Here is a 68,324-nt window from a genome sequence, read left to right on the forward strand (position 1 = left end):
CTCCTCAGTAAAAAGATGCTGGCTGAGATACCCTAGTGGTTCCACAGATTCTGTGCTGCAGTAAAAATCCCACCTTATACTCCCTGGATTTTCTGAGGGGCAAAATTAATTAATTAATCAAATTAATGAGAGAAAGAATTCAGGATTTAACTGTAAAAAGAAGGAAGATAGGCTCACTCTTTCTCACTCTCTGAAGTACAGTTTTTTAAATGTATGTGCCTTGTTATTGTTTTAGGGATTAAAAATTACAGCATGCTTCTTTCCTTTTCCTCAAATAAATGGAATCTCAGATGGTATGCAATCAGGAAATTTATTTCATTTTGATTTTTTTCTCCCCTAGGCACCTGGAAAACCCCAAACTAAAACAAGATTCCTATACTATTTTCTTTCCCCTTTGTGCATCTCTGTGTGTGTACATAGGTGTATGTGTCTTTTTGTCCTTTCCTAAAGCCAGCAGGCAGGACTAATGCATGCAGAAGAATATGCAAATGCTTAATTGATTTTTCCCTTAAATCCCTTGTCAGTAAAAGTAATGAATTGGTCTAAAATGATCTTAATAACCTGGACATGTCACTAGAAAATACTCAACCTTTTTTCCCCTCCTGGAATCGCTTATAGTATAAAGAGAGAGAGAGAGAGAGAGAGAGAGAGAGAGAGAGAGAGAGAGAAAGAAAAAGCAATCATAGAATGTTAATTTGCCCCCTTAAAATATTAAAGATGAATTTCTCTTGTTTGTTTGGAGACCATAGGCACGGTCCTCTTGTGGATCTCCCCCGCCTTGCTTTCCTTGGAATTCAATTTTCCTCAAATCTCGTTTAAAGTGGCTTTTTAAAAAGTGGCCGCATTTTAATATTGGTTAGACAGAGTGACCTGCATTTCACCTCGGGTGTTTGACTTGTTCCAATAGGTCACTGCCATGGGGTTATTGATGGGGAAACTCCATTGAAATTTGTCTCTTCGCAAATGGCCTTTAGATCTTCCAGCGAGTTCAATAACTAGTTATAATGTGGAAGGGGAAAAATGAAGGCCCTGGGCTAACGAATTTGATGCTTCATTTTTATGCTGGAGAAATTGTTAGTTAGAGCTTGGGTTCCCCCACTCTCTGTTCATCCCAGCTTGGGTGACCCCCACTCCCATTCAAAGCTGCTGGATTATATCTCCCATTAAGACTTGTGTTGAGGTGTCCCTTTCTCTCTGATGCAAACCTTACTTATGAATATTATAAACATACGGATGTTGGAAGCTTGCTTTGTTCGAGGTCTGAAACCTGAACTTTTTTGTCAAGAGAACTTTCAGAGGAGACTAAACATGTCTTGAAAACATCTAGAGACTAGGCTGGCCATAGTTTAAAAGATCTCTGAGATTCACACAGTTGAGGAAATTGGAAACTCTTTTGGAGCATTGATAAGGTATTTCAAGGTGCTCTGATGTGTTCCTGGCCTCGGAGCTTCTAGCCATATGCAAGATTAGGCACCCAGGACCAAGACAAGAAGACACATAAAGACTAAGAGGGGATATTCATGATGGGCAAGGGAATCCTGTGTCTCCTCTAAGGTCAGAGCAGGACTCCTGGGGACTTGGTTGGGTAATTGCTCAAAGAACTAGAAAGTTGTTCCTCCAGGAAAGACCAACAACACCAGCGTTAGAGTACTGGAGAAGGCAGGAGGGATGACAGGGTGGAGACTATAAGGATTGCTTTTCTCTGGAGGCTCTGGAGGTGGAAGAAGAAAGGTCACAGGAAGATAGGGAAGGCTTGTTTTATTCTTCTCAACCACAGCCAAGTGGGGAAAGCCTGGCACCCCCAGAGATCCTCTGTGAGAAGGGACTGCACTGAACAGTTCTGCGGTCCTTGACCCAGCCACAGCAGATCATTACCATTATTAACCTCAATAATAACCGTGCATCTTCTTTATACAGAACGGAGCTCCCCGGCGCCTTATTCTCTCCTCCATGTGCCCTTCCTTCTCTTACCCTGCTCAAAGGGGCCCAGTTTGCTCAGCCCAAAATCTCCCCTGTAATAAGCTCCGTGGCTTCAGGCCTCCTTCCAAGCCTCAGTCTATCACCGGAGTCATCCTAAAGGTATGCCTTGGATGTTGGGTTGGGGGAAACAAGGCCAAAGAGGATGAGTAAACTACCTCCCTGCTTAGGTTTAAACACAAAGGAGTTAGGTGCCACCCCCGGTTCTCTGTCAAACTTGCCTGGGCATATCCATGGTACCACCGGGATCAGAGAGCTGCCTCAACTGCTACTGGGCCTCTTAATCCCATAAAAACAGGGAAGCCTGGGAAAGGGCTGTGGTAGTTGTCAGATCGGCCAGGGAGGGGTCTCAGGCTGCTCTTCCTAGCCCAACAGAGACCAGCAGCAAGAAGCTCTGAACTTCCCGCGGCGGTAGGGCACGCCGGGCCGGCCGGCCAGTCAGTCGTACCCGCAAGCTCGCCCGCCACCTCAGGCCCCCTGCACCTAGATCACAGAACCCTGGCTCCCCGGCCCAAGCCTCATCCTTCCTTATTTTAATTACGTGATTGATTTTCTCTAGGGCTGCTTCGGGACGACTCTGTCTCCGAGTGTTTAAATCTTTCGGCTCCCTTTTTGTATTCCCGAGTCCTCCCGAGAAGTGCCGCGGCAGGCGCGTTTCCGGGTCCCTAGGCCCGCCTCGCTTTACACTCCAAGGAAATGGCCAGGCCTCACCGTCCTGGGCGCGCCGAGGCTGCGACGATGTGATCCTGCCCACCCGCCTGAGAGTCACTTTGTGCTCGCGATCCTCCCCATTTGAGCTGTTCCCTGGCGCCTGGCCTGGGAGCCGGGCTCTGTGGATTTGTGTTTGTATCTACCCCCAAAAAAGTGTGAAAAAGTCTGAGCTGGGCCTGGAGGAAGCAGCTTGCGGGCTGGGACTCGCAGCCCCTTGCCTAGTGAACACCTGGGTTCAGCGCTGGAGTGGGAACAGCAACCCAGGGAAGCAAATCCGACTACAACTCGACGCGCCCGGGCGCCCTTGGGACCGCAGGCCCTGAGGTCCCGGCTGCGGACCCCAACATGCATCAGGCGATGGGGTCCTATTGTTATCCCACAGCCAGGAGGTCACTCTACTTGGATGCCCCAGAAGCAGGAAGCGTCCTTTCCGGGTGGTTTCAGCCACCCAAGCCCCGGGACCGCGGTCCAGCCTCTTCCACTGCAGGCGCTGCAGGTGAGGCAAGGAAGGGAAAGGGGTAGGGTGTTAAATTAGAGAAGAGTGCGTTAGGGTCGGGATGGAAGTGGAAGACTAGAGCCAAGAACCTTGCCTCTTCGGAGGAGGCCGGCTGACCTCTTGCTCCCTTTTCCCATCTGGAAGGAGAAACGTTCAACCTCCCGATACTGCTGGGCTTCCGCTCAATCTCTTCATTAACAACTAATAAACACTTCTCTGCTTCCTCTCCCGCAGTCATGTTCATTCTTTGATGAGTCACTAGTAGCTGGGTTTTTGTTGTTCTTTTTGTTTTTTGTTGTTGTTGTTGGTTTTTTTTTTTTGATGCTATGTAGTTTTTCCACAGAGAGAGGAGGGGATCAGGACGCCTCTCTCATGTGGAAGTTCAGCGAAGCTCGGGTTGGTCACAACCCTTTTCCTGCCCCCTGACTTCCCATCCCTTCTGCACAGTAACGTCGCCGGGTAAATAAGAGTCCGTCTGCCTGGCTATTAGGATTCCGGAGACGTTGGCATCTGTAGCAATCATTAGTCAAAGCCGCAGAAGCCAAAGCAGCCGAGGAGTTGGACAGAAAAAATCTTGGAAATGATATACAGGAACTGAGGAGGCATCAATCCCGCCGATAAGAGCAAGGCTGCCGCGAGCAGGCGGCCAGCTTAATTGGGCCCTGGGCACCAAGAACAACGCGGGAGGGGAGCTTAGGGTTGTACAATGACCTGGCATCATTTGGGCACCTACAAAAATATTTAGGACTTAAACACATTTCCTCCAAGTTTCAAAAATCTCGAGTGAGTGTGTGTGTGTGTGTGTGTGTGTACCTACAAGCCCTCCCCCCCTATAAGCAGAGGCACTGCCCTGGGTTTCTTCTGGGCCACTTCCTCGGATGGTACTAGAACTGGGAAGCTGGAGCTGGGATCTGAGGTCCCAGCTACAGCCTAGAAGGAGGCTATGATCCCTATGGAGGGATTTCACAAGTCACATAACTCAGCTGGACTAGAGTTGGAGCTAATCTTGGTGGTAGTCGACAAAATCATTTGCTTTACTAGGCAACACATTCAAGTGATACTGGATCCCCATTCCCACTCACTAGATATTTTTATAGGTCGGCCGGTGCTTGTGGTGGGACAGACAGTTGCACAAAGTTTTTTGTTTTGTTTTGTTTTTTAAGGGGGGAAATCTATGCCCTTATTCCTAGATGCATTGTGGGAACTACCTCTAAACATATGTTCAAATAGTTGAAGTTTGCAGAAAAATGGTAATATTCTACAAACATCTCCATATACATAGCTTTAATATGTAGCTATTTTATGGGCTGAGAACCTTGAATGAATCTAGATAAAAATTTTCAAAATATAAACTGAGTCATACATGCACAAGTCTTTCTAACTAAGGAAAAACTCCAAATGTTCATTTAGATGTTTAGAAAGAGCGGGATTGGCACATGCCAGTGCATATCTCAAACCATTATTGAGAAAGATTGGTCATGTGCCTGTTAGGTTCACTGTGGATCTATAAATCTAAAGATCTATAAATCTGCATGCAAATATGGGGGCAGAGAATGATATGAAACATAATTCTGATATAGACACAGAGGAGTCTAGAAGAACATTTTAATGTGTGCTATAGGCACAGTCTTCTCTATGAAGACACATGAATGAGTTGCATTGTCTCTTTTCTAGAAACTAGAAGGTTTTTCTGGTGCTTGTAGGTTTGGGGTGTCCCACTCAGACTTCTCTGAGAAATGAATGAGAGCAAACTAGCTTTGCAATATTGAAAGACTCCAAGAATTTATATAGTGGATGATTTTATTTCCTATGTGTAAGGGCATTTCACTGGCAGTGGATGCCTGAATCTCTGAAAGTGTCCAGATAAGCTGTTACACCTAAGCCTGGTGGGTTGGTGAACACTTTTAATCCCAGCACTTGGGAGGCAGAGATCAGGGGATCTCTGAGTTCAAGGTCAGCTTGGTCTGCAGAGCAAGTTCCACGACAGTCAGAACTATATGGAGAAACCCTGTCTTCATGGGAAAGAAAAAAAAAAGATATTGCTCAGACTTAGAGAAGAGGTGGAGGGCTGTATTTTTTTTCTTCAGCTCGGTAGACCCACCTCTCAGAATGGGGAAAGAAGTGTGGGGGCTGGGGTGTATTTGGTACCTGGAGAGCCATTAGTCATCCTTACAAAATAGAACCACTAAGGTAAAATATATTCAGTTTGGTAGAAAGATCTGTGTGAAGGCTGTGGACTTTCCACACAGACTTGACATTCTTTCTATTGTTATAGTACCAGGTAAGATCTCTACATGCCCCACTCCCGTCTCTGTCTCTTACACACCAAAGTAGAAATAACAGAGAAATGCAGGAGTCACGGGATTGGTCCTTTTCAGTCTCTGATGCTGTTTGTCTTCAAAATTAGTTCCTTTGTGATTAAGGTGTTTGGTGATTAGGCTTGCATGGGGGGAAAGGAAGTGTAGGTTTTGAGTTTTACATAAGTTGAAATTCTCTGTGTGTCTTGGGGGCAGGAGGGAGTCACCAACTGGCCCTTTTCTTCTTGGAGGCAAAGAATTTTGGGGACTCTGAAAGTCCTTTTATTTTTCTTCTTTGGTTTACTGGAGAAGGGAGGCTTGGGGAAGTGCAATCCAATCTAGCAGGCAGCTTGGGAGAAAAGTGATTTACAAAGCAAAACCTCAGATGCTGCTTCCTGAGAATTCACCAGATCAAAACAGCCTCCTTAGGTGTTTATGACTGTCTCTGCTCCTAACAGGAAAAGCTCCCCCAATAAAACCTTAACCAGCCCCATCCTCCACAGGGGAGGGGGACACACAATCTGATGTGGAGGACCTGACCCTTTATCACACACACACACACACACACACACACACACACAGAGAGAGAGAGAGAGAGAGAGAGAGAGAGAGACTGAAAGAAAGTTTTCCAACTAGAACATTGACTTATTAATGTTAAAGAAGTATTTTCTTTAAAATCTGAGTAAAGAAACTTGAGCCTGGAGAAGAAGGCAAAGGTATTCCATTACATAAGAGTGGGGTTTCTTACTCCCCATCCCAGGCCCTCCAGTGTCACATAGTTCACAACTCAATCTAGGACAACAGGATATTGAGAGTCACCAAGAATATTAGGGGCTATTCCAAGGTTTGAGTTTTCCAGAGGTGGGAGAAGAAAAGTAACTTAAAAGTTGAGGGCTTGAGGGCTGGGGGTGTGGATAAATGGCTTCCATCTTGGATAGTAGGAAGACTGGAAAAGAAAAGAAGGACTGGGGAATTGGCTGGAGGCTGGTTTACTGTGTCCAATCAAGCTTCTCACCTCTATCAAAGTATAATTTGGGTATATACATATATTTCTGTGTTTAGGTACCTAGTGTTCAGGGACAGGTGATGAGAGAACTAAGGATCCCTGGAGGGCAGAACGAGTCTGGTCTATCTCTCTGAGATCTATGGTGCAATAGCAAAGTATCCCAGGGAAGTGATCCTATACATTCCACATTCCATCTGTCTCACATCTTGGTAGAACTAGGGAGATAGGTCTCCTTCCTGTACTACCTCACATGGCTCCCACAACCTTCTATGTGACTTCATCATAGCTTCTAGTGGTGGTCAATTAGAGGTTGAGCAAGTTCCTAGACAAATATTCCAGTTCAGCCTTCCTTAGTTTCATATTGTGGAGAATTGTGGAGAGAGAGAGAGAGAGAGAGAGAGAGAGAGAGAGAGAGAGAGAGAGAGAGAGAGAGAGAGAGAGAGAGAAATCCCCTAGCTTTTTATTCCTTTAGTCTTAGGAATAGGACAAGACTTCCAGAATCTTGTGAGACTTGAGAACAAAGGTATCCATCACTTTTGTACTTAGCCTACACAGCCTTCAGTTTAGTGAGGGGAGACTCTAAAACTCCATTAAAGCAGTTCAGGGAGATTTTGTCAGAACAAATGCCCCACTAGGAGTTACAAGGACCCCACAAAAGTGGCAGAGAGGGGATTTGACTTTCTTAGCCTTCTAACAGTCACATCTGTTAGATCCCTAATCCAAAAGCCCTAGCTTGGCATTCTAATTCCATATTTTCTTCTCACTTTCTAAGGGCTTCAGCTAGTCTAGTTGCACTTTGGAGGAGGCTCAGAGTGACAGTTCTGTTCTCCCAATAAAATAACACAGAACAAAACAAAAGAGGAAGAAGAAGAGGAGGAGGAAGAAGAAGGAGAAGGAGAACTAAAGCATTCAGCATTTGGAAAAATGCTGAAAACAATGCCAAAAGTTTGAGGATTAAGAGAGACAGTGTACTTGGACATGAAGAAGGAAGGGTCACTCTGAGAAATCTCTCTTCCTGAGGCCTGTGGAGACAGCAGATCTGCTGTCTTTCCTCGTGTGCTTTAAAACTAGTTCATAAAAGAGGCAAATGGAGCCCTATGCTTTAGAAGAGGGTCCATGTTTCTGGGTCCTCACCCTAATCTATCCCATAGCCTATGGCATTATCTCTAAATCATCCCTACCCAGAAGGCAATCAGGCAGGGTGTTCCTCCCATTCTTGCATCCTGTCCCTAATACCTATAGAGGTTAGGCAGAGGCCCACGGAGACCTCTTACCCTTTAATTCAGAGGTGGAGGGAAGACAGATGAACTCCACTGACCCTCAACAAACCCTCGAGATGGGAATGTGTAGATTAAACACACCAGTGTCCAAGTACCCACAGACACAAGCACTTCCTTTGCATACACACACCGTGCCATCCAGAGCTGTCAATCAGAAGTTATTCTGATTAGCTTATTCGATTTGATCCAGCATAAGCACATGATAGTCACCTAATTTATATTACATGCATTAACATATGCATATTTTTTAACTCGGAGCTAAGTTCATGCTGTACCACCGAGCTATACTCTCAAGCCAATTTTATTATACCTTGTTAAAAAGAAAGAAGGGAAAGTGGCTTAGTCAAACCCATCAACTGTTGAATATGGAGGGAGAAGGTTCTTTGAGTCCACTCATTTGTTTAGACCCCCTTAACTGAGTTAAAGTCATTTAACAAACTAGAGGTACCAAGCATAACTTTCAAAAAGCATCTCCACTTTTGCTATGGTGTCCAACTACGAATGTTTGAGGCAGTCTGATAAAGCTAATTGTTCCTGGAGCATTTCCAGAAAGTTAGTCTTCTAACCATCCTACTGTCCTTAAGAGGATCACAGGAGAATGAAAACTCAAAAAGCTAAGTATGTAGAAAGCAACTCAGAATTTGAATTCGTGGCTATAGTTCCACTCACATTTGCTCTGTAGCCTAATTCAGAGTCATCTCCGGCTAATAGGGTCACATCAGCAAACAAGGATGGTTCCAGATGTGGGGACAGATCCCTGAAAAACTGGGACTTAACTCCACAAAAAACTTTGTTAGAAACTAGGGACTCAAGAGACTCCTAGGAACAGCTTCTAAAACTGAAGACGAGCACTGTAATCTGCTTGATATAGCTCCTCCCCTCCTGTCTTCCGCTCCTGCCAGAATTAGGACCGACTCAGGTCCTTAAGGCAGTGTTGAAGACCAAGGAAGGAAGAAGACTAATGGAGGGGGCCAGATCCAGACGCTGATCCAAGCACTTTTTTGCTGATTGGTTGGTGGGGGCATGTGACTCTGCTAAACACTTTTCTGATTGGTTGTTTTGCTTCTTCTGGGGTTAAAGACCTAGGAACAAAATTAAAAGCTTTCTGGGTAGGCTAGGGCATCTTTGGCATCGAATTGTTTATCCATCCCCCACCTCAAATTCGTCTAGAAAAGAGGATGGGAAAACCAAGACTCTCAGCTCCCTGTTGTATTTCCCCATTTCCAGATGAGATTAGCAAAACATTAAATATGCATACACACACACACACACACACACACACACACACACGTAAATCCACCTGACCAAAGCTAAGCATGACAAAGGAGGAACTATTGTTAAGGAAAGAAGGAAAGATACTGAAATGGAACTTTTGAGCCTGAAGATTAAGGGGGGGGGAGTATTGAAAGCCCCCAAGAGAAGCTGTGTAAGCCCTTAAAACACAGAGACAACCTTCACCTCACCTTCTACTCAGACAGAAAGAGAAAGGACTGAGGTTGGTGGGCAGGGAGGACGCTGGAGTGCTACCAGCGAGTGCTGCTTTGTCTCGGACTAAAGTTTTGGTTAAAGACTCCTGGATTCCACTAAGGCCACAGAGAGGGAAAGAGCCCCTTAAGACATCAGAGAAACTCCCATCTTCCTGATGCTTGGGTCAGAAAGTTTCCAGAAATGCTCAAAACCAGATTGTTGGAGAGAGAGCAGAGAGTGGAAGAGGACAGAGTGCTGGCAGGGTCTCAGGAGGAAAACTTCCTGAGTGCTCTTCTGGAAAGTCTAAGGTCCTTGGCGGTGAGGCAAGGGGGTGGAGGCAGCAAGGCCGGGTCCTGAGAGAGGCCAACAGAGGAGCCCTCCAGGTTAGGGCCTGAGCTTTTAGTGCTTGAGAGTTTAAGTACAGGTAGGATGTAATGAAGTTGGGTCTTGGCTTAGCCTCCCCCTGCCTTTGGGCCTCTGCCCTCCCCAAATCTGCCCAGTGATTGATCTCTACTTGATTCTTGCTGTGCTGCTCCATAGTAGGGCACCCTGGACTGTGCTAACAGCATGCCATCTTCTTTCCACAACTGCATCTCTCCACAAAGCAGGGGCACAGACCCCTCTCTCTCTGCATTCCCCTCTTCTGGAAGGTTGGCCCCTCTGCTCCCCTCCCCCTTTCCTGAAACTGCTGGCCTCCAGTCCATCCCCAGTCAGTGCTGCAAGTACCTGGAGTTCACAAGTCACTTTCTGGATTAGCTCCCATAACACCCAGGGGGGTGCACCTCACAGGTGTGGTGGGCACATGCTCCTGCTTCTGCATCCTTTACTACTCTTACATAGAAACCTGAAGGGAGTCCCAGGGTGCCTTGCACAATCAGGGTCCTGCTAGTTCCTTCCCCAGGGAGGGAGCTTTCCAGAGCCTAGCAAATAAGTTGCCTCCATGCTTAGCCACATCCAACACACATTTTCTTTACACTAAGCACAGACCTCTAGGTCTCCAGGGTCTAACTTTACCTAGGCAAGGCTGTGGATGTTGCAAGAGACCCAGTAGCTAGGATTGAGGGAAGGTATGAGTCCTAAGGGCCCCAGGCACACTCAGACCCTAGACTTTGGAGGCTGGGGTAGCTGCCTACCCAGGCCTAGTGGTGAGACTTTGAGATCAGTCCAAGCAGCAGCCTGTATGTTCAGAAGTCACAAAGCTGTCCTCCCCTGTTTTCCTCCCCCAGCTTTCTCCCCTGCATGTACTCTTGGCTAGTGACCAAGAGACAACTGGCCTCTCCCTCTCCGTGGAACAGGAGACCCCAGAGGTACTTTGCCCTCATGTTTAGGGTTTATAGAGCCCCACAACCAAAAAACCATGTTTCTGGCTTTGGCTTGGCTTTCTTCCCAAGCCAGAGGGTCAGGAAGACCTTGCAAAACTCTGAAGAGGCAAGGCCTCTTTCTAACCCAGCTGACTAGCAGCCAGGCAGAATGAAGGCTGCAGAGGAGAGGCCTGATCTAGGGAGACAAGGTCCTCCATCTTCCTACATCCCAGCAGCTCCAATTTTTCTCCCACCCAGGCCTGAGGAAGTCTAAGGAGGCCTTTTTCTCTTTCCCCTTAATGAGTGAGAATTCTCTCCTTTCAAATCGGGGAGGGAATTAGGCAAATGGGAGGAAGGGCCTGAGAGGGAGAAAGCGGGTAGAGAATTAACTTACAGCGATCGCCTGGGAATCATTTGCGAAGATGTAACCTCTCTCACCATCATCCCCAGCGCCGTGGTCCCCTCTAACTGCCAGGCCCTCTGTCCTAGCATTAAACCTCACCAGCAGCTGCGTGGCTGGACAGTTAAGATTATATATGATGTAAATATATTGTGGGTTTGTCAGCTCTCCCTACACCATAAAACTTGGTTTAATGACATCACGTGGTCCCCCAAGAGCCACTCACGGGCTTGCCTTCAGGCCATTCACATAAATAACCTCCAAAAGTTTCAAACTCCTAAATTCACATGGAAGCCTTTCCTATTTCTCTAATGCTCAGTTACACTAAAAAGCCCTGGGGCTGCTCCTTTGCCCCTCCCCCGTGCCCCTTGCAGGGCGGGGAGGGGGGAGAAGGTGGATCCTTATTTATTTATTTACTTACTATTTCTAGAAGGACCTGATGCCTTCGAGGTCGTGTTGATATTTTTCTTCCTATTTTGTTCTCCTCTCTAATTGCTCTTCCCACTCCCCCGGAAGGTAAGTCACAATTCTTCCCCTTCTTTCCTGCTGCCAGAGGGGGTGGGTTCTAGGGCAAAGTAGAGAGGTGGTCTCTGGCTCTATTATCACTTTTTGGGACCAAGGAGCCCCTCCATTTACTCTCCCAGAGCAATATTAAGCCCTGGAACTTGAAAGTTGGTCCAGGGGCAGCTTTGTGGGGTAGACATTAAGCTTCTGGCCAAAGAGAAAGTATATTTCTAGGCTTCACCCACACCCAGTGCAGGAGAGATCTGAGGCTTCTGGCTTTGTATCTTCTGTCCTGGTTGCCTCTGCCAGCAGCAGGCTGGACAAGGGCTCAGGCCTGTGACAGAAAGGAGGAGAGCTGGTAGGCTCGATTTCTCCTCCAAGCCTGGGCAAGCTGAGACACTCCTTCAGCTAGCTCCTCCAGGGAATAAGAAGTTCAGGCCTGCCTGGAGGAGGCAAACAATCCACAGAAAGGCTGGTGAACTTTGCCAGGCAGGTCTGGTCAGTATCACCCCTATTCCCTCTCCATCAAACCCTTGGTTCATCAAGCCCTGATGTGTTCCCCCTTGGAGAGGAGGCTGGAACCGGTGAGTGTGAGCACCATAGCCTCTTCCTTACTTAACGGTTACCCATCTGAGCCGCCAGCACTTCTTCATGCTTCAGTGCTCACCCAATAGTTTAACTCAGCATGTAGAAAAAATTAAAATAACTCCCTGAAGAAAATCACACATTTTATTTCAGTGTGTGTGTGTGTGTGTGTGTGTGTGTGTGTGTGTGTGTGTGTGTGTGTGTGTGTGTGTAGGGAGGAGAGGTAGGGAGGGAGAGAAAGGGAAGAGGAGAGGAAGAGAGTTGGTTGGGGCTGCAAGTTGAGGGGAGACTTTAGCACACAGGGAAGAGTAGGGTACAGTTCAACAAACACTCACTGAGACCTCTTACATGCTAAGCACGGGATGGGGACAGACTCTTGGGTCTAAAACTGATAGACACAATGGCTTAGAGTGTGGGATGCTGTGAAGTCAGCCCTTTAATAATCCAAGGAGTGGCAAGATTAATAATCATAAAAAGAAATCTCCCTGTCCCTCCCCAGAGCCACTTTGTTCCCTTTCTGTCCTAGTATAGAGCAGCCCTTAGCCTAGTTTCAGACCCCTACACCTTTAGTGTGGGGGGCCTAGGCTGGGCTCCAGGAAATCACCCCATTGTGGGAGGCTGGAGAGGAAATGCAGTAAAGTTTTATGGACCCATCCCACATTTGTTTCTCCTGTAAAGCACTTCCTCCTCCAGCCCATCCCAGGAGCCTGGAATGGAGCTGAGCAGAACATAAACCTAGGCCAGCCCCACCTGAATTAGCTGCGCCCCCTCCCCCTCCATACAAAATCTCAGAGACTGTGATAAATGATAGCAAACAGACATGACTCCCACACTGGTCTATGTAGCTCTTATTCCAGTTAACTCTCCTTCATTGGCTTAGACCCTAGAACCAAGGGAGCTGTTTGTATGTTTTCTCTGAGGCAGCAATGCACAGTGCAGATTACATTCCTTCTCCTCTTCGTGCCCCTCACCCTATCCCATATCTCAGAAAGCTGAAGCACATTTCAAACCTTAGCCAACACGCCTTCCTCCACACCTCTGTACCAAGCAGCACCAACTATTGCTGGGAGTCCTTCTGGGGTCAGACATGGCCCTAGACTGAAAACTCAGCCTTCTTTCTAGGTCCGTCCAATAAGCCCCTTCATGGATGACCTAGACGCAGTAGAGATCTTGAGACCCAGAAGAGCCCGCATCTCAGCCACGGGAGCCACTGGTTTCTATGTTCTGGCATTAAGTACAGACTACAAGCAGTCCAGAAGCCCCTAGTCTTTTTAGTCAAGGTAAGAATAGGGCATAGAAAAGTCTGGGTGCCTTAGACACCCACAGCATGAAGAAACACTGGTACAAGCACCCTCAAGTACCCTTCCCTTCACCCCAAAGGCCCTTCTTGGAAGGCAGTTACATTCCCCTATGCTTGCTGCTCCTGAAAGTGTTTAAAAATGTCTTGAAAGGGGTAGCTCAAAGACTGGGCCTCCCCATACACTTCAGAGCCTATTCAGACAAATCTACTTTTAGTGCATGCCCTAAACAGACAGAAGTCACTGCATCTTTAGTCTTGTTCTTTCTTTGTCTTTATTTGATATGACAAAATATAGTTTCAGGAAGGACCTGGAGTCAATAAATAGTTGGGCAACTGCAATGGGGCAGGACAGTGAGGAAGTCATGGCAAGATGTTTAGGATAGCAAAAAGCCTTAAGAGCCACTTGCTGGGGTCCAAAGGCAAAAAGACCCCAACAGTTGAGCTAAGTAGCAGGCTGGGGCTGTGAACCTGAGAGTGCATGCAGCAGGCCAGGCTGGGGAGGCTCCCGGGTTTTGGGGAGGGGGTTAGAAGGTCTGGCGAGCATGGGACAACTTCAGGTCTGTAGGCCCACTTTCACTCACCCCCTCTTTCATATGCAAATCATTAATAAGTAAAGACGGTTTAGAAGCTATAAAGGTTAGTTGCTATAGGAAAGCACCCCGAGTCTGGTCATACCCTCTGCCTGGTACAACCAACCTTTAGCGGCCTGGCCACCCTAGGCAGGAACAAAGAAGAGTGTGAGGTGGAGGTCGGGGTTAAAGGGGTGGCGGCTGGTCTGTCTCACCTTAACTCAGGCTGGCCTAGCTCTGGCTAGGAGAGAGAGAGGCAGCCCAGGTTGAGGCTCATCCAGCACCGGCCTGTAAAACACCGCAGCTCTGCGGGCAAACCCTACAAGAGTGTATCCTGGGCCTGGGGTGCTCAACTGAGTTGAGGCGAGATGGACAGTGCAGGCGGTCCTGCGGAACCCTGGGTCCAAGGGGATTCGGAATGCCAAGGAAATGCGCTTTTGTCTGGGAGGCCTGGAGACACTGCTCCAGCCTCTGCCCCAAAATCTAGAACGAGGAAAACCGAAAAGGAAGGGCGCAGGGACCAAAGCCGACTGGGGTACTCGCTGCGGGCTCCCCGCTTCCTTTAAAGAGCCTCTTTGCTCTTCATTTTGGAATCTTTCTTCCACTTCATCCTGCGGTTCTGGAACCAGATCTTGATCTGTCTCTCGTTGAGACACAAGTTGTTGGCGATTTCTATGCGCCTGCGGCGAGTGAGGTAGCGGTTAAAGTGGAATTCTTTCTCGAGTTCCAGGGTCTGGTAGCGCGTGTAACTGGTTCGGGACCGCTTGCCATCCGTCTCTGGAACATAAATCCCCCCAAGCCAGGAAGGGGTAAATACCATGCAGCACCTCATCGTCCCACCCCAGTCCCAGGTCCCCACCCGTGGTCGGAGGGAGTGGAGGTGAGCGCGGTGGGACAGGCCAGGAGGGCCGCAGGCAGGCAGGCCCGACCCCGCGAGAAGCGCCTCCGCCTGGGCAGGAAACTTTCCACCGTTGCCTTCACTCTGCGGGCCGGAGGGGCTGACGGGGGGATGGGGGGAAGAGGGAGACCCAGGCTCGGACCGAACAATAAGCACCCTCGAGATCCGAGCACCGGGGACCCCCCTCCCGCCCCTCCCGAGTCGCTGGAATCCTCCGGAGCCGCGAGCACCAACCGAGCGGGCTACGCAGGGGAGGGAGGGAGCCCGCGGGGGGATCCCCACTCTGGAGCCCCGTGCTCCTCACCCTTTAGATCCCTCTATTTTTTTAACTCCCTCCCTCTCCCCCAAAAATTGAATATTGCCTTTTATACACGTTTTGTTCCTATGATCCAATTATGTCGTCGTAAATTTGGGCGCACACAGCCTCTAAGCCTTTTAGTGGACAGTTTTACGAGCCATTGATGCCTGGATCGTAAAATTTATGGCCGCAGGTTTTTTTTCTTTATTTGCCCCGCATGGCCTATAAAACCCAGGCGGACCCGAGCGCGCAAAATGAAGTCCTAAAGTTTACCGTGGCTCATGTGCAGTTTGGTCATCCACGGGTAAATCTGTGGCGGGGCCGGTGGTTGGCTCAGTCCGGCGGGTTGCCCTGTCTGCGCCTGCTCCTCTTTGATCTCCCCACTGCTCTTAGCTCGCTCCTCCAGCGCCGGGCGAGCCGCCTTCTGACTGTACATCCCGGGGTTCAGAGGAGTCGCTTCGTCTCTGCCCAGAGCGTGTCCCGGAGCGGCCGCGGCGCTGCAGGCGGGGCGGTCGGGGTGAGCCCGGGGGTTGGCAGCCATGTCTACCCCGTGGAGAGAGTTGGAAGGCGCAGGCGGTGGGAAAGTGATGCTTAAGTCCAATCCGCCGTAGCAATACCTGGATGCCTGCACCTCTGAGGCCGATCCATAGTTCCCACAAGTTTGCATGTTATAGGCAGGGGTATTGGGGCTCTGCTTATAGAATGAATTGGCTACGTAGGAGCTCATGGCGGGGAGGGCCCAAAAAAATTTCTGCACCCTTTTTGATTAAGGGTGATTTGTGACTCTTTGAAGTTGAGGGGTTTTTTGTTCTCCAAAGTGCACAATTTATAGGTGGAGATATCTCTTTCTTTATCCTATGCGCTCTTCCCAAATAAGGGAGCCTTAAATAGAGTCACGTGACTGGAGCGGCCACTCATAAATTTGGCTTGATGACCTCCGGGAGGTTAGTGATGGAAGCAGGCGAAACGCATCTTGATATGTTGGCAAAGCCCAACCCGGGGCGGGGGGGCTGAGAGAGAAAGAGAAGCAAGGGGGAGAAAAAAATGGTTCTTGGAATTGGGGGGTAGTCGGGACAACGAGCTCACAGCGACACCTGGTGTCACCTTGGAGGAATTGCATCCTGAAGCTTCGCTTGGCCTTCTGGTAGCTGGATTGTTGAGAAGTTGCTTGCTTGTTGGACAAGCTAACCCTTGACCTGGCCTTAAAATTCTGTTTAAATTTGAGAAAAGATGAGGCCTTATTAAGGATTTACACAGGTGGTTTTTATAATGGAGAGTGCCAGTTCCCTTCCTCCAGAGCCTTCCAAACTTCAAAGATGACTGAGAAATGGGGTTAGGGTAGCTAAAGTCCAGGTTAGACAACCAACAGGGTGGATACACTTAACTTACCTAAACTAAAGATCAAGGCCTCTAGGTTGGGAGGGTTGGACTCAGCTCTGCTGAAGAGCTGCTTGTCTTGTCAGCTTGGAGAAAATGAACTCAACCTCTGGGAGGTGGGCATTACCCAAGAGGAGGGAGGGCTCCTGAGTGGGCAGAAGCAGGCAGAGAAGTCCTGAGGCCCAGTCCTGGGCACTCTCTGGGATGTGACTGGAGTGGCCAGGTGGACTTGGGGTACTTCACCAAGTTAGGAACTTTAGAGGGGCAAAAGAGGCAACATCCCCATGTGTGTGACCAGACACAATGGGCTGGAGGACCCTTCTACAGCTGTGTGTGGTCCTTGTAGGGCACTGATGCCCAAATTTCAGATAGCAAATAGAGGACCCTCCAGAAAATGGAGGGGCAATCTTCAAACCTCCACAGATACTATGAGCAAGACAGAGATGATAGCCTGCTTGTACTCTATTGGGGGTAGGCCCTTAGACCAGGCTTCTCAGCAACCTCAATCTAGAGGACCCATAGAACATTTTCTGGACTCTTCAGAGACATAGAGAGGGGGTGGGGAGGTCAGGCAGCTGGGCAACCTAGACAGTCTTTGGCCAGAGTTTCTTCAACCTTTGGGCCCTTTTCCCTGCTTTCTTAGTCCCCAACCTACTTTTTGCTGTGTGTCTTTCCCCAGTATCTCTCTGCCTCTGCCAGGAGTCCCCCTCCCCGCTGGTGGAGGCTCTGCAGGAAGGGGGGGTGGTGGTGGCAGGGACCTGGAGAGTCTGGGAAACTCGGGAGGAATTTTTTTCCCTCCGAGAGACCTCCCAACCCCACTTCTCTCCTAGGCCCACTCAGGTTTCTCTGGCGAGGCTTGAGAAAAGAAGGCTGGAGCCTAAAAACAATTAGGGTCCTACTGCTCCCTCACACCTTAGATTTGAGGAGAATAGATGCAAGGGTAAGACCAGCTAGGACTGTAAGAAAGAATTTTTTCCTGGCGTGTTAGGAGTCCCAGCTCAGGGCAGAGCTCAGTTTCCAGTCTTTCTTTCGAGATGTCCTTGGATCGCTCAGTCCCTGCGGACCGACTCAAATCCCGCCGTCCTTGGGTTGCCTGGGCGCTTCAGCCACGTTTCGCAACAGCCAGCCTGCCAGGCCGGGGGCTTGCTGGCTCGTCCTCCTCCGGACACTGCTGGAAGTGGGCGCGGGGTGGTGCGGGGAGACGACCCTGGTGCTCGGGTCAGGCTTCTTTTCTCGCTTTTTGGACTCTGAAGCCGAGGATTCCAGGCAGGAAGAAAGGCCCGCGTGGGGCTTGCAGCCCAACCGGCTCACTCGGGCTTCCCCGCCCCCAGCGAAAGTCCAAGCGTCCCTTTTTCCTCCTTTTCTTTTCCGGGGTGTGTGTTGTTCTGCGTAGGGGAGGTCCCAGAGGCCTCTCAGCACCCCAGCAAGGTCAGGCGAACCCAGAGACCGAGGGTCGGCGCCCGGCTGCCGGGCAGGCGAGTGAGGAGAGCTGGGGGCTTGCAGGCGGCAGGCCGCGGAGCTCTGTTGCAGGCCAGCGGGCGGGGAATGAACAGACAGGCGGATTATAAACTTTTAAAAATAATATCAGTTTTATTAAATATTCGAGAACGGATCCAGAGGTCGGATTTATACAGGAGGATAACGCGGGGGAGAGGGGTGTTGTTTTTTATTTATTATTTTCTCCTACTGGCTAAACAACCGTCATTCACTTTTTTCTCTTTTTGTTATTTTCCCTCTTTTTTTTAATCCTTTTTAAAATGAACTGGGAACACTGACGGAGCTAAACATAAATATAAATACAGAAACCACAAATACAGCTAGAAATATTCACACAGAAACGGTCACAGTTCGTAATATGCCATAATGACCCCCAGGAATCTTTAAATACATTTTGCCCGGACTGGGCATTTGCTGGGGCAGAGGGGCCGGGCAGGGACTGGGGAGAAGCCCAGGGTGGGAGGTGGGGGTGTTGTGGGGACAAGGCGCGCCCTCCTGAGGCCTCCCGCCCTCCGGCTGCCAGGCCGGGCCCTGAGGCCCTGAAGTGGAGGCCCCAGGCCCGGGAGCCGGCTCTCTGCGCGGGGGCGGGGGTTAAGGGCGTCAGGGGTGGGGAGGGAGCCTAGGGTTTACTTAGAGGGACAACAGTGGAGTCTGAAGCGAGGTTCAGGGACCGCTTCCCCAAGGCCTGGGCCAGGGAAGGGACCTGCAGACAAGCCGAGAAGGAGCTAGCAGGGAACTAGAGGAGGCTGGTGAAGAGTTGTGCAGTGAGGGAAGGGGTCCAGAGCTGACTTTCAGGTCCAAGTCTGACTCCCTGTTTTGTTTTAGGAAGTCACAACACATCAATTGTGCCAGTGATAAATACAGAGTGTGTGGTTGGGGAGCTGGGGTGAGCAAGGGAGGAGACAGGGGTGCGAGGGCAGTCCTGGTCACTCTTTCTGCTTCTCCTCTTCTGTGTCTTCCCGCTTTTCCTCCTTTCCGCCCAGGCTGTCGGCGGCTGCCCCTCCGCCGCCCCCCGAAAGCGTGGAGGTGAGATTAGATTCTTTTTTCCACTTCATCCGGCGGTTCTGGAACCAGATTTTGATCTGTCGCTCGGTCAGGCACAGAGCATTGGCGATCTCGATGCGCCGGCGCCGAGTTAGGTAGCGGTTGAAGTGAAATTCCTTCTCCAGTTCCAGGGTCTGGTACCGAGAGTAGATCTGGCGGCCGCGCCTCCGGTCCGCTCCGTAACCGACCCCTAGAGATCCGGGCACAAAACACACTAAATACAATCAGCAAGGCGTCCTCTGAAGACATTTTCACCTCTCAACTTGGTTCACAGCTCGAGGCCCCTTCGGACTCTAGCCTTCTCTCTTTTGCTCTGCCCCACCCCCACTGGGGGTACATCCAGGACCCCAACTTCATTCAGTCTTCCCACGAGGTGGGAGATGTGTGTCCCAAAGAAAGCTGGGGGGCGGGGCAAAAACAGAGAGCAGGGCATCTAAAAGCTGATTTTTAAAAAAATCCCAACTACTGGGGATAAGGGCCCCATCTCTCAAGGACTGGGCTCCCCCACCTTTCCAAACATCCTAGTTCCCTGGAAAGTTCTCCCCACTTTTCTGACCTCTCCTAACTCCCTCCCTTCTCTCCAGCCTAACTAGACTTTGGGGGGCTCCCCACCCTCTGTCCCCTCCCCTCATTCCCCTGCCCTGTTCCTGCCCCCTCAGCTCCTCTTGGAGCCCTCCAATCCGTCAGGGACCGAGGGGGCCAGGCCCCTGCGAGCCAGCGCGGGAGGTGAGCAGAGGGGGCTGAAGAGGGGGCCCTGTCTCGGTGTCGGGGAGGAGACGAGCGTGATTGTTTTTATGGGGCCATAAAAAACTCTCTCCGCCCGTTCTTCTAGGGAAGCCGGTCATAAAGCCAGTTCAGTTTATTTAATTTATATCTCGGAGCTGTAAAACTCACCACTGTGCGAATTCATTCGCTGCATCCAGGGGTAAATCTGGATACTGGCTTTCTGGTCCTGGGGCGCAGTCCTGCCCTGCTCAGAACTAAAATCCTGAGCGATTGAGGTCTGTGTGTTATGTCCTAAGGTGTTTTGTCTGCAGTTTGAGAGCATGTCTTTCTCCTGGTAAAAGGAATTAGATCCATAGTCATACGGCCCCCGGCTGGAACTGAACACGACATTCTCCTGTGGCGAATAAAAGGGAGTCGAGTAGATCCGGTTCTGAGCTACGGCTGCTCCATAGGTCGAGAAATGCCTCACTGGATCATAGGCGGTGGAATTGAGGGCGACGTTGGGGAGGACGTCCTGGCCCCCGGCGAGGTGGCAGGATAAGGAAGGGTTAGTGAAGTAGGAATTCATCCCTTTGCCTTTACCTGGTCGGGCTATGATTTCTTTAATATTTATTTCTGTCTCCAGTTTGTACTCGGAACTAGATGGTTATAGGGACGGCTCCAATCCAGGACAGACAAAATGACAAAGTCAGCTGACCCCCTTCCAGCCAATCGCAAGCCAGATGTCAAGAAGGGGGAAAAAAATCGCTTCTGCTTCTGTTGATTCCCTAGTTGAGACTAAGTGTGTGCTTTGAAAGTAAGACTTGGATTTCTTTTAAGAATATATATGTAAGGAAACTGGTGGGGGGGTGCAGATTCATGAGCAGGGCCTTGTACCCCGCGAAAGGAAAGGTCTAGTTCCAGGAAATCTCTCCAGCCCAGCTAACTTTATTGTGCTGTGGCCAAATGCAGGGCGAGAGAAATCCTTGTGTTTTCAGTCCGGTTTCATCTTTCGTATTTGCTCCTTTTCTAAAATTACATCCTGGTTGCTTCATTTGAGGAGATCCTTCCCAGTGGAAGGAAGTTCCCAGAAATTCTACAAGACATTCTGATTTGACACCTATGAAGTGAGTCCCCATCACTAGACAGCATATTTTTCCAATAATTAGAAAAATCAAAAGGAAAGGGGAATTTCCTGAAACACGGTGCAGGGTAGCTATGAGTCTTGGGTTAGAGGACATGTTGCTCTGGAGAGTGACAAGTAGGTCTGAAGGGTGAGGGGGAGACCGTGGGGCCCAGTGGAGCTCCTGGAGTGAGCATCTGTTCTCTTAGCCTACTGATGCTCCCCAGAACCTCGATTTGGGGGAAATTCTTGCAACATTTTTTGCTATAGAGAGACAGAGACAGAGACAGAGAAACAGAGAAAGAATCGAGACTCTGAGAATCTTTCTAAAGACATCAACTCCTGTTTATATTGGTGAGAATTTATGATTTGGAACCAGCTCAGGCCAGTGGGGTACCACATAGGCTGCAGCCTGGAAGACAAAATTGGTGTGACTCCAATGAACAGTTACCTTCCAACAGACTCAAGCCCCTGCCCAGGTCAGAAGACCCTATCTGCTCTGGATTTACAGCCCTGACAGGAGTGGTGCCCCTGGACCTGAGCTGCAATGCCAGCCCTAGGAAGGATTCCTGAGGAGTCCTTGCCTCTCACCCAGACAGTCACCTCTGGATTCTCAGCAGCCCTTACCTCCATTTTCTCCTCCACCTTGAGGCTGAGAAAAGGAGGGGAAGATTAGAGAGGAGCAGTTTTGTGGGGGCTTCAGAGAGCTGTGCTGAGTGAAGGGAAACAGCAGAAGGTGTGCAGCTGGGCTTCCCTCTGATTAAATCAAACTGAATTTGATATCGACATAGGCTGGAAATGCTTGGAGCTGACAAAGAGGATGGCGAGGTACAAGCAGGAAACAGTGAAAGCTCATATTTTCCCCCCACTAATTTTTTTTGAGACTGACTATAACAAGAACCCGGATGTCGCTGGGTTTTATGATCTTTTCCTTCTGTGTAACAAAGCGGAGTAATCAATGGGTAGCAATAAAGCCATAAATGGGACTATGCTGGGGGGAAAAAACCTCGTTTATTCATCTTCAGTAACGTTAAGGTTTCCCTGGAGTGTCACTAGGGGGTGTGTTGGGGGGGATAAAGTTTAGAACCCAAAAGCAGACAGTGTAGGAGCTAGTGCTGACAAAATGTTAGTTAACACATGAACCTCTTCAGGGGGGTTGAGGAGTCTTCCTGCCAGACAATTTGTGTTGGCTTTTGAAAATCCAGCCCCTGCCTTTGAAAAAGGAGGGAAACTGGCTAGAATTTAGGAGAGTAGAAGAAAGATCTCTGTAATTGTGGAAGTTTCTGCCCCTTGGACTATACTATTTTCTCTCCAAGATGAAGAGGGTAGTGGAGGAGGCTTCCAATAAGAGAGAGATTTTTAAAAAGTTATCTCATCTAGGGGTAACATAGCAGTTACTCCCCCAAACACAGACACTAGTGTGTTGAGTTTTGCTTTCCAACCCATCTGTACTTGAATTCATGGCATGCCTGGGCAGAGGTTTCCAACAGCTGGCTGGGGCTCCAGTCCCCCTGGAGGGCAAGAGGTAGGGGGAGAGCTAACTGAGGGGAGGGTATCCTGGGGGCTGAGTGAGGGAACAAGTCAGTGCACCCCTGGACCCCAGTAGCCTCTTTCAAAGTTTCCAGCCTCCTGTCTGCCCTGAGGGCAGCGGTGTAACAAGTAGAAACTGCAGGAAGAAAAGAGTGAATTTCCCCCTATTTCAGGGTGAGATTGCTAGAGGGATAAATCATGTCAGTGGTACTTCCTTCAAGATATTAAATTGTTGCAATGTAAAACAAATTGAATGATGGAAGATAGGATGTCTTAATGAAGTTTTGCTTTCCATGAGTGTGGATTCTTGTGTATTTTAAAATCTCTCTTTTGGATGTGTGGGGGAGGGAGGGACCTTAAAAGAAAGAAGGGGCTTTTGAGGGAACCATGTGCTACAGCCCCCTAACAAGGATGCCTGAGTTTCCTGGAGCCCCTCCCTCAATCATATCCAGAGATGAAAGGGACCCCAAAGTTGGGGAGATTCTCTTTTGGGGCCTATAGGTGGTAGGCTCAGGGGTGGGCGACCTGAGGAACAGAATGTAAGTCTCAGGCCCGGAAAAGTTAAGTGTTTTATTATGTCCCTAAACAGAGGGCAGAGACTAAAAGGTCTCCCGATTTATAATGAACAGAAACCAGATGCTGGGGGGGGGGGGCGCAGAAATGCTGGGAGGGGGAGACCAGGAGAAGCAGAAACAGGAATATCTTCACACTACCTAAAGACTTTGGGGGAAATTAACTTCCAGAACACTCTCCTGCATCCTTTTCTACCCCTAAAGGGGGAAGATCTTATTTCTTTTAGTTAGACTTTTAATTATGCAGCTGAAATTCACTGGGAGGATTCGCTCCAAGGGGGAGAGCAGGTCAGATGAAGTTGGATCTTCCCTCCATTGGACAATATTTTTTCCTTTTCCCATCTTGTACTCTTTCCTCCCTTGGCAAAAGACTGTCTATGGGGGAGGGGCCGGGACTTGGATTTTTCTAAATATATTTATATTTTCCTGTTAAATTTGTCTGAAAACAATTATGGAAGCTCATCAGCAGAAGCAAGAACAGATGTTTTATTAAAACTGCAATGCAGCTCTGTAAATATGCACAAGTCTTGGGAAGGAGGGAGGCTCCGTTCTTTGTTTCCATCAAAACAAGCCTAAAGAAATCAGAGAAACCCCCCCGTCAGGTCCGCCCGGTCTATGCAGTGTCCAGGGCCTTCGGCCTTCGGCCTTCTGAATTAGGCATTGAGGGGTGACTTAGTGTCAAGAGCAGATTTTCGATTTGGGAGCTGTAATTACTGGATTCAAAAACAATCTAAAAATCTCAGAAAAGGAATAAATGGGGAAAAGTTGCCACTGGTCGATCCAGTCGCCGCCCCCCCCCCCAGCCTGCATCCAAAACACATGCCTTCCAGGAGCACTAATTATGGGAGAGGAATTTACTGCCTGTTTCTTGGGCCTGAGTGGGTGTAGTCAGTGGCCTGGAGCTTGGGCATTTAGGGGTTTCCCCGGATTTCAGTCTTGCCGAGTCTAAGCCAGGGGAAGGCTGGGGGGTCCCTATGCCTCTGAACTGGGGAAAAATTAGGGGAGATTGGACTCCAGCTTCTAGGATGATGTCATGGGCGGGCCTCACCTTGCCTGCCTTTGCTTTCTTCTCTGCTCTGGCAAAAAGAAAAAAAAAAGAAAGAAAAAAGAAAAAGAAAAGGAAGAAAAAGGAAAGAAAAAGTGATTTCGTGTGCAGACATTTGAAATGAGCCTGGTGAGATCTGAAATTTTTATTCGGGGGATATTCTACGGGGAATGTCCTCCTTTGTGTTCTGCTGGTCTCTTTTCTCCCTAGATCCCCCACCTCTCCGAAGATCTTTGTGACTGAGTCATTCCTGGCTGCCGAGGCCAACTACAGCTCACTCCAACGCTGGAGCCAGAGCCGCGGGACTCCAAGCTCCCTCGCCTGCCTGGGCTCCTGGCAGCCTAAAAGACACCGCAGCTGCAGGACTCTGCCCCTCCACCACCTCTAGTTCTTGATTTCCAGCAACACAGAACGGTTACCCCTGTTGGCCCCTTTTGTGCCACTGGGCGAGAGCTGAAATCCCTCTTGCAGAGAAAGCTGAGTTCAATAATTATTCAGCTCACCTCACAACCGCACTATTTGGTTAAGGCTTTGCTGTTCTAGAGTTCAGCCAGCTCTACCGGCTTATAGCTAAATCAAAAACAAAACAAAACCCTTAAAACCCTATTCCAAATGTCTGGTGTTTTGTGAACCAGCCCCTTTGATCTCCATGGACCTCGGAGGAAAAGAATTGCAAAGAGAGCAGTGCAGGCCGCCAAAGAACCTGAACAAGGTCTGGTCTGCTTGGGAATGCCAAAGCACAGCTCACCCAAGGGGCTTCCAGTTTTTCCTAGACGTGGTAGGGAAAGATTTCCTAACACATACACCCTCTCCGTACATACAATGCATTCAAAAAAACAAACAAACAAAAAAAAAGAACGCTCCTTTCAAAAGTGAAGCTTAGGCACACTGGGAGAAAAGTGAAATTTGACACACCCAGCTTGGAAATAGATCCAATTTGTAGGTACTTGATATTTGGTGACAAGGCTTAGGCTGAGCAGCTTAAGGGAGCTGGGTCTTCAGTAAGGAAAGAGAAGGAGAAACGGACCAGAAGGGGTGTGTTCAGTTACTGAGAACTGGCCCAAATAGCTCTCTGGCCTGTGCTGTGACCCCTTCTTTTGAGCTAAGAGGTTCTGAGCCTGCTGAAGCTGCAATTCAGCACTGGAGAAAGGTACACAGAGCAGTTCTGCTAAATGATGGCATGTTTTCTCTCCTTTCTCTGTTTTTGTGAATCTCTGCCTGACCTTTCCTAACTACACACCATCAGCAGACACAAAAAAACCCCACTTTTGCATGTCTGGCTTCTCTAACTCTGACTTAAAATTCAAAAGTAAAACAGATCCCATCACAATTTGCCCCGACACCACTTCAGGCTTCCTATGGAAAAAATAATTTCTGGCTTTTGGAGGCCAGGAGGCCCTCAAGCCTTCCACCTTAATACCAATGCAGCAGAAATATCAGCTGAGGAGAGAGAGGGCTTCTGGAGAGCATCTCATCCTTACTGAGAATATAGAGTTCAGTTGCCTTGGGACATTTCAGGAGGGCAAAGCAGGTGGCTCTGTTTAGACTGGAAATAAAAATCAGGACCCAGAATATTCAGGGTATTTTGCATTGCCCAAATAGAGCCCAGGGAGACGGTCAGGTGAGACAGGAGGACAAGGAGTGTGCTATTCTGTTAGTCCAAAAGAGCCCCCATGGTTTCTCCTCTGCAGACCATTAGCTGGGACCATTTTGGGGGTTAATGAGAATTTTTAATTGGAGAATTTGGCATTTATGATATCACAGTGAGTTGTCATATGGAAATTGTGAAAGTCATAAAAGTATGTCAAGAGTTGTATATATGAACACCACGTCTTCTCTCACCCCCTCCCTCTTCTCCTGGTCTAACTTCTCCCACTTGGAAATAAAATATTATTATGTTGTAGAACAATAAGCCAACAATGAAACATCATTATCATTTCTCTATAAATAAGTTTATCCTTTATTGTCAGCAGATCTGAAAGGGGCATTTAATTCATACTGGTGAAAGAGGGAGAGAGATGGGAAGAGGGAAATTAATTTCAGAAACAAGAATATTACTTACTGTAATGATACTCTTTTAGATTTGATAGCCAGGGGCAAAAATTAAAGGCAAATGTCAACCTCTCTGACTCTATACCTTGCAGGATTGGGGATTTATAGGACCCTTACAGAAGGGGCATTTTAATTTTGTAGGATTTGCCAAAGTTCACTAATATTTTGGGGGACTGAGAAGGGAAACGTGGCAGGTGACATCCTTTATCTAGTTTTATGAATCTACCAACATTACCCTGGTTTTATCTAGTTTTATGAATCTACCAACACTACCCTGTTGAGAACCAAACCATCTATGTCTGGGAGAAGTTCAAGCAGAAAGGAATGAGCAACCAGGAGGAGGAGGGCAGAGGCGCTGAAATGGTCTCAGGGTCTGTGGCCACTTTACCCAACCAGTTACCGAGGTGAAGGAAGAAACGCTGTAGGAAAGAGAAGGGAGTTCTGGAAATCTCTCCAACACCAGGACACCTGGAGGTTTATGGTGTCGCCATAATTCCCCTGTCCCATAAACACCGGCCTTGTTTTAGGACAATTTCTGCTTCCTCCCTTTGGAAAGGGAAAATGAGGGAGCACAGAAGATGGGAGGGAAGGGTGTTGAAAGGGGGAGGGAATCTGACAGAGCCCTACACTTTGTTCTCCCCAGTGAATTTGCTGGTTTGGCAGGTTTCCGACGCAGGGTGGCAGCAGACAAAACAAGTAAACAACGCACAGACACAATAAACAAGGGTGTCTGACAGCATCCGACGCCGAGGCTGTGGCCTACTTGAGGGGCATGATCCTGGGGTAGTGTCACCCCGAAGTCAGTGTGGCCAGAGTGGGAAGGCCTGAGGTCACCTCTGTTACTGAGGAAGAAACAAGGGAGAAAGGCTGTGACCCTCCTGGTGCCACAAGTCTGGGCAAGATTCTTGGGAGTGCCACAAACCCCCATCCAGCTCCTGTCCTCGTTTCCACTGACATTTATATTTCCTCTCAGCTCTGTCTTTTTGTAGCCCCAGAAAAGTTGCAAAAGGAAGTCAGTTAGTTGCCAACAGTAGTCCATACTCAGGGCTGGAGGCCGGCACACCAAAGGGCCTTGTGCTTGCATTCTAGAGGGACCTCCACCAGCCTTCTCACTCTGGTTCAGGTTACTGACAAGATTAAAATACACCCCCATATCCAGATCTGGGAACTTCCAGAACAAATAAGGCCTTCAGACAGTCAAATCTGAAGCCAGAGAGGCAAAAGGAGAGAGGATTATTCACAAGTACCCTTGCCTCTCCAGGTTTACCTTCTCCACAAACCCCTTCAAAGACTTTGGATTGCAGCTACTCAGACCCCTGCCCAGAAATCAGTTCAGCCACTACAATCCTTTTGCCATCCCCATGGAAGCTTCCAGTCTCCAGGGCCCAGTCCTGTTGGCTCAGAATTGCACACAATCTCACAACAACTATGAAAGAGCCCAAAGGCTTCACTTTCAAGATCACTGGATTTTCTCCTTGGAAGACAGCCTGTGAGTTGGCATACTTCTTACGGAGATGAAGAGAGACAACAGAAAGGTATAGTATTTCTCAGGCCAGGGGCTTGGATAGCAAAAGCAATAAGTCAAAGCCCTGTGGCTTTTTTGGTTTTTTGAAAGCCACATACTCCGATTCCAGCACACACATCCCCAGCAGAGATGCACAGAGGGCCTCCTCTGCCGTGCCCATCTCCCCCCAGTCTACTCTCAGCCGGTGAAGGCAAACAAAATTTTGTATGCACATAAAACGGCGTTGATCAAATATAGACATGGTAATATACAATTAACCGTGAGGAAATACGAGTCTCTATATATTCTTCCCTGAGTCTGAATCTGTGTATTTGAGACTATATAATAAATATATAATGCCACCAAGCCTGGTTTCAGAATACAACAGTCAGCTCAACAAGGTTGCCTTCTCCAACCAAGGTCCAATTCTATAGGGATCACAACTGTCAGAGACAACCGTCAGAGGAAGGGTTTGTTCTGCCCATTTCTACTAGGAACCTGGATGGATGGCAGGGCTTACAAAGCCTCTTAAGGGGTAGACCTGAGGGGTCCCCAAAAAAGTAAGCTCAGAAGGACTGCTACTAGGTCCTGGGCTCTGGGGAGGTTGCCCAGCCTCCATCCACAGAATCCAGTAACTGCCTAGCCTCAGCATTGAGGGGGCAGAGTCCTTGAGCAAAATTCTATTCTTGGTCCCACTGGCTATTATTAGATGATCAAAAGAGCTCTCCTAAAGTGAAGACCCACACGCACACAGAGTCTGGCCTCAAGGAGATTAAGGATGGCCACCGGTGGCCCCTGTTGGGCTTCGGTTGATCAGCCAGAAAGAGAAAGAACCAAGGGGCGAAAAGCGAAAGTAACTGGCGAGCTGAGTGTTGTGTTGAGGACTGATTTATCCCCTGGCCACATCGGAAAACTGGAAAACCAGAGCCAGTCACTGGCGGCCGCTTCTCCGTCTGCCAAGGAGGGGTCTAGGGGCGAAGGGTATAAGGGGGAAGGCTGCAGTACTGGAGTCAAGAAGGAACAGGAAATCAATAAAAATATAAAGACACCTCAAGCTGGCGTTTTTGACGGGAGCTCTCTCACCCAAACACCTCGATATGGCTATTAGCACATTCAGTAGATCCCCTGTAGGCCTAGGGAAATATCCCAGCCTAGCCCAGGCCCGCCCCTCGGATGGGAGGGGGCCTCTAACATCCCAGGTGAATGAATCCACGCTGGCTTGAACAGCCATCTCCAAAAACGGTTTTCTTTTGGGGTGGAACAAAGGAGATCTGTGTCCCCTGAACATCCCCTCCCCACGTCATTGCGGTCATTCGCAGGGACAGGGTCCGACAAAAATACAGGCGGAAGAGAGAAATAGCGGCCTCACCGATCGCGGTTCCCACTGTACGCCAGGAGAAAGGCTCACGTTCTGGCCTCCAGGACCCCTCCACTGTCTCAACGCACTCCCTTGGCCCTTTTCAGGTCCCACAGACTCCCATCCTGGGCAGCCCTAGCCTGGTTCCCCCCGGCATCCGCCTCGGGGTCAGGCTCGGGCGGCGAGAGAGTGAGCAGCAGCCGGAGCAGGCGGCAGGCTGGGCCCATTTGGGGAGAGCCAAGCGTTTTTCTTGGTCGTAAACAAGGAACGCGAAATTAGCCCCTCGGCAGACGCCTCTGCCGGCACACCAGTCCTACTGGGGGGTGGGGTGGGAAAGGGGAGAGAAAATGCCATTTCTTCCCTCGGGAGAATACCTCCTTTATGTCGACTGCAAAAGGGGAATTTTGGGGGGGCTGGGGAAAGGAAGGTGGTTGTGCGGGGAGGGGAGAGAGGATTCACCATCGGCTGTGGCTCAAGGGGTTTGATTTGGATGAAGTCGAATTGTATTTTTAACAATTTGATAAAAAGCGGGTTCTCTACACACTGTCCCCCACCCCACCTCCGCGCGCAGGCGACGGGTCTGGGTTTAAACAGGAAATCGAGCTGTCCCCTCCCCCACACAGCCAGGCAAAGACTCTCAGTCGAGCTTCTGGGGAGAAGATGAGGGGATTGACGCAGACCGAAGGTGAGTCTGGCTCCCAATGTTTGGGCCCACGCCAGGAAAATGCCGCCTTCCCAGCTCTAAGGTGTGTCTGGGTGTGTAAGCATTTTGTGTGCACGCCGCTCTTTGTAAACACAGTCTCACACTTTACGGGGTCGCCTCGTACCCCTGCCTGGGAGCAGGGCGGGGTCATATATCAAACTGCAACACAGTCAGGGCCACGTACATTTGGAAGAAATTAAGCCACTGTGTTATGAAACCATATGTGTCAAGTTAAGACTATACAACACACCATTAGCACCAATTATTAGGAAGATCCAGCATTCTTCGGGCCACCTTAGTCTGACGCCCTTACCGAGGAAACCCCACCCACCCCACCCATAAAATGCTCTCGGCTTTGCAGCACCCTCGAGGCTCTGTGGGCAAGGCCTGGTCTATCCCCGCCCAACTTGAGGCCTCTCTCATTCCCACCTCCACTAGGACAAGGCAGGTCCTAATCTAGAGTAGGTCTGCCAGGCGCACGAGGAAGTTAGTGTGGCATCCTGGGTGGAGTGGCCCCAAGTGGGGGTTGGGGGGGGCCCGGACTCGCGGGGTGGGGGGCGGATAGGCCGCTTTTCTCCGAGCACAAGATGGCTTTTGAGAGCTGCATCCCCACCCCCACCTTTCCACCAGCAGCGCAGGGCGCCTCCCACCCTTCTATGCGCCAGGGTGGGGGCGGGAGCAGGGGTGGGCAGACTCTCTCCCCTTGGCTGACGCGCACCAGCCACCAGCCTCCCCCCCTAATTGCCAATTAACAGGCTCTGCCGCCCGCCTAGCTGCGCCGGCTTCCTGCTCCGCGGCCCGGCCCTGGGCTCACACTGCGCATGTGTAAGGTCTGGCTTCCAGTTCTCAGGGAAGGAGGGGGCTGCCGGACAGGGAGGGGGCGCTGGAAAGTTTGTTTGGGGGTTGAGGGGCTGGCGTTGCTTAGGCTCAGGCTACAGATTCTTTCTACCGCCTTGAAGTTTGAGCTTCCAGGCCACCACATCCCTGGTCCATCAGCCAAGCTCTCTAACGAGCAGGTACAGACACTGTGGGCATCAGGCAGAGGGCCCCGCGCCCCAAACTAGGACTTGAGCCCCGCGGGCCAAGATTCTCTGGCCCTGGAGCCCCAACTTCGGCGCGCACAGTGACATCAGGACAACATATTTTCCCCACTACCAGTTAACCAGTATTCCAGCATTAACCCAGTCCCCCCATTTACCTCCCCTTAATTACCCACACTCCCACCATCTCACCAGCCCCCCTTCTCTCTAACCAAGACAAGCCGTTGCTGCCCTTATCTTGAAACTGCCACCCAGCTACGGACCATTAGTTACATATTTGAACCAATAAGGAAACACTTACCGGGCGCTGCTGTCACTCTCCCTCTCCCTCTCTCTCTTTCTGTCTTTCTCTCCCACTCTCTGTCTTTCTCGTCTTTCCTCATTCTGTGCCGTTGCCGAGCCTGTCTCAGCTCCACACACACACACATATACTTTACATAAATTTAAAAAGAAAAAAAGAAAAGTCCTAATAAAAAAAGCCAAATAAAATTAAGGAGAGTTGCAAGGAAGGGGCAGGAGGGAGAGCCTGGGAGAGGGGAGGGGTGGAGGCGTCTGCAGCTCTGGATCTCTGCTCCCACACCCGCGTACCTCCTGCCCCTTGGGGGCCAGAGGGTCGGGTATAGGGAGAGAGAGAGGTGCTCTCAACTCCTGCCTCTCCCCTCCCACCCCGCCCTCCCCAGGTGCCCCCAGCTTCCGGCAACTCCACCTGGAAGGAAAAAATTAAATAGGGAAAATAATTATTTATCAAATTAATAAAAAAATTACTGGTAATGAACGGAGCGCCCAGCGCAGGTTTCCCTGGCAATGGTTAGGCTCTTACAGGGAGGACTGTTCTGCGGAGCGCTCGGAACGGACAAACCACAATAAAAAGTTCACGTTCATGGATGGAATCCACATGACTTCTTGTGGCCAATCCAACTTGTGAGTCGATCGTAAACTTTTATTACTCAGCTGTAAATTTTCTGCAAACAACCGGGAATGCGATGCATTTGTGTAGCGTGTGCAAATGGGCGCCACGGTCGCCATGTTTACCCAATTCTCTCAGAAAGGGAGCATCCCCGACCCCCAACCCCACCCTCACCCACCGCCCACTCCCCAAGGGCCGGCTGCTCTAGGCTAACACAGCCAGAGCAGACTGGGGTTGTAGGGAAGGAAGAAAAGAGGGTTCAGATGCTGAAGGTCTACTGCCTACTCTTGCTGTCCTGAATTTTAAATACTTTTCTTAATAAATGAAGGTAATGATGTTGGAACTGATGAAAATCAAAGCTTTGCAGAGAGCTCTGCAGCCTTGGGGCTCGCCGGTGAGATGAAGGAACTGCACGTGAAGGCAAAACCTACCCCCACCTTTGTTTTCTAGAAAGAGAACGCGTCTCTCCTACCGCAGTGCCCCAGGCAAGCCCCCACTCCCCACCCACCAGACAAGAATTGGAGTCTCAGGGTGCTGGCAGCTCTCCCAACCAAGCCTGTCGGAGTCTAAAGGACAGAGAGCTGGACCAGGATTTGGCCATTCTTTGGAGGAAGCAGAGGGGTGACCGTTCCTAGCAGCTTCAAGGACCCTTAAAATGACTTTCATTCCCCAGGCGGTCCCTTTCTCAGACAGAATGACATTCCCAGCCCCCAAGATCACCCCTAGCTTCAGGTCCTCTTGTTTTCTAGCTTCCAATGGCAGCTTGCAATCATCAAAGAATTAAAAATGTTAAGGCTTAAGATCTTGGTTCAGCGTCCCCTTTTTAAAATTGGGGAGCAAGGCACTTTTGAAACCCTAACCCTTCTCAGGCTGCCCACACACCTGTCTTTTTCAGAGGAAAAAAGATTCTCCTTCATTATCTGGGCAGCTGGGGTCTGGCTTCAGAGTTCGCAGGCCCCATAAGAGAGTCATTTACTGCTTCGAATTCTGCCTTCTGCTCTAAAAGTCTATGCACCCCATTTTCCCAGTCCTCCAATTTTGGTAGTAAGTGTAGTGTGGGGAGACCAGAATAAATTACTCCATAGTAGCCCAGCCACTCCCCACTGACTGGCGATCTAAAGGCGGGCAGCTCTTTCCTTGGTCGGCATTGAGCCTCAAGTGCTGAGGCAGCCAACAGGAGACCCTTCATCCCCTCCCCAAACTGCCTCCATAGTAAGTAAAGCAGTTCCCTCAGCCGGATGCAGAGACCTCGTTTCTTTTACAAACCCACCCATAAATTTTATAACAGGTAGTTAAAAATTACGACGAGGAAGCGCTGGCCCAGCTTTTCACAATGGGCAGCGGGGAGAATGGGACAGCATTGCCGGGCAGCTCACCGGAAATTTTACTTCCAGATTATGGCACATACAACCTGTCCTGAATCCTCTTTAATTGGGGCTGGGGTAACTTTTCAACCTTCAGGCAATCTCTGGGGGCACCTCATAACAGGAATATGAGACTGTAAAGGCCAACCCACCTTCTTCTTCAAGGGGTCCCCTGGGAGCCCCTCAGGGACACACTGCTTCCTTTGGCGCCCCAGATTTCTCCAAGACCCCCATCTCCCTTGGGCATTCAGTGAAAGAACGGGGAGAGAAAATGCGGAGATATTTTTTAATCCCGAGAAACGAATTTGCCCCCCAACTTAATAGCTGCATCATCCTGTCTCTACCGTTGAGATTAGAATAATAAATCCAAGGCGAAATGAGCGAGATGCTTCAACTCAGCATTCTGAAAGATACTATTTTTCACAAATCACAAATAGCTTTCGGAAGCCACTTTGATTGGCTAATAAAAAAGTAAAGAATGCGAGAAAGTCGTATCTGCAGCAGCCGAATGGTACCCATTTCGGTAATGGGACGGCAACAACATTTAGGAGCACGCATTTCTAAAGAGCACATCCCGCTCTTGCAATTACATTCCCCCATAAAACGGGGTTTTAACCTCCTTTTCTTTCCAAACGAGAAACAGAAGTGGTGAGCAGGGGAAGCGGGGAGCGGGTACACACGCAGGAGGGGGCGCTGGGCCCCTTAGGTTTGACCCTCCCGCTGCCCGACATTTCCAGTGAAGCCGGGCGCCAGACGCACCGCCCTTTGACGCGACGGCTTAGGGCCACGGACATTGCTGAGCAGGGCCTGGGCTGAATGGGGGATTGGTATGGCCTGTGTGTTGGCGGGTGAGGGGAAGCTGCGAGGCCCCTCAGTGCCGCTTGATGAGGGGTTCATTTCGCTCTGCTTCAGGGCAGGATATTTTTACCATTATCAACCATAATCTCAAGATTATAAATGAAATGGCTCTCCCTCGGTGGTCCTACAGAGTCTGATAGGAAATGAGATGTTTTCAGGTCTCCCTGACCAACAGCCTATGCCTCCCAAGTCAAATGGAATTAGGGACCCCAAATTCCAAAGCTCCTCCCCACCCCCGCAGCTCCTACTTAAAGATATCCCCAGCCTGTCCTAGCGCCAGGTAGCCTGTCAGCCCCTAGGAAAATTGCCTGACAAATATTGAACCCTTTTACAGGAGCCAGAGTTTGGGACCCTGGTAAAACACTTGGCCTGGGCCTAGGTTAAAAATCATTGACCCAGAGATCTGGTCTCAATAATATCTGTCTTTGGAGGTCTGTTTTTGAAGACCAGAAGCCCTCTCATCCCCTCTCCCTCCAGCCTGGCGGAACCAGACGTCTTGTATCTCTGGAATTTGGGATGGTTTGGGCAGAATTTTATTGACATAAACAGATTTGTCTGCTGGGACCCTCCAGAATGATCCCTTTACCAGGTGCCCCCCCCCCAGCATTGAGGCATTGAACTCTTTATTTTAGAAAATGTGAAGATTCCCTTTACCCTGCTGTGGCTGGGGTTGAGGATTGTCCACTCAACAGGCCTATCCGCCCAAATCAGTGGTCCTCACTGTGGTGGCCAGGCAAGCTGCCCAATTGTCAAAGTGAAGCCAGCCAGGAGCTGCCTTGAAGCAGCTAGAACAGAGGCTAAGTGGACACAAGGGGGCTGAGTGGCAGTGAGAGCCTTGTGTTGGTTGAATTTGAATTCCAGGATGCCGACCCTGACTGGTCTATCAGATCCCTCATTGGCCCTTCCCTTCTCCTCTTCCCCAGGCAGAGGCTTCCTCACCCCACACTTTGGCGTTTTTCAGCTAAACTCTCCTGACTACTCAGCTACATTTAGCTTCACACTGCCCCCATCCCCATTCTCTCCGCTATTTCAATATGATGCTAAAAGGTGGCCACAAGCAAGAGACATGATCAGAAAAGGACCTCACCATCTCACCCTTAGCTCAGACCCCCGGAAGAAAGGGCATAAGTCACTGGAGGAGCATGGGGCAGACTCTTTGTATGGACCCAGCCCAGAAATGAAGGGGCTAAAGCTTGAGCTCCCATCTTCCCACTGGATTCCCAGCACCTGCAAACCTTCTTGTTTGTCATTAGTACTTAGTGTAAGTAATCCTTCTTCCTTCCAGTAGACTTTCTGCCTCCCTCCTCCTCTTAACCCCCACTGGTCAGTCACCTGCCCTCCCAGCTCTGCCTGCCCTCTCCACCCCACTCCCAAGCATCTCTCCACGTGAGTTCCAAGCCAGATCAGTGTAGGCATTTTGCAGGGCTGGGAAAGGGAGTAAGGAGGGGAGGAGTAGAAAATGAGGGAGAGTTGTAAAGAAACAGCAAGTCATTCCAGCCTCCATTTCTTTCCTTCTTTCATTTTTTTATTATGACTCACATATACAATACAAAGTACTTGGACCAGGAACAGGGCTTTCAGGACACAAAATCTACATTCATAGCTGGACATAAAGACAAATGACCCAAAATTATTATTATAGATATATTTTAACGTTTTTTTCCTTTCGAGCACGTTGCATAAACAGAGAATTCAAGACAGAGTAACTATACATTCAGTGCAGTTTAGTTCTACTCTACTGGGTTAGAAGCACAATAAAAGCGCACAAGACCAGTGGGCTAGGCAGTCTCAGTTGTTGGGGTTTTTCCTTAGTGAAATAAGCAGCAACAAAGGACAACAAAACTGCATTACAAATACTCTCAAAGCAGGATTCTTCCTATAGGTAGTGATAAAATACGTTGAAGTTTTTTTTCTTTTTTCTTTCTTTTTTCCTTTTTTTTCTCTTTTTTCCTCCTGTAGTAGGATTTTTTCTCTCTTTTCTCCCTCCCCAAGATTATTGCAGGTTCCCTTTAGGTAGTATATTAAAGTTTTTATCAGCATATTATTTTCATGATTATGGTGATTTCTGAGCACAAACACTAACACAGCTCAGAGGAAGCCGGCCCAAAAGAACAGACTCAAACAGCAAGGAAGGCTTGGGCCCAAGTGACTATGGCATGGATAGGTAGGATTTTAGAGACCATTGCAAGCCCCTGTTTACCCCTCACTCAGTAAGGGGATGGATAGATTCTAAGGTTCCTGGAGAAAATCAAGGGGGATTTTCTAAGGAAGGAGCCTCAGAGGGGGAAGGGAATCTTTTCTTTTATTTCTTTAAAAATTTTTCCCTTTCATCCCCCTTTATTCTGTTTGTTTATTCTTTCCTTTAAAAAAAAGCTAATCCAGTATTCTAATTCCTAGCATACAAGCAAAGCCAAGAACCATCTTCTACATCTTCTGGGGGATCCCCTTTGAAATAAATACCAGGAGCAGTGAAAGGGTGTGTGGGGAGAAGTGGGGTGTGTGAGAAGACTTAGACCTTAAAATTCAGAAAGGGCTCAGAAGGTGGGAGCAGGGACCAGTGAGTATGTGCTGAGCATGGAGTGGAGCAGAACTTTTCCCTGCGTCTCAGCCCCCCCCAATGCCCCCAAACAAATAAAGAGCGGGGGAAGTCCAAAGGTAATAAAAGCAGAGCTGCAAGTATCTGACAGGTAGTTAGAGTTGTGAGTGTCATTCTATTCTCTATAAAAGCAAATGACAGTCGTAAACTTCTCAATTTATCTGCTACCATAAAACAAAACTTCAAGGGAGTTGCTGGGGGGGTTCTCTCTCTCTTTTGCTAGTCCTTATTTTCTTCCTTTTCCTCTTCTTCCTTCTCCTCTTCCTCATTCCCTTCTTCTTCCACCTTCTCTTCATCCCGGGCCCCAGGCAGTTTATCCTTGTTGTTCTCCTTTTTCCACTTCATCCTTCGATTCTGGAACCAGATCTTCACTTGTCTTTCGGTCAGTCCCAGGGCGTGAGAGACTTCAATCCGGCGCTTTCGTGTCAAATAAGGATTAAAGAGAAACTCCTTCTCTAGTTCCAAGGTCTGATACCGGCTGTAAGTTTGTCGTCCACTGCGCCGCCCAGGAGCTGGACAGAACAGAACCCCAGTCTGGTTATGTCTGAGTGGGGGCTCCATTCCCCACCCCCTACACAGCTACTCTGCCTCCCACAAAGTTCCCCTCTGCTCTTGCTATTTTTTCCCCTCCTGCCGATGAGACCGACAGCAGAAGGCAAGCAAGGGCAGGAAAAGTTTCCATAGATGTTTTGGTTTGATTTCCTTCACCTTGGGAGGAGGGTGAAGGGGGGGGTAAGGATGTGGCTGACTGAAAAGAAGAGCTTGAGGGGGGCAAGAGAACCTTTCAGGGTCCTTCAGGCCTACAGCCTGGCCCTTACAGCTTTGTTTACAAGTGCAGAGTGACATTTAGTAAGCGAGCCCAGGAACACAGTCTGTTTCCAAGAGAAAGGAAAAGGACTGGGATTGAAGGAGAGGGGTCTTTGCCCACTGTCCCCTCCTTGTCTATCTCTGCCTAAGGCTTTTCCAATAAGAAAAAAATTGATCTCCTGGAATGTATCACAGCTCTGCCTGATTGCTAACTGGAGACCAACAAATAAATCAAGGGCCATCCCTGCCGGAACTTGTCCTCATGCTTCCCCTGTACTTCGAAATTGGGCCATGAGGGGCCACCCTTGGAGGGGCTCATGACCTGAGCAGCTCTCCAAGAGACCCCATAGCTCTTGATTGGAGGGTAGCCTAACTAGGCTCCTGGACCTCAGAGGTTCCTACTCTCTCTTTTTGAGCACTGATTTTCTTCTCAGGGTTTCAGTCTTCTCTGCAACTGGAGGAAGTAAGGAAAAGTTGGGGTAGTGGCCTTTAGGCTGTCTCTCTGAGGGGGAGAAGTGGAGAACCCAGAGAGTCAGAGTCCCTGTCCTTAGGGTCTTGCTGCTCTCTCTGGCTAGGGGGAGACAGCAAAGGGTCTTTTCCACCTACAGTCTGGCCACTGTCTTGGAATGGCTGGCTCCCTGTCCTTGGGAAAACTGGCTACCGACCCCAAAGACTGATAACCTCAGTTTACTCAGGATGCCCTTGTCAATCATCTCCCCAACTTTGACTTTAGAGTTGGGGAGAGGGAGAGAGAGAGAAGGGATGGAGGAAATGGTTTTTAACCCTTAGCACCCACACATTACCTTTCTCCCACCTTCACCCCAACATTCACAATGCCTCAGGTGCCCCCCGCCCCACCCCCAGCCAAGCCTTTTCAACCTTCACGAACCCACCCAGGCACGGGAGTGGAGTGGGAGAGACCCCCAAAGCCAGGAAGGAAAGCAAGGGCAGACAAAAAGGAGGCAAGGGAGGGGGGAAGACCCCGGAGCGCGGGAGACCAAGGGGGAAAGAGAAAAGGCTTCTCACCGTGGGGTCTCATCCATGGAAACATGAGGCTGGGAGACGAGTTCTGATTTAAGTGGCCTTGTCCTTCGCTACTGTTAGTGTTGGCGGAGGATTTACAGTCGGGATATTGCACCACGCTCGCCTCTTGCTGAGCCCCATAAAGGGACTGTCTGGGGAGCGCCTCGTAGCCATAGAATTTGGAGGCATCTCCGTGGCAGCTTAGCGAGCACGGGTTCTGCTGGTAGCCCGAGTTGGAGATGCCGGAGGTGCCGTGGTGGAAGAAGTCTTGGACGTGGTGCGAGGCGTGCTGGAAGCCCGGCGCCGAGCCGCCGGGCCCATACACCAGCGCATGGCTCCTGCCCACGCTCTGAGGGAACCGGCAATCGTAATAGGCCGGTTCCAGGGACTCGCCGCCTTTGTATTTGGAGAACAGGGGGTTGACGAAGTAGGAGCTCATGCTGGGCACATGAAAACCCGAGGCCCCCTCCCCTTGGCTCACGCTCCCCCGCCCGGTATCCCCGAAACTCCCCTCCCCCAGGGACCGAACCCCAAGCTGGCCGGCTCCCCCGGGCTGGGCTGCTGGGCTGGGGGCTGGGCAGGTGGGGGCGCGGTGCCGGCTGAGGGCTCGGGCGGCGGCGGCTCCGCTCACTGTCGGTAGGTAGAGCGCGCGCTCTCACTTAGCTCTTTCCTCTAACAGCCCAGGCGAATTCCTCAGACTCCCGGCGGTGGCGGCGCTTACACGCGATTCGCGTTCATCAATCCACGACATGAAGACAGGCGAGCGAGCGAGAGAGCGAGCGAGAGAGCGAGCGAGCGAGTGAGCGAGCGAGCAAGAGAGAGAGAAGAGAGAGAGAGAGAGAGAGAGAGAGAGAGAGAGAGAGAGAGAGAGAGAGAGAGAGAGAGAGAGAGAGAGAGAGAGAGAGAGGGAGAGAGGGAGAGGGGAGAGGGGGGAGAGGGTTGAGGGGTTCAGGGCTAGGGGGGACCTGGAGGAGAGGGAGGGAGGAGAGGGGAGGGATGGGGGTGTGGTGTGTGTGTAGGGGGTGGTGAGCCAACCCCAGCTAATGACTGAAGCCAGCTTTTCCAAGGTGCTCACTCTAGTTTGAGGGTGCACCCTCTTTTCTTTCCTTTTTGAGAGATACCTGGGCCAGCAGGTCAACTCAGGTTACCTCAACAGGTAGAAGACCCCAGTGGGCGAGCCTATGTAAGTCAGGGCTGAGCCTTTAACCTACTTGAACTACCTTGGGGTTTCTGAAGTCTGGGGACTTAACCCAGACTTCAGGTTGCAGACCCTCCAGCCTCTGGCCTCTCCCCAGGGTTTGAAGCTGCCCTGCCTTCTGAAGACTCTTGTTCCTTGACTGCTATGGGTAGAGGAGGGGGCACTCCATGTACCCTAGCAAGACCACACTACCCTGACAGAAAGCAGCTCCTCCGAGGAGAAGGAAACCCAAGCAAGCTTGGCTGGGAGAATCTGGCAGCAATGCTGTTTATGGGGACAGAGAGGAATAGACTGAGTGCCCAGGCTTCTGCCTAGCCTAACCCAAGACATTTCTGTTTAGGAGACTATAGCTGTGCTGAAGGGAGCAGGAGTAGGCCTCTTACTGGTTCTCATAAACCACCCCCCCATAGGAAATGCCAGCTCAACCTAGAGGGGCCCTCAGGCTTCTCTGCTCCCCCCTCTTCTTCAGGCAGGCTGCCTGGGGCCAGGATGTGGATGGGAACTGTCAACAGACACTCTTTAAATATTTACCCACACTTTCAGGGAGGGGTGCATATATCCCTATGCCTAAGACTGAACAAATTCAAGTTAATTCTAATGGAAAAAAATAACCTTGGTCCATCAACACCCTTCCCTGGCCACAGTGTCTATGGGTATGTTGGCTTAATACAGGGAGAAAAGAGAAAGCATGAAGGCGATGTGTGTGCATGTGTGCTATTGTGCTCGTGAATGAAGATGAATAAGAATGCTTTTTCCTGTCTTCTTCCTCCACAGTATATGAGGCTGTTACTAGGCCACCCTGGAGTACAATCAAGACACATACACACACACACACACACACACACACACACAGAGTATATACTATCCTTATACCCAGAGACATATCAAGTGTATGTTCATTTTACACTAGCTATACACATCCCTGGACATGACCTTCCTGACACACAGACCTGTACATACATGTGTACTCCAAGTCCATGAACAGAATGCTTGATAAATATATACATTTGTAGGTTTTTGCATCAAGAAAAAAAAACACTACCTGTTTTCTTCCTCATCCTGGGCTTTCAGGGTTGGGCAAGGAAGGACATGGTTAGAAAACTAGACCTCTTCTTTCCCATCTCCATCTGGAACCACCTCTGGGCTGGCTCGGGAAGAATAGCAGGACAAGACAGGATAGAAAGAGCAGCTCTCCCATGTCCCTTTATTATTTAAATAATTATTGGAGAAATGATTACTCTCAGCCAGAATCTTAAAGGAGATTCACTGGTACCCTGGCCCCTACTGGGATCTTTTGCATTTAGGGAACTCACCGCTATTGAACTTAGGAGCTGCCCAAACTCTTAGACACAGAACTCTAGCTCTGAAGCAGCAGGAGGGAAAGGTCCAGAAGTGCTGTGTCAGGGCTGAGGCTCCCACTAGGGTCCAGAGCAATGGGGGGCACCCCAGAGCATCTCCACCCCAGCAGAGCCTGCTGCATCTTTGGTTCCAGCCTTGGTCGATCTGAGAGTCTGCACAGTGCAGAGCTGAACACAGTAGATTCTGGTTTCCTAGCATCTGACCATGGGAGCTGCCATAAATACTTTCTCTTCTCTGACTGGAAAGAGGAGGCTCAGAGGGTCCGGATCCTCTTTGGGGCTTGTGCCTTATCTTTTAGGGGGTGTGGGAATCTATTTCCAGATTTTATGGTCCAGCAAAATCCCTGCTAACGAGCTATTCTTCTGGGCCTTTGTGTCTTGGAATGCGGCTGTCCTGAGCATGCTATCACCACCGCCTTTCCGGAGAACCCATCAGCCCTGTAAGCCTTGGTTGGACTTGGTTTCCTCTTTGGAAGCTTCTCTCATGTTTCGTTTATTTATTTATTTGTTTGTTTTTCTTTTACACTTATCTGGTTTATTTTGCTCTCTGAGCCTGGAAATAAAGAAGCCACAAGCAGCCGTCCTCGCCGGGGCCGCTCTGTCCCTCTACCCGAGGCCTGCATCACCCTCTTAGGTACCACGGATTTATGTTCGTTTGCTCGGGTCATTCCGCCTTTTTGGGTTAATTACCTGCTCCTTATCTCCACCAGCGATTATTTTTGATGCCTGCCCTCTTTGCCTCCTGAACTCTCTCCGGTAAAGCGAGAGCGCATCTCCTGCTGCCACTCACGAATTATTTACACCTCGCAGGTGAGAGGGTTGATTTGTTCAGAGGCAGTGGGGCCGAAGCCGGCAGAAGCCAGGGGCTTTCTGGCTGAAGCTTCCAATCTGGCCTCAAATGTCAGTAGGCCAGGCCGGTCTGGGGGCACCTCTGCCTCTAACATTGAGCAACAGCGCCACCTCGTGTCCACTTGCTCCAATGCAATCTGACTGAGGAAAAGCCAGCAGAGGTCCAAGACCGAGCTGAAAGGTGGCAAGTTGAGAAGAAGAAGCCTCTAAAACGATGCGAAGGAGAGAGATTCCCAGGCAGGTAGTTTCCTCTGTTCTTTGGTTTTCTAAATTCTTTAAAGAAACCTTGTGAAAGGTTCCACACTGTCCTCTTTTTGTAACCCCCCCCCCTTCTGTAATAAAGAGACATTGCAAAGGAATAGCTGCAATCTCCGCCATTCAGGCTTTTTCTAAGCTAGAAATCCCTTTGCGCACGAGAATGCACCACCCCATCCGAAGCTCTCAGGACTTTCTGCTCTCAGCACTCTCTGTCCCTCTTACCCGGATGCACAGCCTATTCCACCGCTCCTGCGAGACTTCAGGATGGGACTCTGACTGTTCCAGGCTGCCCCCATCCCTGGTTTGTAGCCCAACCCTAGCGTGCGTGCTCGCTCTTCACCTCTGCTTCTCAGCCAGAGAGATCCTGATCTCCGTGGGCTATAGACAAAACATTCCTATAATCCGATTTCAAAGGAAAGAGTGTCCACCTTATTTAAACCATAAAACAATTAAGCCCAGACGTCTAGCCAGCTCCGCGCGGCTGTTTTGTTCGGCCCCATTCAGAACCCGGAGCAGGGAGACAAACAGGGCCATAAAAGTGGCATTTCTGGGCTACGGAAATGTACCTATCCGCTGCCTTCCCAAGTGGGACAACCTTTGGGGTTTTGTGATTCTGACAAAGGAGCAGAGGAGAGGTGGGAGGGAACATGAGGGGAGAGGACTTTTGCCAGCCCCTCTCCTGGCTTGCTTTCATTTCTCTCCCCAGATGTGTGTTGTGTTGTTTTAATTCACAAATGGAAATGAATAAAATTGAATCTAATCCTGACCTGGATGTGGAAACCGGGATTAAAGAGTGAGCCTTCTCTAAAACCCATCTTCTTCTGGGTCTTACAAGCTCTGAGGCACTCTTTCCAGCAGGCAGGCTTCAGGAAGCAGGCCATGCTGATGGAGAAGGCTTCAGGGCCTTGGAGCAGGGGCGGGGTAGAAGCCGGAAACAGCACTGAGCTCAGGCAAGGAAAGAAGCCCACATCCTGGCTCTTGATGGTCCAGACTAAGGGAGAGAAGGGTGTTTTGGCTTCCATTAAGTATGGAACTTAGGCCAGGGTTACAGAACAGCAGAAAGGCCAAAGGGAAGAGTAAGGGAGTAAGCAAAATATAGGCGAAGCATCTTTCCAAAAGACCAGGGAATATGAGAGCTCAGGAGTGGAAGTGAGGTCTACTAAGCAAGAAAAAATGAATATATTAAAGGCAACCAAGTCTGTTGTTGCCACTTGATTGCCTGCTCCTCAATATCAACAAAACAAAAGTTCCAACCCTTCTCACTTTCCTCCAGTCCTCCAAATTGGAAGAATAGGGCAGGTGACTCAAATAATGGGGCAGGGGCTGTCCCTACAAGTGTCCACCAATGCACCAAGGGATGCTTTGGGGGAGGAACAAATGGAACCCCCAGTTGTATTCTTTTAGATGGTGTCCTCCGGGTAGTGTCTCTGGCAGAGTGGACAGCCTGAGATATTAAAGGGCTATATTTCAAACAGTCTAATTTTAATAGTTTCCAGATTGGGGGATTTCCGAGAAAAGGGGTGCTGGGCTGAGACTGCCCCAGCAACTCTGTCTGCTTCTGATTAGCCTCATGAAAACTGCTAGCTCCAGAGAGAGAAGATTCTAGAGGAGGGTCACCCAGTCCCACTAGGCTGTTATGTACACATCACCACACCTCTGTGCTTGGGGTCCAACAGCCTCCAGAGAGCATCCCAGTCCTGGATAATCCCTAACCAGCTCCCTTGGAACCTGGCTTCACCACTCCCTAGGAGTATTACTTAGCATGACCTCAGTCACCCTTACCAACATTCAAACTACACATGGGGGTGGGGAGAAGTAAGAGAGGAGAGCTGGGGATGAATCCATTGAGAAGAAATTAATTGTTATATTCACTTTGCCCTCCAGTTTCCCCCCTTTCCCACGTCATTATTTCCTCCTGCCCTCTTTCTTTCCTTTCTTCTTCCCTCCCTCAGGTCTTCTTTTTCTTGTATTTTCCTTCCTCCCTTCCTCCCTCTCCATTCAGTACTCAGTGCCCCCTGAGGCCTGCATGGCCTTTCCTCCTAGCTGAGCATCTCGCTAGCCTTCTTTCTCAGCCAACCCTGAAAGCACCACAGCACCAAAGGAACCAGGCAAGAAGCCAGCCTGGGCCTTCACCCAGCACCCAACTTTCATCTTCACCTATCTCTTCTCTCCCATCTCATGTACTCATAAATTACTACAATTAATTACAGCCAGCAAAACCATTCAAGCAGTGTTTCCCCACACACTCCATCAAGCCACTAGGAAACTCACAGGCAGCCAGCCGGGACAGACACAAGCTAGGCCTCTGCCTCAGCTGCCTCCACCCCTCCCCGGGAGCCCCCCTCCCCGTTCTGCCCTGCCTGGAGAGAAGCTGCAGGCATGTGCCCTTCTGAGGTAGAGGGTGCTCCTTCTCTGGCTCCTGCTTCCCTTAGAGCATTCAAGCACGGGGGAAGAGAAATAATGACGAGAACTAGATGCAGTTGGGTTTCTGGTTTTTAAAGTGACTTCGATATATTAACAGAGTTGTTCTACTGTAACAAACAGAAGCACATCACAGGACAGATGCTGGAGAGGGATACTGCGGTGACAAGAACCCTGCTGTACAAGCCTCAGGCACCAGCCTGCCTGTGCAACCTGACCCAGCCGGCAGCACGGTCCGGCCCTCATCCCTCAGCTCTGGGCTGGGAGTCATCATTGTGTGTGTCTTTTTGTACGAAATCTGCCTGTAGAGCTCCCAAGGCCCAGGATCAGACCAAATAGGAGAGAAAGACAGAGACAGAGAGAGAGACATGGACAGAGAGACATAGACAGACAGAAAAAGACAGAGAAATTCAAATACTGGCTTCTCTGAAGAAAGAAGGAAAGAAATCACATTTGTGTGTGTCATTTATTTCGGTTGCGGTTGCGCTGGGGGGAAGAGAATGCCGTTTCTCCTGCCTCCTCCTTGCTGGATAGAACTAACTCTAAACACCAATTTCTCAACACTTAACCCTCCCACATCGCAAGAGTTTGCATTTTTCCCCTTCCTTTTTTTTTTTCTTTTCAAGACGATGGGCTTTTCTCTATCTTGCTCTTTCCTTTTCTTTCGTGCTTTCTCCCGCCTGGGTTGGGGCTTTTTTGTGGGGTTTTTGTGTTTCCCTTGGCTGTGCCGAGGCAGCAGGCTGGGGCAGAGCTTAGGATTGCTCCTTGTCGGTTTTCTCCTTATTCATCTTTTTCATCTTCATCCTCCGATTCTGAAACCAGATTTTGACCTGCCGCTCAGTGAGATTGAGGACACGGGCCACCTCGTATCGTCGGTCCCTGGTTAAATACATATTGAAGAGAAACTCCTTCTCCAGTTCCAGCGTCTGGTACTTGGTGTAGGGGCAGCGCTTCTTCCTTGTGGAACGGGCGTGGATCCAGTTGGCCACGGGGTTGCCTGGGGGGCCAAGCACAGGCAAGGGTCAGCAGAGTCCCCTTCCAGCTCAGGGCTTGTCACTCCACCCCCAGGCTTAGCCAAGCTCCCTAAACTCAAAAATTGAACCTGAATTTGGACAGGTTTTGCTTTAGGCATTTTCCTCCTTTCTCTTTTGCATTCTTCTCCCTCCCCATATCCCCTCCTTGTTCAGTTTCCAACACCTAAAACTGTAGTAAAATTGAAGCTACCAAAGCCCCCACAGTCTGGTCCTCAGCTTCAAGAGTAGTAATCTGAGAATATCCTCATAAAAAGTCCAAATTCCCAACTGTTTCATAGGCCCATAAACGCTTCTCTCTCTCTTGTTTTTTATTTTTATAGCAAGGTCCCTCTCCTCCCCGCTTCCCTCCTCCTCCGCCCCCTCCCATCCTCACAGCCCATGACCAAGTCCTGAAATTTCACAGATTTTTCCTGACCCTGAGAGTCCCTAAACCCTCACCTCTTTCCAGTGTTCTCCCGCTCAGAATTCAACCCTGCTGAGGCGAATTATCAGGGTTAAACCTTCCCCTCTCCTCAGAGAGAGCTGCTGGCCTTGGAGAAAGACTCCCCCATATCTTAGCCCCCTGTTGGTCTCCACTGTGCTGTCCCCCCCACCCCCCCTCCAGCCAGCTCTAGGATGGGCTCTGCAGGAGACAAGCCTCCAATTTCAGGTTTATGGGAGTAGCTGAAGGCAGGGAGGGAAGCCTTCAGAGGGGTATAATTAGGCCCTGGCCCCTTATGGAGCTAGAGGAAAAGATTTCCTGAAGTCTCCTCCTGGGGATCCCCAGACACTTCCTCACACCCAGGGGGCTGCACCTTTCCCCTGCTGTTTCCCCTTCTTTCTTTGACCTGGCATCCTACACCTGCCCCCACCTCTTCACCTACCCTAGCCAGCCTCCCCCTTCTGTGCAACACTCAGACTAGGACTCTCTCTCTCTCTCTCTCTCTCTCTCTCTCTCTCTCTCTCTCTCTCTCTCTCTCTCTCTCTCTCTCTCGTGTGTGTGTGTGTGTGTGTGTGTGTGTGTGTGTGGTTCTTTAATCTTTAATCTGAAGATCCTTCCCCATATTCTTGAGTCCCATTCACAACTCTTTCTCCTGTGGACACTTAAAAGTGGCTTTTCAAGTTTACGGATACTCGGACCTTACTTCTCTCCCACTTATGTCTGGAAGTCTTGGCCTAAGTTCCCCCAGATTCTTCTCCCGAGGGAAAATTCAGTGGACCTTCTGTTTTATAAACCCTAGTGAGATGAAGACCCCCACGCTGGCTGAGAGGTAGGGGTAATTTCTCTCCTTTTGCTCCAAGCATCCTGCCCTGTCCCTTCTCAAACCACAGAGTGAACCTCAGCCCCTCAGTCCAACCCCTGTCCCTGTTTGCATTTTATTTTTTGAAAGTGACCACTGAGCCAAAAAGCCTGAGCTAAGAGGGCGACTCAGCAGTCTTCCTTCAAAACTAACCTCTGGCAGACAAGTCCCTTTGGCTGGCCCTCTCCCAACCTGGCTGCTTGGGCCCCCTTCTCAGACCTTCCTGCCCCTGAGAGCTCCCCAAGGTAATTCGCTTTTATTGAGTCCTCGCCCCCTCGCCCTCGCCCCTCTCCCGCGCTGCCTGCGCCGCTAGGACGGGCTGTAATCCGGCTGCCCCCGCCTGGCCTCCCCTCCCCTCCTGTGCCGGTTGTAAAGGAAAATTGCTCCCAACTTACTAGGGTCCAGGTCGGCCTTCTCCTCTTTGTGCTTGCTGCCGGCCAGCGCGTCCGCCTCGGGCGAGGGCAGCGTCTGCGGGGCGCGGTCGCGCAGCTCCCCGGGCGAGCCGTACATGTAGTCCGGGTAGCTGCGGCCGTCGCCTGGGCCGCAGTCGGCGCGGCGCCCGGGGTAGGCGTCGGGCTTGAGGGCATAGTGACGGCCCCCGGCCGGGAAGCTGGGGAAGGAGACGGCGCCGGACAGCGGCTCGAGCCAAGTCCGCATGTAGCGCGTGTCGGCGCCGAGGTGGGGCTGGGGGCCGTACGGGTGATAGACCACGGACGACTGCGAGGGCACGGGCGCCCACGACGTGCTGAACACGGCCGGCTTGGGCGCGAAGCTACAGGACGGAAAATCACTACAGTCCGGCACCAAGCCGCTGGGTCTGGCGGCGGCAGGGTGAGCCCCGGTGGCCGGAAACCTGGACGCTAGGAGGTCTTCATTGTCGTGAGAGATGAGCGAGTCCACGTAATAGTTACTGATGGGCCCCGTCGCCGACATCGTAACAGGGTTTTACATACATAAGATTATTGTATGAACTGTATATGTACTTTTTATCTGCTCACAGAACAATCAAGGCAGGTAATTATTTTTCCAGCCTTTTCCCGGCAGCTCATTGGTTCCCCAGCCCCCACGTGATCGTATTTACCCAAAAATACGGCGCGGATCAATGCGCAGGGGCTTTTTTTCCCCTTGCTTTTTCCCCCCTTTACCACCCCCTTCTCTCTGCTGATCCCCGCGACCTGCGTTTTCCTGACGACCTGCAACTCTGGACCCAAGGCGCCGGACACCCCACTCCGGATGACTCATATCTCATCAGGGAACCCCCCCTTTGACCATGTGCAGCCAAAAGCAGATGGCTCCCCCTACCATGAGGATTTAAAAAAAAAGGTGAAAATGCCAGTCCCAGAAGCCAGGGTTCCTGGACCCCCAGGGCTGAGCTGGGCTCGGGGAGCCCCATAGGGGCGGGGAGGCCGGACGAGGTAGGTGGAGGAACTATTTCTTGACGTAATCTATCTCTGTCGGCCCCGCTGCTCCTGCAGTCTCTGAGTGAGCAGAGATCTGCGATTGTCAGTTCGGAACGTGGCTTTTAAAAATGCGTTTTTAAATACGGTGTATGTATGTATTTCTTTCAGGAACAGCAGCACAGGCAGCGAGGGAGGGAGGGTGGGAGGGGACTGAACAAACTAGGATGGAGGGAGGGAAGGAGGGAAAGGGGAGAGTTCTTCTGCCACTGGCCAGCTTAGCTCCCCAAATCTAGGGTGTGGGAAGCTTGGAAAAGGTGGTCTATTGGGTGGGGGAGGTAGAACTTGGGGATCTCACACACCTTTATCATCACCTTCACAGGTCTCCTCTTGCTTTGGCACAGATATATAAGCCTTTATTCAAATTTATTGTCTCTGTTTCTTTGCCAGCTTGAAGAAGTCAAGGAGAGAACTACACAACTTAAGTGGGGCATCCCATCTGCCTGCTCACCTTCCTTTGCCCCCAGGTCCATCTCTGTAACACCTCACCCCCCCAAAAAAAGAGAAGTCACTCGGAGGTTCTGCAGAAAGCCAGGGTGAGAACAGGCAAAGCGAGAGAGCGACCTCGGTCGTGGGCAAGTAGCTTGTTTTTACGTCCTTCAATAAAATTTTTATGAGGATCATTTGATTGTTCATAAATGTGTCTTTCATTAAATAAAATTGTAGGCTGTTTTTGGAACAGAAAAAGGCAACGAAGGGATGGGGGAAGGCGATTTCTTGGGGTCGGATGGAAGAACTCTGGAGGTGGCTGTGTGATTGAAAGGAATTATCAGGCAACTTGGATCCCACCCTTCTCATAAGTCGACTGCTGTCCTCCCCCTTGGATTTGGGGTTTGTTGCATGCACAGCCTAGGCTTTCAGCAGACCCCCCATGGTGGTTTAGCAAATGGAAGGCTTTGGGGAGGCAGAAAAATCCTCAGTATGGGTGTAGGAGAGGGGGCAAAGGTTGGTTGCGGGGATGGAGGGACAGGTGCTATCCCTAGAGACATAATGCACCCAGGCAGGGTAGAATTGCATATGAGCAATCAGGGTGCAGTCCCAGGTTCAGAGAGAAGAGTCCATGCGAAGGGAAACAAGACAGGGGCTGAGGCTAGAATGCAAACTCTGAAGGAAGCAGGCTATGTGGCTTCCCAGACCCAGTCAAGTCTACCCTTCTTCCTCTCTCCAGTCCCCAGGACCAGTCCAAAGTCCAAGTCCTACATTTCTCCCCTTAATCTCTTCCAAGCTGGGGAAGTGCTAGAGAGGATGGTATGTGTATTAGGGGGCAAGAAAGTAGGGAAGAGGGTATAGCTGTAGTTCTTAGGAGAGACTCAAGAACTGCAGGAGCCCTCCCCCAATGCCTGTGGGCCCCTCCTCTGGTTCTTCCCTTTTCGATATATCAGGGCTGCATTTTTTTCATTTTTTTATTTTTTGAGGTATGGGGTGGGTTTTCAGGGAAGTGTATGGCTAGGGAAAGGCACTCGAGCCTCAGACTAATTCTTCTCAGCTCTCACTGTCTTTTTCTTTGGGCTGGACTAGCTGTAAATTCCAAATTACAGTAAGAAACAGAGTATCTCTTTGGCCTTGATGTAGTCATGTTAGCTGTCAATCAAAAAATCCCTCTCTAGTTCAAGGAACAGACAGAGGGTTCCAGTTCTGCAGAGGCTTTCTCCAAATCCCCAGTATAATCAGCACCTCCCCCAGCCATGGGTGACTAGGGACCCTGCCTGACTCTTGGGCGATTGCTAGCAGCCTTGAGAACAGACATTTAGTCTTCAGTGGGGGCCCCGGGCCAGACTGTGGCCAAGAGGACATCAAGGGACAGAGCCTAAGAGAGTCAGAGCCTGACAGACCAATTTAAACAGGTCTCCAGGCTGGAGGAAGGAAAAATAGAACCGGAGGGTTAGAATAATGAGGGAGGGAGGGAGGGAGGGAGAGAGAGAGAGAGAGAGAGAGAGAGAGAGAGAGAGAGAGAGAGAGAGAGAGAGAGAGGATATTAAGGGAGAGAAGGAAGGCAAGATGAAGAGACCTAAGAGCAAGGAAAGGAAGGCTCTCAAAAGCTAGGGAGGGAGAGCATGAGGCGCAGGCAGTACAGGGCAGGATGCGGGCTGGCAGAGCCGCCGGAGCAGACATGGCATTGTGCAGCTCTCTTGCTTGTCGGGCTTTGCCGCGGGACCGCTCCGGGCGCGGCGGCCACTTGTCTGGACACAAAGGAGTAAGAGGCCTCCTTTCCTGCCCCTCTGGGAGACCTGCAACGGTGGGTATCCTAGGCCTCCGAGACACAGAATCTGACATTAGCCCAGCCATCACTCCAGCTGCTGGGAGCTAAGCCACATTCTAGTCAAAGAGGCAGAAACAGAAAGGGGAAGAGATACCATGCCTGCTTTGCCCTGCATCTTCACTAGGCAACAGGGCCTGTCTGCCTGTACCTCAGCTGTCCTAAACAGAAGTCCTTAAGAACCCTCTTCTCTGGGACTCTTCTATTTGAGAGAGTCCTTCTTATAGACATCCTGACTGTGATGAGATGTTCCCTTCTCTCCTGCTCCCTATGCATACCGCCTTCGTTTCGATCCCTCAGCAGCCTGCACACCCAGCCTGCCTACCCTGCAGAGACTGCTGCAGCTGGGCAGTCAGAAGCACCACCCAGTGATCCCTGCTGCCGTCAAATCCCCCAGGAAGCAGAAGAGAGACTGTTGCCTTTCCTTCCTTTGGGGATCAAGAACTCCAGACCCTCCCCACTCAGATGCAAGACACAGCTGTGGACTAGGAAGTAGGCCTCGCCCACAGGCCCCTCCTAGCCAATGCCCCATTCAGTCCATGCCTCCCAGAAAGAAGTAGCCTTAAGGAAGGGATCTAGTAGAGACTGGGAGTCCAGAACCCACTAGGCCCAGGTCCTGCCTGTGGATTGTGACTCCCATGTTTCACATTTAAAAACTGTCAGGTCAGCGATGGGAAGTAGGCTTTCATGCTTCCTCTAAATCTAGGCTTGTAAAGATGTGGGGGCAAGGGTGTGGGGACACCAAAAAGGAGCGGTTCAATCTTGGGGTTCAATTACTCCTGCTGAATCTCCTATTCCAGGACTCCCTCTCATCTACACCATGCCTTTCAATTTTCCTTAGCACCACTGGGGCAACCTGAGAGAGCCGGGAGGAAAAACTGTTGGGGAGGGAAAAGCCCAGCTCTAGCTGGCTGTTCTGTATTTACTGGAGTTCTTACCGGTCACCTTACACCCTCAACAGTTTCAGGGGGTTACAGGAGAGGAGTCCCCCTGAGTGGGGAGGGGTACACTTCCTCTATCACCTCAAGCCTGGGCAACTGAGACCACAATCAAGCTACCGCCGTGGGAAGGACAGACAAACAGATAGGTTAGAGTCATCATCCCCCTCCCCCTGCCGAGTGTCTCCCTTTTAATGATTTAAATTCCCTCCGGTTCAATCCACACCGTCAAGTTCGGATTAAATTTAAAACAGGCTTTCCCCTGTGCCCCCAGCGGGCTATTCGGGCCGCCGCAGGCAGAGAGTCCGCTTACTGCTCCACAGCACCGGCCCTGAACCGAGGAGGCCCTGCACCGATGCTTTCATTTTCCTTCTCCCCTGAAATGGGCTCATTTCATCCCTTCGCTGCCCTCTCCCCTTCCCCGCCCCCTCCCTGGTTCCCCTTCTACTCCCCCCCCCATCTCTCCTGATCCCTCTTTGTTGGGAAAAAACACACACACACACAACTCCTCCTAGCTAAGGCCTGCGCTGGAAGCAGAAACTGAGCTCTCCTGCCTGCCGCGAGGAGACCCGCGTACTACCCCCACCCAAGGTGGGTATCTGGGATCCCTGCACACCACACCAGGAGCCAGGCCCCCAAGCTCAGCAAGCGTGAAACCCCCAGGGCCTGTGAACATGGCCCTCTCAACGCCACGGCCTGCCCGGCCTGCCTTTGCGCCGGCGCCCCCGCCCTGCCGCTCCGCAGCAAACGGGGTTATTTCCGGCTCCCCCAACACAGTCTGGTTTTCCAGCCTGGGGAGTGGCTGGAGGGGGAGCCGCCCCAGAGCCAGGGCTGCCCTAAGCTCAGACTCTTAATGGCTCCGAGCACGTTGTTACCTGATCTTTTGTGTGATGTATGTATCGCAAGGAAATTTGCAGTGACTTTGGAGACCAGACTGAGGAAGCGTAGGTGGCGAAATGAGAGACAATACAGGCTCGAAGTACAATTAAGGAGAAGAGCCACGGGTCTCTCCCCCGCCCTCCCTGCCCGACTGGGAGCTGTCTAGCTTCAAACATCAGGGCGACTCGCGAACCTAGAACCGAAAAACTCAGCCTGTGGCCGAGGAAGCCAGAGAACTCCACGTCTAGAAAACAGGACGAAAGCTCCCTTCCAACTTGGGGGTGCCGGCCCCGCCGAGTTGCAGAGAATCCAATGAATGAAAGTACACATTCCGACGACGAATTTTTCTCAGCCTTTGGAAGGAGTGCCCGGGTTTGAGAAGTCTTAGACAGACAGGGAAGCAGCATCTCCCCAAGGCAGACAGACTCACAACATGAGTGTGAGGCTGAAATCATACACAGGTTGAACATTCCGAGGCCTCCTTGCCAGGCCTGGCTGGCGCCGATCTCCCTACCTTCTCTCCCGCCAGGACCTCAGGCAGAGGCCCCCCCCGAAGACTCGGTATCTTAGGCTTGGTCCAATCCCGCCTTGGGAAGCCTCCGTTACCTGTTTCTCGGCTCCCCACGGCCACAGACGCAGGGCAGCCGCCTCCCGCCCAGGGAGGGAAGCCCTGGCCACCGCAGCCGCCGCCACCCGCCCTCCTTCCTCCCTCCCTCCTGCTCCCTCCCTCCCTCCCTCGCACGCTGCCGCTCGCGGGGCCCTCCCGCGGGCAACCTGCTCTGGACCAAATCCAGGTATCTCCGAAAGAAAAAAGAAAGGATCTCTTATAGATAGAGAGAGGGGGGAAAAAGATCTATAACTGCATTTATTTTCAAGTTCTGATCATGGGTCCGATCTTAGTTTAGTTGTCCGGGACACAGCTCAGCAACCGCAGAGGTGTGCAGGGCCTACAGCCTCGCCCATGCTGACCGCCGCGCCCAGCGCACTGCACACTCCCTCCTACTCCGGGCTGCCGCCCCCCCGGCAGCCCAAACACCCAACAGACCTCAAGGTCCTTCCTACAGACTCAACATCCGGTTGCCTAGCTCGCCGCTGACCACAGCCAAGGAGTCTGCTCTGTTCAGTCTGTGGCCGATATCCACACACAGTCCACCTTGTCCCTGCTCTGGTACCCTGCCCGGACACCCCTCCGAATCGAATCCAGCCATCCGCTGGGCTACACTTGGGCAAACCTCGTCCCCAGCAAGGGATACACACAAAGCTCTGTGCGCTAGTCTTCCCATTTATACTCCCCTTGTTCCCAGCTTGCCGCCTTCACGTCACCTGTTCCCAAGAAGGGTTGCATCTCCCAGCGAGTGAGCCGCGGCAAGGCCGACTGGACCGCCGGGGTGAGGTCCCAGGGAGGCCAGAGAGGATTAGCTGGGCTGAGCCTGAGCCTCCACTGCCGGCGAGACGTCTCAGAGACCAAGGCTCTCCTTGGCTAGCTCTTGCCTTTTCCTCCTGCTCCCGCAAGTCTCAAACACACGCCGAGAGTTCAGCTCTATAAATCCTGCTCCCCTTTCCCATATCATAATTAAAAAAAAACAGTAGGGGAGGTTTTAACTTTTATTGCGATTTCTAGAGTTGGGCTGCCGAGCATATATTAAGTTTACGCTTATGTGCTCTCGGCGGGGAGGGTCCTTTAAGAAATAAAAATCCATCTTAATATCCTCAGACGAGAGAGATAATTTTTCCCTCTTCTTCACGCTGTTCCTTCTGAAGACTCCCTTCCAGCGAAGCGAATAAATAATTACCATCGCCTTAGCCATGATCCCCAGCCCCAGGGCCCCCGGGGTGGACTCTGACCATCAGACTGGCCCTCACCTTGGCCCTATGAGACCTTGCTTCCTCTCTCTGGATCTAGGAAGGAGACCACCCTGACCCCTGACTCTTTGACCACCTCCTTTAAGCCCATCATCTTTGAAATGGAAATAGGGGCAAAGGGACTCAAGACGGAGGAGCCCTACATTGACACCTTTCGGCCCACGGGGCGATTTCTCTAAGCTCTTCCACACCTTGCTCCAGCTGGAGGCTCTCTTTACCCAAAGTCTGCAAGGCTACCAAACCAAGGGATCCCCTTTTACATCTTCCACTACCAATTGGCCTATTTTTTTTTCTGGAAATCTCCCCCATTTCCCTGGGAGCCATAGAGATTCCAATACTTTTTCTCTCACAAAGGGATGGAGGACTGATAGACCAACAATTCAGCTGGGAAAGAGAGAGTCTATGTCCATATTCTCCTCCAATGTCCATGGAAGTCAAAATAAATTTGAGAGAGAGATAGACAGACTGATTGACATGCACACAGTGTTATCTCACGGAGATATTGAGATATCAGAAAGCCTAGATGGGACAGCTAGAAAAGAAACCTACATGCATGCAAGGCCACATCGTTTTCTTCCTGGACATCAGGTTGGGAATTCAAAATTCTCTGTGATAGTTTGTTAGAGACATGGTTGCATATTATATTCCCTGTTTTCATAACCATATTTATGGGAAGAGTCCTAGAACCTCCTTTGAGTTTCCCCTTTCCAGTGTCTTTGAAAACAGAGCCCTCTGTCTCCCTTTTCCCCAGACCCCCCATTATTTTTGAAGACCAAGAAACCTTTTTTTTGAGATTCTTCTCTGCAGAAACCAAGGCCAGAATTGAGAAAGCCGAGGGGAATACAGTGGAGGAGGTCTGTAAAGTTACTCATTGCTCAGATCTCCCTCTGCCCCATTCTTCCCCCCTCCGCCCCCTAGAATCAGCCAACAGCCTTCTCAACAATATGGTAATGGTGGGCATTGGTAACATCTGTTTACCCAGACATTTCCACAGAACACAAGGACAGACAAATGCCTAGCAGCCGCAGACTAGCAGACACACATACCTAGGCCTATCGGTAACAGACAGCTAGACAGACCAGAGCTGGGTTTTTGCCCTTAACAGGGTGTGTTTGGGAAGGGTTCTACTTGGACTTGGTGTTTCTCCAGTAACCTGCTCACTTCCCATGCATGCCTTTTCCCTGGAGATGGAGCTATGGAGGGAAGCAGAAGCCACTGTTCTCAGAGTTTCCTAACTCTTGGAACAACATTTCCACTTTCCTAAGGAGCACTGCACTCTCTCTAGAGGTGGCAGGGAGAGACACTAACCATTTCGGAGACTCCTTCCTCTTTCTAGGAGCTTTTCTCTCCTTTATTGACTCTGCCCCACCCTGCTACCCAACTGAACTGGCCCACCAGGCCAAACTCAAACTCTAGCATTTCCTTGGAATTGGCTGGACCTCCTTTGTCTGTCTATCAACTGTGCTCAGGAGACAATAACTACAGGGGAAAGAAAAGCCCTCTCCCTCAGTTGCAGACATTGGGACAGGCTGAGAAGGAGATGGTTGTAAAGCAGGGTTGTCCAGAATTTGTCCCATGGCCTCTACTCACAGCCTGACCTCCTCAGTCTGCACCCACTGTGCCCTATCTGGAATGGGGTAGTGGGGCAGCCCCACAAGGAAGGGAAGGGTTAGGATAGGTGAATTGGGGCCCTCGACGAAAACCGACTGATGTAACTCAGGCAGTTTCTTGTTGCCGAGTTCAAAACTCAATCCCAACAACATGAAACTACCTAAGCCACAGATCAGCTGAGCAAGCAGGGCCAGAGTTTCGGCTTTGCATCTATCCAAAGGAGAAGGGAATGGGCTTGGGGAAGGAAGAAATTCAGCCCGATCCCCTTTCTGCCCTAAGGACTAGAGAGCAGACTTTGGGTGGCTGGGTGGGCAAAGGATGACTGCCTCCATTAGTTTATGGTATAAGCAAATTGCATTTGGAAAATCTAGTGAGATGGGGTCTCTAGCCACCAAATACCTGCCCCACCCCCAGTACTGCAGTAGAGCTATCCCCCTGCATCTGGTCCTGGCCCTGGGGGGAGGGAGCTGGATCATTCTTCCACTCTTGAGCTAGGTCCGTGTCTTGTCCATCTGGCTCTCCTCTCCTCTGCTTACAGACTCTGTCTCAGGCTTCTCAGCAAGCATGGGAGGCTGAACCACAGCGCCTGTGCCTGTGCTCTGGAATCACTTTCAGTCAGGCCACTTGCCTGGCAAAAACCCCACAGCTAGGAAACACAAGGACCAAGAACATGGACAAGGCTCACGCCTACACCAGCAAAACCAAGAAAACACAAGCTTCAAGCTTCAATCCTTCTCTTCCCCAACATACAACCAGACCAAGAGACACCTAAACTGATGGGTGGACCTCCAAGCATCCCTAAGTACCTTCAAAAATAAAGAAGCCGAAACCACCAATTTACCCCTTTAACCACCGAACCCCACAGCGACAGTGGGCCGGGAGGGGGAGGAGAGGGATCTCAGAGCCGCTGCCCTCCACTGCCGGCGGCCAAAGGCAAATCCGGAGCTCTCAGCAAACACAGATGTCCGAAACACCTTCCTCCTTGCTCTGCCCGCTGCTCGCAGGGCACCTGGGGACCCTGCTAGTCCTCAGTCCAACGCCAAGAGAAGAACAAGAAACCGATTCTCTTACCTTGTCGCCGCCTCTTCCTTCTCTTGCTGCTGCTGGCGCTTCTGTTAGCTGCTGTTGAGGGAGGGTGGGGGGGGGCTGAGCTCCTCGTGCCCCTCCGGTGGTTAAGTTTATTCCTCTGTTTATATGGGTGGGGGTTCCTGAGGCGCCCCCCCAGCAGTGGTGGGGTGCACCCAGCCCCCAGTACCGAAGGCAATCAGATCCGTCTGCTCCTCAAGATTGCAGTTTGCTCTCTGCCTCTTTCCCTCCTCCAGTCACCTTTAAATGCATCTTTTACTGCAGTACCACATTATATTTGCAGATCATAAAATCCACCTCTCGCGCGCACCAAGACCGTCCTGACATTACTGTTTTATGACCTTGACTTATTGTGGTCACCTGGATAATATTTAAATCAACGTTATGGTCTCTCACTTACATTAAACCCGCCAAGAGACACTCTGGAAAGGCTGTAGGAGATGAGTCAAACACAAAACACACACATATCCACACACTCAGTGTTTTAGGGGGAGGGATGTCGCTAAAAAAGCCACTAAAAACAAAAAAACCACCCATTTGAGGATTAAGATTCCGGAAATTTATTAGGATTTTTTTTCTCCATTAAGGAAGCTACATGCAAAAGATACAACATACAGAATATCTTTAAATAACACAACTCCCAGACAGGGACAGGACAACTTGGGGGGGGTATTTTGTCTTTACTTTGCTATATTCTATTTTTAATATTTTTGTTCTTCTGGATGGGATTTCTGAGATGTTAGTAGATGGAAGATACAGGGTGCTGGGAGGGGGAGGAGAAAAGCAGAAAGCAGTACAAATACTTCAAGCAGATTCTCAGAGCCACTGGGAGGGAAAGACACAGGGAGGGTTGGGTCTAGACGCTGGGTGCTATGACAAACACACAAATACTAGGCAAACTTTCAAGACTGTCTATTATTCTAAGGGGGGGTGCAGCAAGGAGGGAGCCATTCTGATGTGCTCTCCGAGACCCTCTCTGGTCGTTTCCCCCCCCCTTTCTTTCCCCTATAATCGGGTGGATTTGATCTTAACTTTGCATGGAGAACAGAATGCTGCGTGTGAGTGCATGGGTGAATGAGGGATTGACACACACACCAGCCACACTCCCACCCCATCTTTGAGGGCACACACAACACCCCGAAACCCAGCACCCCACTTCTCATGCTTTAGCTGGAAGCATCCTTGCAGCACGAACCATAGGTCCCTTGGAAGGAGAGTCTGAGGTCTTTGCCTTTTTTTTTTTGCAGGCGCGTTGCATTTATACTCAGGGAGAGAAAAAAAAATATCACCAGGCACAAAGGGAGGAGGGGCGGGGAAAGGAGAGACAGGGAGGGGGAGGAGATGACGCTGGCTCAGGTGAAATTAAAATTGGAGGTCAGTTCCCGGATCCGATTCTCTCGGTTCATTTTCTTGAGTTTCATTCTGCGATTTTGAAACCAGATTTTGACTTGTCTGTCTGTAAGGTTAATGGTCTTGCTAATCTCCAGGCGGCGCTCTCGCGTCAAATACATATTGAACAGAAATTCTTTCTCCAATTCCAGCGTCTGGTGTTTAGTATAGGGGCACCTCTTCTTCCTTCCGCTCTTTGCTGTCAGCCAATTTCCTGTGGTGTTTTCTGCCTTTATCTCCTCTGTTAAAAATAACATTATTTAAATAAGTATCCCTGGAAGTAGCAAGCCCTCAGGATGCAGCTTTTGGAAAAGCCTGCTTGGGGAGAGGGTGGATGAAGAGGCACTGGGGAACTGCTCTAGCCTCACAAGCCTGGGGGCAGGTTCTCTTGGGCTTTGGGGATTTCTTAGGGGTCTAGACTTACAGGGACAAAGGAGAGGAGGATCTTACCCTCAAAGTGTTTACTAAATTTAAATTACCCAAGCTCTCCTTAACCTAACATATTCTGAATGCCTCTCCTGATCCTGGGGGTTGTCTTAGACCTCTTCAAGCTTTCCTTCAACTCTGTTCTGCTCCAGATCTTGAAAAATCCAGCCAGATAGAAAAATCACCTTCAGTGAGGTCTACCCCACAGTTCAGAGTAATTTCCTGGAGAGCTTTAGCTCCTTTCAACTCTGTGGAGGTATTCTGTCCCTGTCTCTGCAGCCAAAGACATCTCAGGAGTCCCTTCACTAGGCCCCCAACTCTTATTTCCACCTGAATTGCCACAGGATTGCTGTCTTGTTAGAGCTTCCTCTTGCTACCCCCTTCTCTCCTGGCCATCTGCCTCAGGTATAACTGAGGTAGAGAAGCCTGACTGAGCAGCAGGGTCAGGGGCAACCGTTCTGAGGCATGCTGAGGCATCCTCAGACAACTTGCCCTGGACCAGAGGATTTAAGTTCAAGGAAGGGAGACATTCTAAGGTATTGACATCCCCTAGAGTCTATGTGAAGGTAGATGTGTATGTTTTCCAATACACAAACATATACATCTGTATACACAGGAGGGGTATGGATAAATGGCTGCATATATGAGAAGATATCATAACATGTGTTTCCATAATCTTATTGTTAGCTTCTCTTTTTAGTATGTATTCTTGCTGAAATTAATCAGCCTTGCTCTTCAGGTAACAGAAGAGAACATAACCACCCTTTAAAAGGGAGAAAGGAAATATAGAGTCCAAAGACTAGGGAGCCATTGGTACCTAGTAAATAACTTTGCTGACAGCTCTGTGTGCACCCTGCTTCCTCTCTTCCTTATGCCAAATGAGGCTACTGGGTCCTGGATTTTGTATGAATTGGTGGTGAGGAGAGTTCCCCAGGGCAGTCAGGAAACAGCAGGGGGGGTGTTACAAACTTGAAGCTAGAGTCTAGAGAATGTCAATGTCTTTAATTATTCTCCAAATCTCTGCACCTGCAGCTTCTTGCCAAACTGTTTACAGGCTCTCTCCACATCTAACTCTGTTCTGTTTATTTTTTATTGGGGTTGTTGGGTTTTAAGAGGAGGAAAGAAATTACAAATGGACCTTAGCCAAAAGCTCTTTGCCTCTGGCCTGGAGGAAACACCAAAAAGGGTGAAGAAAAGGGACAATACAAAGTGCGATCCCTGGGTATTAGTTTGGGATAGTAGGACTTAGATTGTTGGGGGACAAGAAAAAAGGGGCATCTATCAAAATGGGTGCAGTTTGGGTTTAGGAGGTGGATTTGCTAACCTTGACTTTGCTAGGACAAAGTTTTTTTCTACCCTAGTCTCCTACCCCAGTTCAGCTCCAGGTTTACGGCGAGGGGATAAAATCAAACCTTTGCATTCTACATGTGCCATAAGGATATGTGTGTGACGTGGGAGTCCCATTCCCCCATCTTCACAAGCACAGCCACGGTCATCTGGTCAAAGTCTCTAAGGACTGATTTACCAAGGCTATCTTTGCAGAGCAGACCCAAGAGGATAAGCCTTTGCCCTTGCGCGCCAAAAGTGTGTGTGTGTGTGTGAGGAACACAAGAGCTCTCTCTCTCTCTCTCTCTCTCTCTCTCTCTCTCTCTCTCTCTCTCACACACACACACACACTCACACAGGTCACTGGCAGACGTGTGTAGTTGCATCCACATACAAAGCATCACACACAAGGTTCAAGACGCCTTCAGTCTGATTTACTCTCAACATTTCATATACTTCTACACCAATGAATCCGCCTCATACACCACCACCAGGAGCCAATATTTTGGGGAGCAGGTTTATTCCTCCCCATTGGGCCTTTTCTGATGGTTTTTTTTCTCCAAACTTTTCAGGGAAAGTCATTGCCCTCAATATCCCAATCCTGTTCCTGTTTCAAACTCTGCAGTCCCTGCCCCAGGGTCCTGAAAGGCCCCAGTTACAGAAGAAATGGATCTTGAACCCTGAGCTTGAACTCTGGCTGAACATTCTTTCATGAACCAAAAATCACAAAGAAATCCAGCCAATGTCTCACTCCTTCTCAGGAGTAAACCGCTTGCCACGCACACAGAAAATTTCCAACCACTCACTTATAAGCTGCTTTTGAAAACCAATTGGGGGAAAACATAACTAGAAAAAATAGAGAAGAGAAAAAAATTTTAAAGATTAAAAAAGAAGGAAAGGAAAGGAACATTTCCAATGCCCTGATCCAAAGCCACTCTCACGCCCAGCATCTGGAGGAGGGAGGGATGTGGCGGGCAGCCCTCCACCTCCACCTCTTCCGGCCTCAGCCTGGCTAGCCAAGGTCCCTGCCGAGACAGAAATCGCAGGGGCGCAAACTGTATATACAAATCGGACCCACAAACAACAAATTGTGTTTCATAGGAAACATTTTTCCAACTAGGAAAATGCACTGAAAAGAAATTATTCATCTCTAAGCCTTCTTTGGTCCCTGGCCCAAGGATCGCCATTTTAAGCTTTTTGTGAGCTTTGACCTGCTCTGGGGGACATGAGCCCCCAAGACACCCTCACTAAAAAAGCAAACCAAAGCTACCAGGTGCCAAGGAATGGCCACGGATCTGGTGCAGCACAGGGTAACCGCAGGCTGCCTGTAATGCTCACCTCCTCCGCCTATGCACCCAAAGGCCGAGCTGGCCTGGCACCTCCACGCAGCCTTTTACCTTCCCCTGCTAAATGACACACCACCAGCCTGGCGCTCAGCAAACAGGACCCTCAATCCCGGGTCAATTCAGAACCCTTGTGTTCCCTAGGCCTCGGCTCAACCCTCTCTTCATCTTCCTACCCTGAGTCCTGACCACGAAGACCAGTGTCCCCAGCGTCCCAGCCGGCCCCACGGCCCAGGCGGCCTTACCTTTAGCTTCGTTATCCGAGGTGTCTGGACTGGAGTCTGCGGTCTTTGCCCGTTCCTTTTCGCTCTCCGAGGGGCTGCCTTTTGGGCCCGCCAGACTTTGCTCGGTCTTGATCTCATTAGGACTGGAGGTCTGGCTGTCGGATTTGGGGGTCTCAGGAAAACTCACTTTGCCCCCAAGCTGAGGCGATTCCAGATGTTCGGCGCGCGGGTTGAGGCTGGCCCGCTGCTCAAAAGGGGCTTCGAAGTCGTTGACCCCGGCACAGTGGGGCGTTTTGTCCAGCGCCGAGTAGCTCGGGCTGGCGCGATAGTAGCTGGGTACAGGTACCTCGTGCTCCCCAAGACAGGACTCCGGCAGGGGGTGGGAGTAGAGGGCTGCCTCAGGGGCACTTTTCGCCCGCTTCTCTGCACTGTACATGCAGCAGACATTCTCCTCCTTGACACTAGGTGGGTAGGAGCAGGAGGACAGAGGCCTGCCAACAGGTTGTTCCAGGCGGTAGGCGGCTTTGGGGTCGCCCCAGGAGTCCAGCTGCGAGAGGTAGGACGGGTAGGTGTTGAGGGCCAGGTTGGGGCTGCTGCCCTCATCCCTCTTGGAAAGCGAGGGCGCGAGCCCGCAGCCCCTCATCACCCCGCAGTTGAAGTCACTCCCAGATTGCATATACATTCCTGCGCTCCGGTTATAGCGCTCTCCTCCTCCCGGCGCAGCCAAGGGCTCCGCGTACGAGTTCGGAGTTACATTGCGAGGGCATGTCATTTTCAGAGAGAGGGCTTTTTAAGGAGCAATACTACAGCGGAGGAGCTGACATCTTTTTTCCCCCATCCGGGAAGGGGGGGGGCGGTTGGAGGGGCGGGAGGAAAAAGAAGGGGAGGGGGGAAATATCAGCTCCATAATTATCCGCGCATTCGGGCCTCACCATGTGACGGCTAGACCAATGGGATTTGAAAATGGCCTTGATGATTCAGACGGCCGTGACGTCAGCGGGGTCAAGTTGTCAGCAGGCGGAGCGCGCAGCGTGGAGTAACAGCGCCACCTAGCAGCTGCCTTGGGGTAGGGGCACGGGAGCCCTTCCTGGCGAACAAAGGAAGCGCCCCCCAGGCTGCAGGAGCGGTGTGTGGGGGGTGGAATGGTGGTGGGGTGGGTGGAGGGACATGGGGCTGTTCTGGGAAGAGTGGGGCTTGTTTACTAGAGAACCAGCCTGTGACTCCAGGGAAAAAGGGGGCGGGGAGGGGGGAAATGCGGGAGAGAGTGAGGCAGCTGGGGCTCAAAACAGTCAAATTCAAATTAAAAGGTCAAGACAAGATTCAGGTATTCCTTCCCATCTCTTCACCTTCCACTTCCTTCACCCCACACGCCTGTTTCTTCTCTTGGATTGGGAGCCAGTTGATGCTTTGGGGGAGGAGGGGAGAATCTCCAGTGGGCTCGGGGTGGAAGAGAAAGTTAAAGAATCTAAAGGTGGACTAAAGTTTCTGCTGTCCTGCCTCCTGGTTCCTTCGGCTTGGCCCTTAGGCCTGGAAGCTCCGGACCCAGGTCTTGGAGGTTGGTTGAGTTGCAAGTTCCTTGTGGGGACTAACTGAGAATCTCCGGTGTCTAGAGTGGGCCCGGGAACTGGCCACGGCCATCTAAGGCATTCTGTGCAAAAAGAGAATCCCGGTGGACTTAGGGATCTCTGGAGGAGGAAGCTGAAGATTAGAGATACCCTTTCTCCAACCCTGAAGTTGCAGCCTGGGCCCTACTGGATGAACAACTCCGGCCTCTGGGCTTTGGCCTTGAAGCCGGCTTAGTAGGGTGTTTTGCTTCATGCCCCAGCGGCCCTCGTTTTCCGCTTGACCTTGCCCCTACTAAAACAAGGGATATTTCTGAATATAACCTGCAGGCCTTAGCTGGGTTGGAGGATTGGCGTATTCTTGCGGGAAAGGAGCACAAGAGGCAATTAAACCTCACCCGAGAAGAGTTCTTTTTAAGCGACTAGTCTGAGAGTGTTTTTTAGAGAAGAGGGGGGCGGTCTATTTTGTGTGTTGTGTGTGTGTGTTTGCTTTTTTTTTTTTTAACTAAAGGGAAGAAGCAAAGGGGAAATGTGTGTTTAAAATAGTTCGTTCGATTTCTCCATCACCTTTCTTCCAAAGCGAACTAAACTCTCCACCCCTTCCTCAGGAAACGGAATCCAGGGAATAACTTGTCTTTCCGGTAGCCCCGCATTTTTCCCTAGGCAAAGGCTGTGGGCTTTCCTTTTTCCGAAGAACCAGAGCCCCCGTCTGGGAAAGGATTCCTGGGCCGAGCGCACGGGCATGAATGAGTGAAGAAGCTGGACCGATTTCTGGAGGCCCTAGCCCGCTGTGATGGAAGAGGACTAAGGAAAGAATTGTGCCCCGAATTCCCCCAACCAGGCGTGGAGAAGAAGACCCAGGAGTCCCTTAATTCCAGGGTGGAAAATCGAAAGATCCGTGGAGTTTGAGACTTATTTGCAGGCTGGCAGGGGAGATCTGAAATACTTTTGTGTTTTCATTTGCAGTGGTAGCTCTGGATTCAGCCTGGGGGTTATCCAGGGCAAGGTTAGGCTGTTTAGGCCCCAGACCAGACTTGGGACAGTCCCCAGCAGCAGTCAATCGAGGGAGCCATTTGTTTCACTGATCATCCCGCGGGAAACAGCAGAGACTTTATGGCCACTCTGTTTGTATTATCTGCATAAGTCTTTCCCCACTAGTTTGATCGAAACTGTCCCCTTTTACGAGGACCCAAAGAAAATTTGCCGTCATATTTATCAGCTGGGGATAAAAATTTAGTATGGGAACTGATATTTCCTCATTTATGAGACGATGAAATTAAAGACCAAAGCAATTGAGAATTATATGGCTTTGGGGTTCCCTCCCCCCTCCTTCACGTCTCTTTATTTTCCTCCATGGTGTGCCTGTCCCTGGAGTCTGCCCTCTCAAAACCCTGCCCTTGTCCCCTGTTTTGGAGTCTGGTAGAGCCCTTTCTCCAACAGCCAGGTGCAGCTGGCCTACCACAGCTCTTCCCAGCGTTTATTTCAAGGACAGGAACTAGGGAAGGGGCAGTGTCTCCATGTAGAACATGGTGTGCTGGCTGGGTAGAAGGTTTTGAGGGAAGAGCTTTGCAGGGGACAGTGGGATGGGAACCCAGAGATACGTAGGGTCAGAAAAGGATGAAGTCAACAAATTCTAGAATAATCCTCAAACAACATACTCCCTGACAGCAACTGGCTGGCTATCAAGAGAAAAAGCAAAGTCATTCAGCTTCTGGACCTTTCTTCCCTACCAGCCATACCCCCCACCAACCCAAGGCTACCTCTAACCTCAGCCTTGGGAGGGAAGGGAGTTGCTTCAGGATTCTTACCATTATTAATGGAAATAATACCCTCAGGAGAAAAGCTTCCTGCTTCAACTCCCAGCTCCTCACAAGAACGAATAGTGTTTAAAGTTGAAATAATTAGAAGTATGATAAACATGGCCCATTAATGAAACAAGATATCAAATTCATCAGCCTAAGTGGGACCCCCATTGGGACAAATGTTTGCCTCTAATTACTCAAGATAAACGAAAATCCAGCGCTGTTAAGCAAGAGCCCGCTGGCTTGCTCGGACGCAGAAGCGACTAACTTGTTGGCTTTTCCAAGACTTTGGGATCTGACTCAAAGGAGGTAAAAGGCAAAAATAAGTGAACATGAGGGCGCCGAGTGGAGAGCATTTGTGTGGGTCGAGGAAAGTCCTGTCTAGTCTGGGTCCCAAGCCCTGCCCCCTTGGGCTTGCCTTTCCTGAGGCCACGAGCAAAGGCAGTTTCCGTCCCATTGTCCCGGCCTGGCGTTCAAAGGCATGCGCGCCGCCTCAGCCGAGTACCGGAGCCACTGCCAGGCGCCCTCTGGCCTTACCCAAAGGGCACCTTTGGCAACTGGAGTGGGCCCCAGGGAAAGTCTGTGTTGCTAAAGTCAAGCCCATACTCTCTTTTCTTTCTTTCTTTCTTTCTTTCTTTCTTTCTTTCTTTCTTTCTTTCTTTCTTTCTTTCATTCTTTCTTTTTTTTCCAGGTTATCTCCTCAACTCCCCCCAATGCAGACAGCCCTGCACCTAAGCCTCACTTTGGGTCTTCCCTTTTCTTACCTCAACAAGGAAGTGAAAATTCCGGGGGACTGCAGGCCAAAGTGGGACTCAGGCTGTGCCTATGTCTCAATTAATCCCACCCATCTTAAGAGAAAGGCCCAGGCCCCTTTTACTCTTTCCGCCCCGGTATCCAGACACTGAGGGGCAACCCTGTTGACTGGACTGGGCCGCCTAGGCCTCCTGCGGGCCTTAGGGTCGGTGAGCAAAGCCACAGAAGAGGGTTCAGGGCTCCTGGCTGGCTCCAGAAGGGCCCGGCAGCTCTTCGGGGCCCGATAACCTAAGGGTCCCTGTGAATGGATAGGAATGAGGCTAAGCTCTTTTTAGCAGAAGCCCTCAAACTGCCCCTGTTTCCTCCTCTGAAAATTGTCGGAGTTTCCTTGATAGGTTATGGATGATCTGGAAAATTCTGAAGATGATGAGAAAGACGGAAGAGTGTATCTCCTTTTGGAATAAAAATAATTAAATACAGTTTAAAATGTGCGTACTGAGATCTCTTCAAGCAAAAATGGAAAACAAAATCACACCATTGACTATTGGGATTTTCTTCTTGTTTTGGAGGCCGAGATTAATCCGTTCTTTTCCCAAATCTTGAAGGAACAATTCGCTTTTCTTCTAGAGCATCACTTGAATTGAGAGCAGGGAAACTCCAAGCAAAATGTGGAATGCTCGGAGGTTCAGGGGAAAAGGGTTTCAAACAGGTAAAAGAGGTATGAGGCTGAGGCCGGATAAAGGGCTTCTGTTCTACTTCGGATTTTGCAGTCACCCGGCAGGCAGCGCCGCCAGCGGACTCGCTCGCACATCTAGACATTGTACACACTTGCACCCAGAGGCTCTATAGCGTCCATCCACATGTCCAGCTTGCACTTAATTGCACGTACACAGCCTCGAATATTCACTTCTATCCAAAGCGCTTCCCTCGATCCTTGAATCCTGAAGTTCGCTATCCCGCCCGACTGCTTCCTGGCCCTCTGAAACCTGTTATTTAACCTTGTCTATGGAATCGAAACCAGACCGCACAGACCTCTGAGACAAATGTTAGGAGGAGGAGCCCAAAGGGAGGAGGTCTTGGGGGGAAGGCCTTGGTCCCCACTTTAATGGTTTGCTTCTGAGTTGCTTTCTTAGGTCAGATTTCCAGTCAGTGTAGACTGGTTGGGCTGCCTTGCTCCTGAGGGTAACAAAACAAAACAAAACAAAAAAAACAGGATCCTCCTTCACCACCTAAATTTCTTTTCGAAGGTTTTTCGTCTCTTCTGTTTCCTTTTTCTTCTTTTCTCTCATTTCTCATCGTCCTCCTTTCTCTTCCTTTTCTTTTTTCTCTAATTTTCCTTTATTTTTCCCCAAGACTTTAATTTGTTGTCTTGTTTCCTCCTTTAACCTTTTGATTTCTTCAATTCCTTGCTGCCCCTCCACTTTTAATCCCACCAAACCCCAGCTTCTTTATTTTTGTGTTGTGCTGGGTTATATGACTGGGAAAAAGGCCGGGCAGACCCGGGCCTCCTCATTCTAGTTGCTCCGGTTTGAAGTTGACCTTCTGCCTTCAGCCGAAGCTGGGCTCCTCACAAGGCGAAGTGTGCAACAGTCAGCCAGCAGAGGTGGCCAGGCCTCAGAGTCGCCATTAGAGGGAAGGGAATGTAGACTCAGAGGCACCCCCCCATCCATGCCAAAGGCTCCTTGAAATGCTAGGCTCCAAGGGTCCCATGTCGTCTTCATTTCCAGCACACTAAAGAAACTTGGTCCATCAAAGCCATAATTAAAGAAATGCTCCCATATCTTTGTTCTGACTCCAGAACTGAGCACTAAATAGATTAAAGTTGAGCCTGTTTGTGCTCTCAGCACTAGAGTTAGAAGTGAGAGTGAGGGTCTGTCAGTTACAGGTAGAAGGCAGGTCCAAGGGGTCATATATAAATTGGCATTCCAATGCCTTGTCCCAACGTAAGTACTTTTGTTCTCTGTAGAGGATTCAGGAGAACTGGAGCACTCTGGGCCGCTGTCTCCTTTGATTCTGTAACAACTGCAATCTCCAGGCAAGAATTTCCTGATAGTTTGGATTTTTTTCTTAAACCCCAAAGGCAACAGGGATAGGGCTATGTGTGCAGAAGCCCCCGCCCACAAATTAGGGGTTTGAATCGGGATTATATGACTCCTCTACTCCATGAAAAGGGTAGAAAGTGTGTGTGTGTGTGTGTGTGTATGAGAGAGAGGGGGGATCAGAGAGAGAGAGAGAAAGAATAGAGCCTACAACAAAACAGGCTATAATTGGGGAAGGTTTGTCATACAGCTGACATTTTACAAGTTTGGGGGAATCTATAGAGTGGATAGTGCTATCCTGAATGCCTGCAGTTACTGTTTGCTGGCAGTCCCCAAAGCCAGGTCCAGAGTAGACCTCAGAAAGGACTAGCCTGACTTTCAAGCCTTTTTTGCCTTCAGCAAAGAAAAGTACCCCCTTACACATATGATGAAGCCTCAGGGCTCATCTTTCTCTCCTCCTCAAGGATTCCATCCTGTGTCAAGACCTAAACTAAGCTTTTTTCCCCCTTCAAGGAGGGAGAATCTTGTAAAACTTTTATGCCAAACAAAGTTATAAAAACTTCCAGGGCGTTGCCTTTTCTAAAGGTTTATATGAATAATAAAGAGTGTAGTCGCGTGCACACGATATTGGCCAGCTCTGGGCAGGAAAGGATTAGTAAATAGCATTATCCATCCCTAGAGCACCAGGAAATCCTTGGGGCTACCCACTTCAGAGAATATCGGCCTGGAGAGGAATTGCCCTAGATTCCTAGGAGGGGCGGGAGGGTTTGGGTGAGGG

At 50.2% G+C, this 68,324-nt stretch overlaps 5 protein-coding genes and 1 long non-coding RNA gene across 6 annotated transcripts; 1 reads left to right on the forward strand and 5 right to left on the reverse strand.

Annotated features, from left to right (window-relative positions):
* Positions 1-13,528: 13,528 nt before the first annotated feature.
* On the reverse strand, positions 13,529-15,912 carry Hoxc5 (homeobox C5). The gene is made up of 2 exons (XM_005067340.4): positions 15,363-15,912; positions 13,529-14,670 (listed from the first exon to the last, which is right to left on the reverse strand). Exons 1-2 carry the CDS (start codon positions 15,814-15,816, stop codon positions 14,456-14,458), a joined length of 669 nt encoding a protein of 222 aa, XP_005067397.1. The 5' UTR covers positions 15,817-15,912; the 3' UTR covers positions 13,529-14,455.
* A 2,124-nt stretch (positions 15,913-18,036) lies between these two features.
* Positions 18,037-24,169, reverse strand: Hoxc6 (homeobox C6). The gene is made up of 2 exons (XM_005067341.4): positions 19,902-24,169; positions 18,037-19,197 (listed from the first exon to the last, which is right to left on the reverse strand). The coding sequence occupies exons 1-2, from the start codon at positions 20,299-20,301 to the stop codon at positions 18,890-18,892; spliced, it is 708 nt and encodes a 235-aa protein (XP_005067398.1). The 5' UTR covers positions 20,302-24,169; the 3' UTR covers positions 18,037-18,889.
* An 11,114-nt stretch (positions 24,170-35,283) lies between these two features.
* On the reverse strand, positions 35,284-38,659 carry Hoxc8 (homeobox C8). Its single transcript, XM_005067339.4, has 2 exons — positions 38,197-38,659; positions 35,284-36,875 (listed from the first exon to the last, which is right to left on the reverse strand). The coding sequence occupies exons 1-2, from the start codon at positions 38,630-38,632 to the stop codon at positions 36,583-36,585; spliced, it is 729 nt and encodes a 242-aa protein (XP_005067396.1). The 5' UTR covers positions 38,633-38,659; the 3' UTR covers positions 35,284-36,582.
* Positions 38,660-44,939: 6,280 nt separating this feature from the next.
* On the reverse strand, positions 44,940-47,608 carry Hoxc9 (homeobox C9). Its single transcript, XM_013111058.3, has 2 exons — positions 46,987-47,608; positions 44,940-45,274 (listed from the first exon to the last, which is right to left on the reverse strand). The coding sequence occupies exons 1-2, from the start codon at positions 47,522-47,524 to the stop codon at positions 45,030-45,032; spliced, it is 783 nt and encodes a 260-aa protein (XP_012966512.1). The 5' UTR covers positions 47,525-47,608; the 3' UTR covers positions 44,940-45,029.
* LOC121142852 lies at positions 47,530-48,671 on the forward strand. The gene is made up of 2 exons (XR_005879963.1): positions 47,530-47,914; positions 48,439-48,671. It is a non-coding gene; the product is annotated as an uncharacterized LOC121142852 (long non-coding RNA).
* Positions 48,672-57,226: 8,555 nt separating this feature from the next.
* On the reverse strand, positions 57,227-62,261 carry Hoxc10 (homeobox C10). Its single transcript, XM_005067337.4, has 2 exons — positions 61,412-62,261; positions 57,227-58,312 (listed from the first exon to the last, which is right to left on the reverse strand). Exons 1-2 carry the CDS (start codon positions 62,160-62,162, stop codon positions 58,035-58,037), a joined length of 1,029 nt encoding a protein of 342 aa, XP_005067394.1. The 5' UTR covers positions 62,163-62,261; the 3' UTR covers positions 57,227-58,034.
* Between the last annotated feature and the right edge of the window lie 6,063 nt (positions 62,262-68,324).

The sequence above is a fragment of the Mesocricetus auratus genome, unplaced genomic scaffold, assembly GCF_017639785.1.
Source record: "Mesocricetus auratus isolate SY011 unplaced genomic scaffold, BCM_Maur_2.0 Super-Scaffold_100010, whole genome shotgun sequence".
NCBI classification, from domain to species: Eukaryota; Metazoa; Chordata; class Mammalia; order Rodentia; family Cricetidae; genus Mesocricetus; species Mesocricetus auratus.

Bases quoted from the DNA above. Each gene is read 5' to 3' on its own strand.
- Hoxc10 (XM_005067337.4), bottom strand. From the start codon at position 62,162: ATGACATGCCCTCGCAATGTAACTCCGAACTCGTACGCGGAGCCCTTG. The intron at 58,313-61,411 runs GTAAGGCCGCCT...TATTTTTAACAG, and splicing joins CTCGGATAACGAAGCTAAAG to AGGAGATAAAGGCAGAAAAC.
- Hoxc5 (XM_005067340.4), bottom strand. From the start codon at position 15,816: ATGAGCTCCTACGTAGCCAATTCATTCTATAAGCAGAGCCCCAATACC. The intron at 14,671-15,362 runs GTAAACTTTAGG...TTTATGTTCCAG, and splicing joins CAAACTGCACATGAGCCACG to AGACGGATGGCAAGCGGTCC.
- Hoxc6 (XM_005067341.4), bottom strand. From the start codon at position 20,301: ATGAATTCCTACTTCACTAACCCTTCCTTATCCTGCCACCTCGCCGGG. The intron at 19,198-19,901 runs GTGAGTTTTACA...CCGGATCTCTAG, and splicing joins GCGAATGAATTCGCACAGTG to GGGTCGGTTACGGAGCGGAC.
- Hoxc8 (XM_005067339.4), bottom strand. From the start codon at position 38,632: ATGAGCTCCTACTTCGTCAACCCCCTGTTCTCCAAATACAAAGGCGGC. The intron at 36,876-38,196 runs GTGAGAAGCCTT...TGTTCTGTCCAG, and splicing joins TCCATGGATGAGACCCCACG to CTCCTGGGCGGCGCAGTGGA.
- Hoxc9 (XM_013111058.3), bottom strand. From the start codon at position 47,524: ATGTCGGCGACGGGGCCCATCAGTAACTATTACGTGGACTCGCTCATC. The intron at 45,275-46,986 runs GTAAGTTGGGAG...TTGGCCCCCCAG, and splicing joins GAAGGCCGACCTGGACCCTA to GCAACCCCGTGGCCAACTGG.